Source organism: Tachyglossus aculeatus, chromosome 2, assembly GCF_015852505.1.
Source record: "Tachyglossus aculeatus isolate mTacAcu1 chromosome 2, mTacAcu1.pri, whole genome shotgun sequence".
NCBI lineage: Eukaryota > Metazoa > Chordata > Mammalia > Monotremata > Tachyglossidae > Tachyglossus > Tachyglossus aculeatus.
Genome location: NC_052067.1, coordinates 151108367 through 151180455, shown reverse-complemented (window position 1 = coordinate 151180455; position 72089 = coordinate 151108367). Strand labels below are relative to the sequence as shown.

Here is a 72089-nt window from a genome sequence, read left to right as displayed (position 1 = left end):
ACAGGCATCAGTAGGATCGCTATAAATAAATAGAATTATATCTATGCACACATCATTAATAACTAGAATAATAAATATGCACATGTATGCACAAGGGCTGTGTACTAAGCACTTGGGAAGTACAAGTTGGCAACATATATCAAAAAGAGATGGTCCCTGCCAACGGCGGGCTCACAGTCTAGAAGGGGGGAGACAGACATCAGAACAAGTAGACAGGCATCAGTAGGATCGCTATAAATAAATAGAATTATATCTATGCACACATCATTAATAACTAGAATAATAAATATGCACATGTATGCACAAGGGCTGTGTACTAAGCGCTTGGGAAGTACAAGTTGGCAACATATATCAAAAGAGACGGTCCCTGCCAACGGCAGGCTCACAGTCTAGAAGGGGGGAGACAGACATCAGAACAAGTAGGCATCAGTAGGATCGCTATAAATAAATAGAATTATATCTATGCACACATCATTAATAACTAGAATAATAAATACGTACATGTATGCACAAGGGCTGTGGGGAGGGGATGAGGAGGAGAGGATGGGGGGGACTCAGTCTGGGAAGGCCTCCTGGAGGAGGTGAGCTCTCAGTAGGGCTTTGAAGGAAGGAAGAGAGCTAGCTTGGCGGATGGGCAGAGGGAGGGCATTCCAGGCCCGGGGGAGGACGTGGGCCGGGGATCGACGGTGGGACAGGCGAGAATGAGGCAAAGTGAGGAGGTCCATAATTCCATTTATTTATATGGATGCCTGTTTACTTTGTTTTAATGTGTCTATATCTATCATTCTATTTCTATTGACGCCTGTTGACTTGTTTTGATGTCCGTCTCCCCCCTTCTAGATGGTGAGCCCCGTGTGGGCAGGGATTGTCTGTCTCTGTTGCTGAATTATTCATTCATTCATTCAATCGTATATATTGAGCACTTACTGTGTGCAGAGCACTGTCCTAAGTGCTTGGGAAGTACAAGTTGGCAACATATAGAGACGGTCCCTACCCAACAGTGGGCTCCCAGTCTAGAAGGGGGGTGACAGAGAACAAAACATATTAACCAAATAAAATAATTAGAATAAATATGTACAAATAAAACAGAGTAATAAATTCATTCATTCAGTAGTATTTATTGAGCGCTTACTGTGTGCAGAGCACTGCAGGTTGGCAACACATAGAGATGGTCCCTACCCAACAGTGGGCTCACAGTCTAGAAGGGGAATGGCAGATGTCAAAAAAATGGCTGGACTCCACCGGTATCCTGAAGCAATGTTGGACTTGTTCATTCATTCATTCATTCAATCGTATTTATGGAGCGCTTACTGTGTGCAGAGCACTGTACTAAGCGCTTGGGAAGTCCAAGTTGGCAACATATAGTACAGTGCCCAGCACACAGTAAGTGCTCAGTAAATACGATTGAATGAATGAATGGTCCATGGCTTGTGATGAGGGGCCCCTCGCCCCGACCAAGCTTCTGCTTCTTTTCGTTTTCTCTGACGCTTCCCCTCCCATGGCCGTGGCGGTGGGGTGGGAGCGCCGCCTTGCCCTCTTCGCCCCGGCCCGACCTCCTTCAGGTTGCCCGGAACCGTTTTTCAAGTTTCTTTTTAGTGGCAGAGGGTAGACTCCTCGTGGGCAAGGACTCCTCGTGTCTGTCGTAGTCATAATAATAATAATAATGATGCTGTTTAAGTGCTTTTATGCCAGGCACCGTACTAAGCGCTGGGGTGGATACAAGCAAATCGGGTTGGCTACAGTCCCTGTCCCACGTGGGGCTCACAGTCTCAATCCCCATTTTACAGAGGAGGTAACTGAGGCACAGAGGAGTGAAATGACTTGCCCAGGGTCACACGGCAGGCAAGTGGCAGAGCAGGAATTAGAACCCATGACCTTCTGTTTCCCAGGCCCGGGCTCTATCCACTGCACCATGCTGCTTCATTTGTATTTATTTTTCGTATAAATTGTATTTATTGAGAGCTTATTGTGCACAGACCACTGTACTAAGAGCTTGGAAAGTACAGTAGAGCAATAAAGAGAGACAATAATAATAATAATAATGATGGCATTTATTAAGTGCTTACTATGTGCAAAGCACTGTTCTAAGCACTGGGGAGGTTACAAGGTAATCAGGTTGTCCCACAGGGGGCTCACAGTCTTAACCCCCATTTTACAGATGAGGTAACTGAGGCACAGAGAAGCTAAGTGACTTGCCCAAAGTCACACAGCTGACAATTGGCCGAGCTGAGATTCGAACCCATGACCTGTGACTCCAGAGCCCGGGCTCTTTTCCACTGAGCCACGCTGCTTCTCTGCCCACAACAGGTTTACATTGTTATTTTGTATTCAAATTTATTGTCTGCTCTGTGACCTTGGCGAAGTCGCTTCCCTTCTCCGGGCCTCAGTTACCTCATCTAATAACAATAATGATGGTGTTTGTTAAGCACTTACTGTGTGCCAAGCGCTGTTCTAAGCGCTGGGGTAGTTACATGGTAAACAGGTTGTCCCAAGTGGGGCTCATAGTCTTAATCCTCGTTTTACAGATGAGGTAACTGAGACACAGAGAAGTTAAGTGGCTTGCCCAGAGTCACACAGCAGATCTGTAAAGTGGGGATTGGGTCTGTGAGCCCCATGGGGGACAGAGATTTTGTCCAAGTGCACCCCAGCGCTTAGTAGAGTGCCTGGCACATAGTAAGCGCTTAAATGCCATCATTATTATTTTTGTGATAATGACGGCATTGTTAAGCGCTTACTATGTTTGAGTGCTTACTGTGTGCAGAGCACTGTACTAAGCGCTTGGGAAAGTATAATACAGCAATAGAGACGATCCCTCCCAAGTGCTCTCTCTCAATCCCATTTATTGAGCTCTTACTGAGTGCAAAGCACTGTAAAAAGCGCTTGGGAGAGTACAGTATAACAACAGGCAGACACATTTCCCCACACAACGAATTCCCTGTACATAGTGAGCACTCAATAAGTGTGATTGACGGACTGACTTTTATTAAGCGCTTAGTGCTTTGCACACGGTAGGCGCTCAATAAGTACGATTGAATGAATGGCATTTGGGCACTTACTAGGTGCCAGGCACTGTACTGAGCACTGGACTTGTGTCCAAGCTAATCAGGTTGGAAATAGCCCCTGTCCCACGTGGGGCTCACAGTCTTAATCCCCATTTTACAGACGAGGCAACTGAGGCACAGCAGTGAAGTGATTTGCCCAAGGGCACACAGCAGATCAGTGGTGGAGCCGGGATTAGAACCCACGTCCTTCCGACTCCCGGGCCCGTGCTCTATCCACTGTGCCATGCTGCGTCTTGATTGTTAGACTTCGTTTCCCTGAGTAAAAAAAAAAGAAAGAAGTTCCACATGTTACTTTTGAAAACCTGACTTTTTTCATTGTATATTGGGGCAAAGTAAATAGGCCTTAAAATGGGTCTCAATCTCTGTAGCGTCCTTGTGAGATCAGCTAGATTTTAATTATTTACAGGTGGAAAGGGAGGTTTTTTTTTTGGTGTAAAGATTTGATAAACAGGGAAGTGTATTGCTCACAATCATAGATACATTATGGTAGTTTGAGGAGTAAAGTAGAATACCGAGTTTTACAATTCAGGCTGCAGACTACTAGGACTGTTTTATTTCAGGTCTGAGACTGTGCGCCCAACTTGTTTTGTAATGACCACACACACCTATATGACAAATGAAAGTTACTAGTCTGTAGTCTGTAACTCCCATAGTGTATTTGAATGGTCAGAACATCATAAAATCTATAGAATGTTGTCAGATTTTAGCATCATTTATCTTAGGATTCATGGCTGATGTTTATAAAGTGGTTTTAGTTTGTTGTGTAGTTGTACTATTTATGATGGCAGGGCAAAAAGTCGTACACTGGTAAAATATTAGTTGAGATGGAGGGTATGGGATCAGTAAAAATGGGACATTATCCACTTGGAATGTTAACACCTTTTCAGGTGGCTTAGCCAATCTTTAAGTTTTTAAATAGCATGCTTAGGTATTTTTCCTGCGGTTAACATTAACACTTTGTGCTTTTTCGTGTGATTAAAAAAACGAAAACCAACTACAGATATTGGATTTTGAGTGTATACTTTAGGAAGCGTTTGCAGGCATCAGTACCACAACTGTGTGTCAATAATGTATAATTTTTAAAACTTTCTTTAAAACAATTTTTAGAATTTTGCATGTACAAGCAGGTCTTTGGGCTTGAGGTACGGAAGTATAGCCAGTTTCATACTAATACTGGTATTTATACTAATACTGGTATTAATAATATTCATAATAATACTGGTATTTATGTGCTTATTATGTGCCAAGCAGTATGCTTAGCACTGGGATAGGTACATAATCCCTGTCTCACTTGGAGCTCGGAGTATGAGAACAAGTCATTGAGCCCCATTTTATAGCTAGGAGATGGAGGCACAGGGAAATAATGTAGTTTGCCCAAGGTCTCACAGCAAGCAAATGGCTGGTCTGGGATTAGACCCCAGACCTTCCGACTCCCAACCCCATTGCCTTTTCAAGCATCGGACCCCCCCCCTTAATTGTAAATAGCATGTCTCTTCCAAAAATAATAAATAATAATAATAAAGATGGTGTTTTGTTAAGCGTTCACTATGTGCCAAGCACTGTTCTAAGCACTGGGGTGGATACAAAAAGCTTCCCAAAAAGCTGCTTCCCCCAGGGTACTCTCATATTTAAAAGGGAACGCTCTTATCCCCCAGTAGTTTGGCTTCTTGTCTGGCTGAGTTCAGAAGGCATTGTTTTCACCATCCAATACCACTCTGAAGTTCATTCCCGGGACAGGAATGATGGGAAAGGGGAAATTGGAAGGTGGGAGGTGGTAGTTCTGGAACAGTGAGTAATAATAAATAATAATCATTATGGTACTGAAGTATCATTATGGTACTTAGAAGCAGCGTGGCTCAGTGGAAAAGAGCCCGGGCTTTGGAGTCAGAGGTCATGGGTTCAAATCCCGGCTCCGCCACTTGTCAGCTGTGTGACTTTGGCCAAGTCACTTAACTTCTCTGGGCCTCAGTTCCCTCATCTGTAAAATGGGGATGAAGACTGTGATCCCCCCGTGGGACAACCTGATCACCTTGTAACCTCCCCAGCGCTTAGAACAGTGCTTTGCACATAGTAAGCGCTTAATAAATGCCATTATTATTATTATTATTATTACAAGGTAATCAGGTTGTCCCATGTGGAGCTCACAGTCTTAATCCACATTTTGCAGATGAGGTAACTGAGGCACAGAGAACTTGAGTCGCTTGCCCAAGGTCACACAGCAGGCAAGTGGCAGAGCCGGGATTAGAACCCGCGTCCTCTGACTCCCAATTTTGTGCTCTTTCCACTAAGCCATGCTGCTTCCCAAAAAGCTGCTTCCCGCAGGGTACTCTCATATTAAAAAGGGAATGCTCTTATCCTCCAGTAGTTTGGCTTCTTGTCTGGCTGAGTTCAGAAGGCATTGTTTTCACCGACCAATACCACTCTGAAGTTCATTCCCGGGACAGGAATGATGGGAAAGGGGAAATTGGAAAGTGGGAGGTGGTAGTTCTGGAACAGTGAGTAATAATAAATAATAATCATTATGGTACTTAAGTGCTTACTATGTGAGTAGTTCTGCTCCCTAAGCTGCCTCTTCATTTACCTGGCGTGACAAAATTCCGGTTTTCCCGGCTCACCTAACACCTGCTCTGTTGGGGCAGGGAGGAGTTAGTGAGTTCTGCTGCTTACTGAGGGGAGGAGGGGGAAACCCAAAAAGGGGGCCCCTAAAATTAACTTCCGTTTGTAGTTGGGGACAATGAAGCGTAAGTTACGTGACAGACCCCGTGTATCACAGTGAATAATGGAGCCAGAACTAAAATCCAGCCGGTCGTCTCGCAGCTCAGTATTTTCTGATTTTTGTCAAGGTTCCAGTTGAGGGAGATAGGAGTAGAGGGAGGGCACACCTTGATGATAATAGATTTTCGGCTGTGTTTGAAATCACTGTTGATGTTCAGAGTAGAGTCCCTAGTCTTGTCTGTTAACTAAGTGCTTAGTACAGTGCTCTGCATATAGTAAATGCTCAATAAATACCATTGATGCTGATGTTAACTGTGGTACCTGCCCACTGCTGGTTACCTAGTCAGTACAATCAGCAATTAAATCATCAGTCGTATTTATTGAGCGCCAACTGTGTGCAGAGCACTGTACTAAGCGCTTGGGAAGTACAAGTTGGCAACATCTAGAGACAGTCCCTACCCAACAGTGGGCTCACAGTCTAAAAGGGGGAGACAGAGAACAAAACCAAACATACTAACCAAATAAAATAAATAGAATAGATATGTACAAGTAAAATAAATAAATAAATAGAGTAATAAATATGTACAAACATATATACATATATACAGGTATATACATATATACAGGTTGTGTAAAGACACTAAAGACACTAGCATCCCCAAATCCTAAAGTAGGAGCACCTTTCAGAAAAAACTTTCCCTTTTCATACTATATTGATCACTGGCCAGTTTTTTGTTGCACACAGTTCCAGAAGCATCAGAACTCGTCTTGTTGTTTGTGACCAGGTGCGTAGGAACTAGGCAGCAATATAAATATAACACTGTACTGAATAAAATGACAAAAAAAACCCACAATACAAAAGTTTTCTTGCTCCATCTGCTCTTTTCTGAACTGTATACAGTGAATTAATAAACAGAAATCCCCTTATCAATGTGTCAGTACTTAAGGAAGGTAGAGGCAAATGACTGATTTTACGATAGGGCGCCATTTTAAAATGCTCCTTAGAACAAAATGAAATACTCTCATCATGATCTATTAGCTATAAGGAGTTAATAAAAATAAAATAATAATGGTATTTGTTAGGCTTTTGCTATGTGCCAAGCACTGTTCTAAGCGCTGGGGGAGATACAAGGTAATCAGGTTGTCCCATGTGGGGCTGCCAGTCTGCATCCCCATTTTCCAGATAAGGGAACTGAGGCTCAGAGAAGTGAAGTGGCTTGCCCAAGGTCACACAGCAGACAAGTGGTGGAGCCGGGATTAGAATCCACATCCTGTCTCAAGTCCGGGCTCTTTCCACTAAGCCACACTACTGTAGATAGTCCCCAAGCCCCAATTCTGAGCTCATGGAAACACTGTCCTAGATTGTAAGCTCCTTCAGGGCAGGAATGGTGTCTTCCAAATCTCTTGTATTTTCCCAGGCGCTTAGTACAGTGATCTGCATTCAGTAGCACTCAAGAAATTCCATTGAAAGATTTATTGTACTAAGTTCTTGGGCAAATCACTTAAATTTTTAGTAAATACTAATGATACTTTTTATGGTAATTGTTAAGTTCCTACTATGGGTCAGGCACAGTTCCGAGCACTGGGATAGATGCAAGATAATTAGGTTGGACAAAGTCCCTGTTCCACACAGTCTTAATCCCCATTTTACAGCTGAGGGAACTGAGACACAGAAAAGTTGTGACTTGCCCAAGGTCACACAGCAGCCAAGTGGCAGAGCTGGGGTTAGAACCAGGTCTTTCTGAATCCCAGGCCCATGCTCTATCGATGAGGCCATGCTGCTTCCTTGTGGGGCTATGTTAAGTAGAAGCAAAGAGAAAAGGGATCTAAGAAAAGAGTAAGAAGGATAACAAGCATACAACATACATACAACATACAAGCATGCTATATTATTTTTTCATATGATTTTGGTGGTGTTTTGTTGCACAGATTGTACTAAGATTTGGGGAAAGGTACAATGTTACTACTTTTGGTCACTGACCTTGACCCACAGAAGAAGGCTCACTCTCAGGGTGGGAGGAATGGTGAGATTCAGAGGAAAAGCAATAAAGAAGTATAGCAGCAAAAATAAAAGAACAGTAAACTCCCTTGCTTTCTTCATCATCTGTGTAGTTGGATCTGTGACCTTTGGACATTTGATATTTGCCTCACCCTCCACCCCACAGCACTTAAGCACAGCACTTACACATCTTTAAATTCTATGTTATAAATAACATGTTTATTCATATTAACGTCCATTTTCCCCTCCAGCCTGTAAGGTTGTTATGTGCTGGGAAGTTGTCTACTATTCTGTTGTATTATGCAATACTCTCCCAAGTCAGTGCAGTGCTCTGCACATAGTGAGCACTCAATAAATACCATTGATTAATTTGGTTCTCTGATTTCCTTTTATAAGTGAAGGATTCTTGCTCAGCAGCCGTCTCCAACATTCCGGTTTGATAGGTGATTATCTTAGATTCATTCATTCAATCGTATTTATTGAGCGCTTACTGTGTGCAAAGCACTGTACTAAGCACTTGGGAAGTCCAAGTTGGCGACATACAGAGACGGTCCCTACCCAGCAGCGGGCTCACAGTCTAGAAGGGGGAGACAGACAACAAAACAAGACATATTAACAAAATAAAATAAATAGAATAAATATGTACAAGTAAAATAAATAGAGTAATAAATATGTACAAACATAGATACATATACAGGTGCGGTGGGGAGGGGAAGGAGGTAAGGCGGGGAAGAGGGGGAGAGGAAGGAGGGGAGGTTTCGCTGCGTGTGTTTGCCAACCTGGTAGGCCTGTTGGTTAGAAGAGAGGCAGACTTACCATGCTGAGGGTCCTTTCCAGAGGTTAAATGACAGCAAACAGAAGCCAAGAGCCTTAGCCTCCCACCTTTATCACCAGCTCACAGCCTTTGTTATGTGTACACACTCATCATTTACTCTCCCTGAATCTCCACTCATGGTCTCAGGTCTACTTTCTCAATGCTGGCTCTCTGTGGACTCTTTCGCACTTGTGTCTCCTCCCTGGTATTAAATAGTCTTGGGCTTTACTTCAGACCAGAGTCTTGTGGGGCCACAGCAGAGATGATTGACTCATCTCAACTGGCCCGTGTCTTGAGTCAAGGAATCTGTCAGGATACTACTCTTGTGACAGCCCATGGTAGCTTCAACAATTAAGGATCACCACCCCCGCAATCTCCATCATCCTGCCAAGGCAGACTTGGAAGACATTAGTTTGCCGTGGACTTGGCTCCCTGGTGGGTAATCTGTCCCTAACCTATTTCTTGGCTACTGGTGGACAGACAAAACGGAGGCCAGCGTGAACCAGCAGGGAGCCCTCTCAGAGTTAAGTTCTCATCGTTATTTTCAGGGGGTTTATATAACCTGGTCTTCCCTTTGTGAGATTGTAATGAAAAACAATTGCGTATCGCCAAGTGGTTGTCAGTTATGTCATGACCTAATTATTTTGGGCTTCATTCACAGATCATTCTATCAAGGCACCATCCCGAGGTCCTGTTAGGTGTTTACATCCTTTCTTCATGTTTTCTTCTCTAGGGGATAGCTTTGACTCAGTTCTCTTTTCCTGTTTCACTTGCCAATTTGGTCATTGGTTCTTTCCTATTGGGAGTCTGTTTATTTTTGCCTTCGGCTCAGGCTTTTACAATTCTGCGTCAAAATAACATTTATGTACAGCTTTGGCTAATTATTCCTAATAATAATCAGGACATTCATTTTAATGATCAGCATACATAAGCGTCCTCCATTCCTATTGCAAAGGGTGACTGTCAGCAGTAATTGTTTGTGCTGTGTACTCATCACCTGTGAGGTGAGGGTAGAGTCCCTACCCCAACAAATGAGATCTGTAAAACTCAAATTTGGATGTTTCACAGATGTCATCTGTTTTCTCAAGGAGCTTCTACTGTCACTTGAACGCTATACATAATTTAAATCAATGGCAATACCGTTTAGCCCACAGTGTGAGGTCCCGGATGAAAGTTGCTCCAAAAGTACTGAAGCAGTGCTTATTGCAGTATACCTCTGCCAGAGGATTGTTGACCGGGCTAAAAGAAAAGCAAACTTGAGGCATGGCTGAGAACCTCTAGGAAAAAAAAATAATGATCGTGATACTTGTTAAGTGCTTACTATGTGCCAAGCACTGTTCTAAGCACTGGGGTAGATACAAGTTAATCAGGTTGGATAGGACAAAGTCCCTGCTCCACATGGGGCTCACAGTCTTACTCCCTGTTTTACAGAAGAGGTAATTGGGGCCCAGAGAAGTTCTGACTTTGCCCAAGGTCACACAGCAGACCTATGACAGAGCCAGGTTTAGCGCCCAGGAGGTCCTTCTGACTCCCAGGGCCATACTTTATCCACTAAGCCATGCTGATTCTCAAAACTGTCTCCCCCCGCCCACCCAATACAGTGGCTCTTTCTGTGGAAAGTTCTGAGCAGGTGCTTCAGGAAGATTATGAGACTGAGGCAGAGTTGAAAGCAAAGCCAGTTCTGTATAAAGTGAATTTAGTGGCAAAACAAAAGACAGTCTGTGTGTATGGTAATTATCATGCATCAGCCTTGAGCACTTTGAGCATCATAACCAAGCACAAATAATAGCCATGTTATTTTCTCAAATTTTTTTCTGAAGCTGATGCATTTGTTAATAAACCTCAAAAGTTGTTTGCCTCTATTAATAATCTACTCTCTTATGTATAACAATTGTGGTAGTTAAGTACTTACTATGTACTGGAGACTGTGGTAAGTTTAGGGTAGATTGGACATAGTTCCTATTTCCCATCCCACACTGGGATCATATGTTGCCAACTTGTACTTCCCAAGCGCTTAGTACAGTGCTCTGCACACAGTAAGCGCTCAATAAATGCGATTGATTGATTGATTGATCATAATATAAGGGGGAAGGAGAACAGGCATTGAATTCCCATTCTAGAAGTAACATGGCCTACCGTGGAAAGAGCACAGGCCTGAGAGTCAGAGGACCTGGGTTTAATCCCAGCTCTTCCAGTTAATAATAATAATAATAATAATAATAATAATAATAATAATAATAATAATAATAATGTATTTGTTAAGCACTTCCTAAGTGCCAAGCACTGTTCTAAGCGCCGGGGAAGCTACAAGGTAGTCAGGTTGTCCCACGTGGGGCTCACAGTCTTAATCCCCATTTTACAGATGAGGTAGCTGTGTGCCCTTGGGCAAGTCACATAACTTCTCTGTGCCTTGGTTTCTTCAACTGTAAAATGGGAATTAATCCCTGTTCTCCCCTCTGCTTGGGCTGTGAGTCCCATTTGGGACAAAGGCTATGTGCATTCTGATTAACATGTATCTACCCCAGTATTTAGAACAGTGCCTGACACATACTAAGTGCTTAGCAGATACCATGATGATAATTTTACAGATGAAGAAACTGGGGAACAGAAAAGTTAGGTGATTTACGGTCACACAGCAGGCAGGAGGTGGAGCCAGGATTAGAACCACGCTCTCAGTCTTCTCTTTACTCTTTTCACTGGGTGGTGCTGTGTTAATCTTCACATTATAAAAACTTTTTGACCTTTTCGTATTAAAGTGTCCACGGATGGTCTAGTGCACTTCTGCTAGTGAAATAAGGAAAATAATGGTGAAAATCCCAATGGTAGAATCTGTAATAGGTAATAAAGATAACTGTGTGAGTGTTCATTTGTCCAGTCAGCCCAAGAGCTCATTTATTGCTGAATTTGAACAAGGTCTTAATGTCTTAGATTTATGTGTCCAAATGCTGGCCTTTTAAAATCTCTTCTAGCTCTGTGGCTCTTTGATTTCAAGATTTTGTTTAGAAGATTTTATATTTAAAAAACTAATAATAATAATATTCATTCATTCATTCATTCAATTGTATTTATTGAGCGCTTACTGTGTGTAGAGCACTGTACTAAGCGCTTGGGAAGTAGTAATAATAGTAATAATAGTAGTAATAATAGCAGTTATGGTACTTATGTGCTTACTGTGTGTCGAGCACAGTACTAAGTACTGGGGTAGATACAAGATGATTAGGTTGGATACAGATCTTGTCCCACATGGGGCTCACAGTTCAAGGGGGAGATGAAACAGGTGGTGAACCCCATTTTACAGATGAGGAAACTGAAGCACAGAGAAGTTAAATGGCTCGCCCAAGGTCACAGAGCAGACAAGCATGTGGTGGAGACAGAATTAGAACCCAGGTCCTTGGCTCCCAAGCCCTTGCTCTTTCCATTAAACTATGCTGCTTGCCCGGCTCTGAAAATTATTTGTAGATTAGGTTTTTTTATATTTCTTTTCTTGATGGGAGCTGATGATGTTACACTTAGAAAATTTTATATGTGTCAAATATAATGATTGTATCCAACTAGCATGGTAGGGAACAAGAGAAAGAATGAAAGTCAGGGGAGGGGAGTACAAGAAGGAAAAGGAAACAGAGCAAGCAATAGTAAATTCAAACAGGAACATATGATGAATGGTTCAAAATTGAAGCCCCTGCAGCTATTAAGCTCAGATAAGTATAAAGGAAAACTATCTCTAGCCCCAATTTATATCTAGAATATTGTTTATGTCAGTTTCATATTGCTGGGAGCCACATGAGAGATATTGGATTTTAGGTCCACAACTGATACAGAAAATTTATAATAAAATGCCTCAGATTTTTTTCTTTATTCGACATATCTGCTTATATGCCTTGATTGGATGAGTTCTTGCCCATGGCAGCCAGATCAAGGTGAAGCAAGCTGTTTAGGTATGGGTTCCGCAAAAGAATAATCCACTGATGTGTCACTTGAGATTCACTACTTTTGTAAGTGATAATCTATCAATCATATTTATTGAGCACTTACTGTGTGCAGAGCACTGAACTGAGTGCTTGGGAGAGTGCACTATAACAGAGTTGGTAGACTCGTTCCCTGCCCAGAAGGAACTTAGAGTCTAGAGGGGGAGACAGATATTAACATAAATACATCACGATAAGTTCATAAATGCTGCAGAGCTCAGGGTGGGGTGAAAAAAAGGTGCAAATCCAAGTGCAACTTGATAGCTTGGGAGTTTTCTCTGGAGTCAATTTGCTTAGAACATAAAAAGTAGTATGAGATAATTTTGTTAGCTTCTGTAGTTAATATGCCTGTGAAAAGAGCTTTGTCCATTTTATTCATTCAGTTGTATTTAGCACATACTGTGTGCAGAGCATTTGTACTTTGGGAAGTACAAATTGGCAACCTATCTTCTTAATCACAGAAAGCATCTTTATAGAGGAAGCCATTATTACCGTAGATACAATTCCATGCCTCCTTCTTACAAAAAATTAAGGCACAGTATTTCCAGGAAATTTGTTTATTGGAGTGGGAGATAACTTCTGTGTTAATCTCATAAAAATTCCAAAAAGCTTGTGCAATAAATCTTGGGAGAAACTGTAGGGAACCACCTGCTGGATTATAAAATACTTGAGGGCACGGATCATGTCTACTAATTCTCCCTGCCCAAGTGCTTAGTACAGTGCTCTGCACAAAAGAGGCACTCAGTAAGTACTGTTGAGTGATATTAGAAAAATGATAGTTCGCCTAGTGTTGTGGGAGCATATATCAACCAGACATCTTGCCTTCTAGGTGGTAAATGGACAGCTAGGTCATAAGTTCAGGGCTGTCTCTTGAGAAATTATTTCCTGATTCATTACAATGTTCTACCCCCATTCTCCCCACCTTTGAAGTCTTATTAAAACCACATCTCCTCCAAAAGGTCTGCCCAAAATGAAATCCTTGCACTTGGATCTGTACCCTTTAAACACTTGATATTTTATTCACTTTGCTCTACTTACCTTGTGTAGATATCTGTAATGTATTTTAATGTTTATTTCTTCCCTCTAAATTGCAAGCTGTTTCTGGGCAGGGAACGTGTCTACCAACTCAACTGTACTTTCCCAAAAGCTTAGTACAGTACTCTGCACACAGTAAGTGCTCAATAAATACCAATCAGTGGTACTTATTAAGCACATACTGTGTGCAGAGCACTGTCTTAAGTGCTTGGGAATGATATTTCTGCTAGTCACTTCATCAGCCTGAAGAGGCTAGGTCTGAAGAGTGGCATAATAAGAACTGTGGTAATATGGGTCTGAGTATTCATTAAATATCTTGTGTAAAATAGATGCCTGTGGGAGACAAGAGTGGGAAAGAACTTGGGCGTGATGATGCTCTGCTTTGTCTACCTTCCTCATACTAACAGAGAGGATAGACTTAGAAAGCTCCTTGTGAGCAGGGAGTGTGTCTGCCTACTCTGTTATATTGTATTCATTCATTCAGTCATACTCATTTAGTGCTTACTGTGTGCAGAATGCTGTACAAGGCGCTTGGGAAAGTTCAATACAAGAATAAACAGATACATTCTCTTCCCACAGTGAGTTTACAGTCTAGAAGGGGGGAGACAGACATCAGTGCAAATAAATATATTACAGGTATGTACATAAGTGCAGTGGGACTGGAAGAGGGGTAGCACACAGGGAGCAAGTCAGAGTGACAGAGAAGGGAGAGGGAGAAGAGGAAAGGGGGACTTAGCCTAGGAAGGCCTCTTGGAGGAGATAGGCCTTCAATAAGGATTTAAGGGGGGGCAGAGTAATTGTCGGATTTGAGGAGAGAGGGCATTCCTGGTTAGAGGCAAAATGTAGGCTAGGGGTTGGTGGCGAGACAGGCGAGACTGAGGCACAGTGAGAAGGTTAGCACTAAAGGAGTGAAATGTGTGGCCTAGAAGGAAGAAGGAGAATAGCGAGGTGAGGTAGGAGGGGGCAAGGTGGTGGTGAGCTTTAAAGCCAACCGTGAGGAGTTCTTGTTTGATGCAGAGGTGGATGGGCAGCCACTGAAGTTTTTTGAGGAGCGAGGTGACATGTCCTGAACTCTTTTTGTAGAAAAATGATCCAGGCAGCAGAATGAAGTATAGACTGGAGTGGTGAGAGGCAGGAGGCTGGGAGGTCGTCATGGAGGCTGATGCAGTAATCCAGGTGGGATAGGATGGGTGCTTGTATTACTGTGGTAGCAGTTTGGATGGAGATTAAAGGGCGGATTTTAGGGATGTTGTCAAGGAGGGACCGTCAGGATTTAGTGAAGGATTGAATATATGGGTTGAATGAGAGAGAGGAGTCAAGGATAACACCAAGATTACAGGCTTGTGAGACGGGAAAAGGATGGTGGTGCCATCTACAGTGATGGGAAAATCCCAAGTGCTTAGTACAGCACAGAGTAAGCTCTCAAGAAATACAATTGATTGATGAACTATCCAACGGGCTCTGCCAAATGCTGTTTTTGACTGCAGTGATATTCTCGAACCTTACCCTAGCTTCCCAGAGTCCCAACAGATGTTTCTCTGACTTTCTGGGTTAGAGAACTTCCCCTTTTGAGTGAGGCATTTATTACAGCACCATAGTCTGAATCTAGAATCGTAGCAGTAGTTTACACCATTATCATGCTCTTTGGGATAATTATTCCAACTCTGAAGTTAGCCCACTCTGAGCAGAGATTTTTGTAGTTGCAGAGGTCGTGGGAATAGCTCTTTCAGGGGGTGATGCAGCAATTTTAAGGGGCTGACTAGTCCAGTTTGGAATATAATTTTCCATGGTGGTTACATTAATTTGCCACTTTTCCTGAAGTCTGGCTTGATTATGGATTGACACTGTCCTCTCCTGTGTCTCTTCGTTGCTCTCTGGCTGCTCAGTCTCAATCTCTTTCATGGGCTCCTCCTCTGACTCCTACCCCCTAACTCCTAGCTGTGGGAGTCCCTCACAGTTTTCACCTTATCAAAACACTTGTCCCCTCCCTTCTTCCCTTCCTGACTGCCATCTTCAACTGTTCACTCTCCAGTGGCTTCTTCCCTTCTGCTTTCAAACATGCTCACATCTCCCCAACCTGGCAAAACCCTCTTTTGACCCCATGACTCAAGTCATCACCCCTTCTCCCTTCTGCTATTCCACTCCAGTTGGGCGAGTTGTCTGCAAGTTCCTCTCCTCTTCTTGAGCCCCTACAGTCCAGTTTCCGAACCCTTCTCCACAGAAACGGCACTTTCAGAGGTCACAAATGATCTCCTTCTTACCAGATCCAATGGCCTCTGCTCCATCCTAATCCTTCTTGACATCTCAAATGTCTTTGACACTGTCGACCTCCCCCCCACCCCCCCCCGCCCTTGGAAATATTATCCAACCTCGGTTTCATTGACATTGTCCTCTCCTGGTTCTCTTCCCATCTCTGGCCACTAATTCTCAGTGTCTTTTGCAGGGGTCTCCTGTGTCTTCCACCCCCTGAATTGGGGTGGGGGTCCCTCAAGGTTCAGTTCTGGGTCCCCATCTATTCTCCATCTGCACCCGCTTCCTTGGAAAAGTAATGATTCCCAAATCTGTGCATCTTCAACCATAATCTCTTTCCTTCTCTGCAGTCTTGCATTTACAGCTGCCCTAAAGGTGTCTCTACTTGGATGTCCTGCTGTCATCTCAAACTTAACATGTCTAAAACAGAACTCTTTATCTTCCCCCCCAAGCCGTATCCTTTCCCTGACTGTCCCATCTCTGTAGATGGCACAATCCTTCCTGTCTCACAAGCCCATAACCTTGGCTCCTCTCTGTCGTTCATCCCACATATTCAAACCATCACTAAATCCTGTCGGTTCAGTTTAGTAATAATAATGATGATGATGATGATGATGATGATGGTAGTAAGTTCTTATTGTGTGTCAAGCACTGTTCTAAGCCCTGGGGTAAGTACACGTTAAATCATGTTGGACACAGTCTCTGTCCCACATGGGGCTCACAGTCTTAATCCCCATTTTACAGATGAGGAAACTGAGGCGCAGAGAAGTTGTGTCCTCCCCAAGGTCACAGAGACAAGTGACAGAGCTGGAATTGGAACCCATGTCCTTCCGACTCCCAGGCCTGTGCTCTATCCACTAGGCTATCCTGCTTCACATCATAAAATCCTCCCTTTCCTCGCCATGAAAATGGCTACCATGTTTATCCAAGCATTTATCCTATACTGCCTCAATTACTATATCAGCCTTGTTACTGAACTCTCTGCCTCCTGTCTCGCCCCACTTCAGTCCATACTTCATTCTGCTACCCAGATTATTTTTCTACAAAAATGTTCAGTTTGTTTCCCCACCTCCAGTTGTTACCCATCCACCTTCGGGTCAAACAGATGAAACTCCTTACTGTCGACTTTAAAGCACTCAATCACCTTGCTCCCTCCTACCTCACCTCACTACTCTTCTACTACAACCCAGCCTGCACACTTAGCTCCTCGAATGCCACCCTACTCACTGTGCCTTGATCTCATCTACCTCACCACGTCCTGCCTCTGGCTTGGAATGCCCTCCCTGTTCTTATCCAGCAGACGGTTACTTTCACCACCTTCAAAGTGTTATTGAAGGCACACGTCCACCAAGAGGTCTTCCTTGACTCAGCCCTCATTTGCCCTTTTACAATTACCTCTGCATCACTCTGACTTACTCCCTTTACTCACCATCCTCCCCAGCGCCACAGCCCTTATGTATATAGCCATAATTTATGTATTTATATTAATGTCTCTCCCTCTAGACTGTAAGCTTGTTGTGGACAGGGAATGTGTCTGTTTTATTGCTGTGTTGTACTCTTCCAAGCGCTTAGTACACTGCTCTGCACACCGAACGTGTTCAACAAATACAATTGATTGGTTACTGCATCAGATTACTTGCTGACCTCTCTGCCTCTCCTTTCTTCCCTCCCCAATCCATACTTCACTCTGCTGCCCAGATCATTTTTCTAGAAAACTATTCTTCCATGTTTCCCCACTCAAGAACCTCCAGTGGTTGCCCATCCACCTCCACATCTAACAGAAACTCTTTACCTTAGGCTTTAAAGAACTCAATCACCTTGCCCACCCCACACCACCTCACCACTGCTGATTTGCCTACAACCCAGCCCTCACACTTTGCTTCTCTAATGCAATTTACTCATTGTACCTCAGTCCCATCTATCTCACCACCGACCTTTCGCCGACATTCTGTCTCTGGCCTGGGCTTCCCTCCCTCTTCATAACCAACAGATGATCACTCTCCCTACCTTCAAAGCCTTAATCAAAGCATATCTCCAAGAGGCCTTCCCTAACTAAGCCCTCATAACCTTTTCTCCCACCCCCTTCTGTTTGGATTTGTACCCTTTATTCACCCCTCCCACAGCCCCGTAGTTCTTATGTACGTAGCCCTAATTTATTTAGGTTATGTATCTCCTCCTTCTAGACTGAAAGCTCACTGTGGGTAGGGAATGTGCCTAGTAGTTCTATTATGTTGTACTCTCCTCAGTCAATGCAGTGCCTTGCACACAGTAAGTGTTCCATAAATACAATTGATTGGCTGATTGATTGGAGCAGTTTTGGAATGGGGCAAATGCCTGGAGTTAGCTCATATCAGAACAATCCTGGATTCTTCTTCTTAAGGCCTGTATAGTGAATGCAAGAAACAACTAGGATTTTGGATTTGAATTAACCAAAGGGCAGCCTGAAAATCCAGTTCAATCAACCAGTCAATCGATTTATTGAGCATTTATTGTGTGCAGAGCACTGTACTAAGTCCTTGGGAGATTGCAGTATAACAGCATGACAGGGCGGGTGGACCTGTTCCCTGCCCACCTCAAGCAAACAGTTTAGATTTCAGTTTGGCAGTTCTTAAGTTATACTATCTTACCTATGTAATAATGTCCCACAGAGCCCCTTTATCCATAGACGAGCTCATGGGATTCTTTCATTACCTGCACAAAATAGTTTCTACATTCACAGGTGAAAAACTGCTTCGGAAAATGTTTTATTAAAAGGTTAAGAGAAATTAAAAACATAAGATAAAGAAATCCTAAGCCTCATTCTTCCTCCCTGCAAATTCACGTGGAAGGGAGACTTAATACCCGAGATGATAATGGTAATGGGTAGAAACAACACCACACTGGATAATAAAGGATCCTTTTAATTCAGAGGCTGCAGACTCTGATTAGGAGGCACTAATGTTGGCTAATTGAATCAGACAGCAATGAGTTGGATGACAAGGTTTATTTTGCTTTTATCAAATGACTTAGTGGAAATGCTGAAAGTAAAATTGGTACAAAAAAGAATCAGGGTCACTTAATTCCATAGACAGCAGATACTTCTGAAGCTATTTTAGTCAGCGGGAAAAGGAGATGACTTTGCTGCAGAATTTTTTTCTTGGGGGTAGGGCAAATTGCTATCTGTAGTTCTCAAAATATGCATTCTTAAAATACATCATAAACTTCCTTTTCAATTGTGGTTGCACTGTACCTTCTACATGCTAATTTTCAGAATCAAACTCTAGGAGGACAAGTTAAGCACTGATAAAAAGCATGTTTTTAAGCTATCGGGGAACAAATTCAGCAAAACTGAAGTAAAAAAAGTGAAGTCACTTCCTTTGACTGTGATAAAAACCTTAAGAGCCACAGTTCTGGATGTGTAGTCTTGCTGTCCACTCACCACCTTTCTCATACTTTGCCAAGAGCCACTTGGAAACTGATTTCCTGAAGAAACATTAAGCTGCTGTCTCAGTTCTCACCTTCTTGCCAAGTAATCATGCACCACTTTCCGGCTTTCAGCCATCTGAGACCTAATGAATCTAAAGCTAAACTGTTTATCATTTGAAAGAGGCTATAGATTAGGAAATTTTCCTCTGACATTCTAGAGTACGATTGATGATGATAGAGTAGCAGTTTTGCTTCACAAGTGTCTGAGTCCCCGAAGAGATTGGCATAAACAGGTAAGAAAAAAAAATCCCTTATAACGTATTTAGCTGATAATAGTTTGAAAATAGGCATGAGTACAGAACCCTACGTATGAGTGATAATTAACGTTATTGAATTTCTCGGTGTACGTATTTCTGTGGCTCTCTCTATAGAACCTTAGTTCCGTTTTGGGCAGTTGTTAGTATTTTTAATTCCATTATAGGCTGTTGTGATTCTCCCCCGCCCCCTTCCTAATAGTAGAGGTACATAAAGGGCCAGGGGATTATCATCCAGACATCAGATGTTCCCAGTTCTTCACGTTTCCTTTGAATACTAAATTTCTGTTTGGAAGTAATGGAAGAGGAGATCAGAAGTCATTATATACATCTTCACACTTACCACGTAGGAATGAGGGTTAGTTGAGAACTCGACTTGTATTCATTTTTATTTATTTCTGAGTAATCTCCAGTTTCCTCACCCAGCGTCTACATAGGGATGTAGTAAACATTCATGAGGAAAGTTCTCAACTCTTTTAAAAAGGTATAGTGTATGATTCAGGTGGTAGTAACAATATTCCACAAATATTTAAAATTGAGTTTCATGAGTAAATCCTATGCTCATGTTAGGTTGAGCCAGTATTTGGATGTTGAATCAGCTCAGTTGCAAGTCTGCATAAACTATGCAGCATAATAATCATTTTTATCTATACAGTATAAACGGTAGTGATTTGACAACAGAAGCTGAAATGATTACTTCACGGAGTTAATTTCTTGTTAAGCCTTCAAAATCAGAAGTGTTCTTATTAGGACTCTCTGTTTCTGTCTTATTCTGTTAGGTGTAAGAATTGCTCTGTGTCTTACTGGAATCCCTATTGGATGCTGCCTTCTGATGTTTGTGGAATGAACTGCTTTTGGGAAGCGACTCTTAGGTAGGCCCTGCTATTCAATAGACCTTTATTTCATTGGCAGATCAAGGTAGCCAGCAGAACATAATAAAAATCTTGAATTTGCTAATAAGTGCCACAGACTTTTATTTCCACTTCTTTTCTTTTCCCGCTGCCACAGTGCATGTTTTCTGATTGGGCTTACTTGATTCTCTGCATTTAGAATATGCTGTAATTAAACTTCTTTTGAATGTGTCGTACCTACTTTTTTGAGCGGTATGAATTGGCATTTCTCTTTATGGCTACCATAAATTTAGTCGTTTTACAAATATAACTGCCCTTCATATTGAGAGATGGCACTGATGTCTGTGAGCTCTTATGTGTGTATGGTTAAGAGGAAAACAGACATGGAAATAAATCAAGCGGTTAGTACAGGGCTCTGCACACAGTAAGTGCTCAATAAATACGATGGAATGAATGAAATAATGGACTCGACAAGCCTGGCACAACGGGCTCCAGAGCAAACTAAAGGCTGACAGAGTAGTAGTGTTGTTATTGTCCAACCTTCTCTCTGTGTCTGTGACCTGGACTCCACCACTCGTCAGCTGTGTGACCTTGGGCAAGGCACTTCACTTTTTTGGGCCTCAGTTACCTCATCTTTAAAATGGGAATTGAGATTATGTGAGTCCCATGTGATACAGGAACTCTGTCCAACCTGATTAGCTTGTACCCACCCTGGGCGCTTAGTACTGTGCCTGGCATGTAGTAAGCACTTAATACCGTAATTATTTTTATTGTTATTAGTAGAGGAGCTTTGTTCAACTCACCATAGCTACTCTGGGTGAGATACGTGAGGAGAATGAGCAGCAGCTGCCATATGGAGAGCTGAAATTGGGGAAACCAAAAGCAAGGGTGGGACAGTAGAAGCATTTTAAGGACACAGTGAAGCAAAGCCTCAGTCAGTGCCTGTTTCCTGCTCGAAACTGGGAGTCAGTTGCTATGGAGCGACCTGCAGGGCGTACTGCCATCCTGGAAAGAGAGACAAGGAGGCCAAAGAGAAAACAGTGCCAGGCACTGCAAACACTAAGCATGATAAGGGACACACTCTTTGTGTGGCCGGAGATTCATTCATTCATTCTTCTAGACTGGGAGCCCACTGTTGGGTAGGGACCGTCTCTATATGTTGCCAACTTGTACTTCCCAAGCACTTAGTACAGTGCTCTGCACACAGTAAGTGCTCAACAAATATGATTGATTGATTCATTCATTGTCGTATTTATTGAGCCATTACTGTGTGCAGAGCACTGTATTAAATGCTTGGAAAGCACAATTCGGCAACAGAGACAATCCCTACCCAACAGTGGGCTCACCGTCTAGAAGCTGGGGAGACAGACAACAAAACAAACAAGAGAGAGGCATCAATAGCATCAACATAAATAAATAGAAATGTGGATCCCACATGAGAGACATTCATTCTCTGGTGAGCTTTGCCATTGAGGGGATCTTCCAATATGAAGGAACTCCTTGTTGGTAGGGATCCCGTTGCCAAGTTCATTGTATCGTACTTTCCCAAGCACTTATCGCAGTGCTGTGCACCACAGTGAGTGCTCAGTGATCAAAGATGTAAAGGTTGTTCTTTGCATTTGCTACTTGCAATGGTGAGTCTTTCCAAGTCTGCTTCTTGGCTTTCCTTCCTATGTTTGGAGGCTCAGCTTCAGGAGAGTGCACTTCATACCCAGTTGCTGCTGACATTTTAAGTGATCTGTTGCCATACCACGGGTTTCGGGGGGTTGGCTTATTGTGTTTTTACCCACATATCAAGTCGTATGTGTCATCCTCGTCACTTAGGTTTATACTTCTCTTCAGTTGTGCATTCAGTTTTTTATTTTGATTACTTTGTAAATACTTTTGCGTGTCCTTTTAAGGAGAATCACTGTGGCTTTAGTGGAAAGAGTATGGGCCCGGGAGCTAGAGGACCTGGGTTCTAGTTTTGGCTCCACCGCTTGCCTGATGTGTGACCTTGGGCAAGTCACTTCACTTCTGTGTGCCTCAGTTTCCTCAGCTACCAAATGGAGATTCAGTAGCTGTTCTCCCTCATACTTGGACCGCGAATCCCCTAGGGGCCAGGGACTCTGTCCTACATTGTATCTACCCCAGTGTTTAGAATGGTGCTAGACACATAAGAAGCACTTAACATATATCACTTAAAAAAGTATGGGCAGGAAATGTCACTTGCTTGTTTTATACTTCCAAAGCCCAGTACAGTGTTCAATCTTGCCTTAATTCGTGTCACCATTTTGCTGTCCTGTCGAGAAGCAGCGTGGCTCAGTGGAAAGAGCCCGTGCTTGGGAGTCAGAGGTCATGGGTTCTAATCCCGTCTCTGCCACTCATCAGCTGTGTGACTTTGGGGAAGTCACTTAACTTCTCTGGGCCTCAGTTACCTCATCTGTAAAATGGAGATTAAGACTGTGAGCCCCATGTGGGACAACCTGATTACCTTGTACCCCTCCCTAGCACTTAGAACAGTGCTTGGCACATAGTAAGCGCTTAACTAATGCCATCATTATTATATCATGTTCTGTCATCTCTTTTCCCAGTATGTCCTACTCAGAAAAGCTGTGTTTTGAGCTTTGCTTCAATATTAGTAAGTAGTCTGCGTGTTAGGGTTTCATCCCCAGCGCTTAGAACAGTGCTTTGCACATAGCGCTTAATAAATGCCATCATTATTATTATTATCTTCCCTTGCTATTTGATACAAAGTGTGGCTCATAGGTGATCCAGAAGATAGAGCTGAGTATAATAGATTCACTGTTAACTGCCATTTACTATACCACTTCTCACTGTAATGCCGACTGTTGTTGATCTGTAAGATCTGTAATAGTGATTTGTAAACATTCCCCTCACAATTTCTTAAGATGAAGGGGAAAGCCCGAGGTTCAGCTTCTGTGTGTGTTTGTGTGTGTGTGTGTTTGTGTGTCTAAAATTAAGTGGCAACTTCTTAGGAACCTGATTTTATCATATGAAAAAAATGCTTAGCTTTATATGTTTCCTAAGCCCCATTTTATTATCCCAAACTGACTTCGCTTTATGCTGGAGAACATTCTGGAAAAAAAAGAGTGAAAAAGAACACAAGTAATTGGTGCAGGAAGAAGAAAAGGAAGGCAGAGTGAGGAGTGAAGGAGAAGTAGCATAGCGTAGTGGGTAGAGCCTGGGTGTCAGAAGGTCATGAGTTCTAATTCTGGCTCCGCCACTTGTCTGCTATGTAATCTTGGGCAAATGAATTCACTTTTCTGTGCCTCAGTTACCTCATCAATAAACTGGGGATTGAGACTGAACCCCATGTGGAACAGGGACTATGTCCAACCCCATTTGCTTCTATCCACCCCAGTGCTTAGTATAGCCCCTGGCACATAGTAAGCGCTTAATAAATACCACAATTATTATTATTATTATTAATTCACTGGTTTGGTGACCCATAGTTAAAGACTGAAGATGATTTCCTTCTTGGCTTACCTTTCTCCCTGTCTAGAATGTAGTGGTTATAAGGTGACACCATAACTTCTGATGGCACAAAAATGAAATCCTAAAAAGCAGGTGCATCAAACTCGTTCCTGATGATGGCTACTTTTGCACTTTCACAAAAGCTGCAAATTACTGAAACTCTTTGTAATGGAATTAGCAATTTACTATATCATTATTACCAAATTTTCTCACATAATTGCCCTATTTTTATGCAATCCCAAAACAGGGAATAGGCTATTATGAGGGTAATTTCAATCTAGCAGTAAAGGGTATGGGAGAAAAAAGAAAAGGGGGAGGGAAGGAGGAAAGAGAGAAGGTTTAGGCACTGTAGACTGTGTTGTGTCTCTTGCAATCAGTGAATTGCAGGAATTCACTGTACAGCCCCCCCATCCCCATTCTCCTCCTCCTGGAGACCTCCTCCAGGAGGCCTTCCCAGACTGAGCCCCTTCCTTCCTCTCCCCCTCGTCCCACTCTCCATCCCCCCATCTTACCTCCTTCCCTTCCCCACAGCACCTGTATGTATGTATATATGTTTGTACATATTTATTACTCTATTTATTTATTTATTCTACTTGTACATATCTATTCTATTTATTTTATTTTGTTAGTATGTTTGGTTTTGTTCTCTGTCTCCCCCTTTTAGACTGTGAGCCCACTGTTGGGTAGGGACTGTCTCTGTATGTTGCCAATTTGTACTTCCCAAGGGCTTAGTACAGTGCCCTGCGCTCAATAAATGCGATTGATGATGATGATGATGATTCTTCTCTTCTTCCTTTGAGGTAGGCCCTTTTCTAAGCGACCCCCCGCCCCCCAGTCCTCCACTAGCTGTAGCTTTTTCTCATCCTGACCCATCTCTGTGTGCACATTTTAAAGAAGAACTATCTCTAAGACACAAGCCTGTATTCCTGTTAGCTCGTTGTGAGCCTTCTCTTCCTATTCGTGGGCAGGCCACAATGACTGCTTTCCAAACAATCCATTATACATCCATCCATTATACATACATACATACATTAAACAATACCCATTATACCTTGAGGGTAATTGTGTGTAGAAGGCAGTTGCCTGAGTAAATGTAACCTTCCGTCAAAATCAGTGGCTCCTGCCACCTGACTTGTCAGCACCTGCTGCCCACAGCTGGGTGTGGAGACTGGGCCTGGCGGTTCCCTCGACCCAGGAGCCACGAGGTTCGCTGCCCTGGGGAAGAGACACCCAGCATGTCACCACTATCAGGAAACTTCCATCTTGCCCTGCTCTAAGCCAGTCAGGGTGAGGATGCAGCAGCAGCCTGTGTTCTCAATTTAGAGAACACCGGGCGACTACAGCTATTGTGACTGTTGGCTCTGATCGGACATACATGAGCCGTGGGGAACCTGGGACCCTGATTCTTTAAACCGAAGTTCTCTGTTACTGTTTTTGTATTTAACTTTTTCTGTGTCCGTACACCATTTCGTTATTATGTGTCTACTGTTAGACTTGTTCCCTACATTATGAGCTTTTTGGGGGATAGGGGCCATATGTAATCCTCATCCGTGTATTTTTCCCCAGCGCTTAGAATAGTGCTTTGTACACTGTGGGTGCTCAATAGGTAGCACTAAGTGAATTGATAATTCTTGCAGCCTGTTTCTGTCCTCTGGGGTCCCCCAAGCTTCCTTTGCTACTTTTCTGAAGCACTACTTGCCTCCCTCTTTGTGGACAGTGCAGTTTTCATTTCAAAGGGGTTTTTTGAGTCTGGATTTTATTGCCTGGTAGAGGACTTTACAAGTGCTAAATGCTTAAGAGTGAGGGATGGTGAGCTGAAGGATCATCACCACTTTGCCCACTAATCAGTACAATATGTAAATACACTGTCTAACATCAGGTAACTCATTTGTTCAGAATATCGTCTTAAGAGTTAGAGTGTATTCTAGTGGCTAAGAGAAATAAGATTCAACTGTGGGATGGACTGTCTGGGAATTTTTATCTGGGTAAAATCATGTGTATGATTTCAGGAGTGTCACTTTTTTATGGTATTTGTTAAGTGCTTACTATGTGCCAGGTGCTGTTCTACGTGCTAGAGTAGATACAAGCTAATTAGGTTGGACACAGTCCCGGTCCCACGTGGGGCTCACGGTCTTAATCCCTCTTTTACAAATGAGGGAACTGAGACACAGACAAGTGAAGCGAGGTGCCCAGGGTCACACAGCAGACAAGAGGCAGAGGCAGGATTAGAATTTATGACCTCCTGACTACCAGCGCTTAGAACAGTGCTTTGCATATAGTAAGCACTTAACAAGTGCCATCATTATTATTATTACCAGGCTTTATCCACTTTGCCAAGCTACTTCTCCTGCACTCCTCACTCCACTTTCCTTCTCTTCTTCCGGTCGTATTTATTGAGTGCTTACTTTGTGCTGAGCACTGTATTAAGCGCTTGGGAGAATAGAGTATAACAGTGTAACAGACACGTTCCCTGAGAGCTGGGATTAGAACCCAGGTCCTTCCTACTCCCAGGTCCCTGCACTATCCACTAAGCCACACTGCTTCTCATTGTATAACATTTTTTCTGCAATTCATGCAAGATTAATTATAGTTGCCGGTTATAAGTCAGAGATGCTAAGCCTCACTGGAAAGTTGTTGAGCAAGCAAAAATGTTATTGAATTTTCAAGATCAAATTTAGTGCTTAAAAGTTGTTGTGTGTTAATGGCATTTATTGAGCGCTTACTATGTGGAGGTTACAAGGCGATCAAGTTGTCCCACGGTGGGCTCATTTTACAGATGAGGGAACTGAGGCACAGAGAAGTGAAGTGACTTGCCCCAAGTCACACAGCTGACAATTGGCGGAGCCTGGGTTTGAGCCCATGACCTCTGACTCCAAAGCCCGTGCTCTTTCCATTGACAGCATCAATCAATCTTTCCCATCTTACCTCCTTCCCTTCCCCACATCACCTGTATATATATATATATGTTTGTACATATTTATTACTCTATTTTACTTGTACATATCTATTCTATTTATTTTATTTTGTTAGTATGTTTGGTTTTGTTCTCTGTCTCCCCCTTTTAGACTGTGAGCCCACTGTTGGGTAGGGACTGTCTCTATATGTTGCCACTTTGTACTTCCCAAGCGCTTAGTACAGTGCTCTGCACACAGTAAGCGCTCAATAAATACGATTGATGATGATGATGATTGAGCCGCGCTGCTTCTCTAAATTGATAATCTAATGTTGCGAAATCTGCTTATTTAATGTGATTTCTTGTTCTCGCAGTATTATAGCATTTACACTAGTTTTGCTTTTTCAGTTTAGGCATTAGAACCTGAAGATTTTTGTTTTACTGACTGGATAGCTCTTGTAGAACTGATTTTCAGTATTGGAAAGGGACAGGTATTTTTTAGCTAAAATGGATATGGTGCTGAATAGCTCCCCCTGCTGGTCGACTTTGTTATGAGTCGAGTATAAAGGAATAAGCAGGGTAATTATTTTGACGCCGGAATTGACACATTTTTTCAGCAAAAACACACTATTTGTATAACTAATATTTGTTACGGAATAATTTCCTTTTTCCACAGTAATAAAAACCAGTATTGAACATTCCAGGAGTATTGGAAAATATAGGAAACTTGTGTTTTAAGAAATTTTCATGGTGAAAATATTTCAGACATTTACATCTGTCACAGACGGACACCACAGCAGCCCGGCATTCAATCAGTCAGTCAATCAGTCGTATTTATTGAGCGCTTACTGTGTGCAGAGCACTGTACTAAGCGCTTGGGAAGTACAAGTTGGCAACATATAGAGACAGTCCCTACCCAACAGTGGGCTCACAGTCTCAGACTCAGTCATGAGTCAATCAGTGATTTCTGTAGAAAGTATCCAATCACTAGTGCTTTTTTATGTAAAAGTAACAAAAATCTGACTCGTTTTCTGTTAGCGTTCGAAGTAGCAGCGTGGCTCAGTGGAAAGAGCACGGGCTTTGGAGTCAGACGTCATGGGTTCAAATCCCATCTCCGCCAATTGTCAGCTGTGTGACTTTGGGCAAGTCACTTCACTTCTCTGTGCCTCAGTTACCTCATCTGTAAAATGGGGATTAAGACTGTGAGCCCCCCGTGGGACAACCGGATCACCTTGTAGCCTCCTCAGCACTTAGAACAGTGCCTTGCACATAGTAAGCGCTTAATAAATGCCATTAAAAACAAAACAAAACAAAAAAAACCCACGCTTCTCAAACACAAATTATAGTTAATTTCTTTTCACCTTCAGGTTAAGCCAGTGAAGACATTTATATAGTATCTACCTTTACTTGGCTCCATAGGGTAGACTTTAATTGCCTCAGAGACTATTTCTTTTAAAAAAATCAGGATTGATTGTAGGCAGCTTGGGACTCTGTAGCTGTTTTTCCTTTGTGCCAAATATAGTTTGATAAATCTGATCTTTTTAGTTAAAAATAGGATGCTTATCTTTTTTAATGTTTAGCTTTGTCAGTTTTTCCTAGTGAAACTTTAATGCTTTTGTTATGACAAATGTAAGCAGAAGTACTTATTCTGTTTTCTAGATATAATTTACTGAAAGCACAGCCTGTCGAGAAAATGCACCTAGCCGTTGTTGCCTGTGGTGAACGACTGGAAGAAACTATAACTATGTTAAAATCAGCAGTTATTTTTAGCATCAAACCTTTACAGTTCCACATTTTTGCTGAAGACCAACTGCACCAAAGCTTCAAAGACATTGTAAGTACAGTGATTGAGTTGGAATTTAACCAGTCAAGAGTAGTCTGTAACTACAATAGCCAATATAATGCTCATGCCTTTTTAAATTTCAGTGGAACTACAAATTCAGTGTACAAATGTGTTTAACTGCTGCCATAATTATTTTGAGAACTTTAAAATATTTCACATAATTTTAAAGTTTTGTGAAATAAAATTGAACCTAGAACGGTTCAGTGTTTTTCTCGTCATTATCCATGTTTACTGAATGGAATACAGTACTAGATATGGAGGCCACACAGCAGGTAAGTGGCAGAGCTGGAATTAGAACCCAGGTCCTCTGATTCTTAGGTCCGTGCTCTTACCACTAGACCACACTGCTGCTTAATGTGTGTGTGTATATGTGATGCTCAAACAATTTCAACCCCCCAACCCCCAAAATCAGCTAGCTGCCTCTTAGCTCTAGTGACTGTCCAACTGAATATGTTCTTTTTTCGAACTGTGTCTCAGGTATGTTGTTCTGCTCATGTGAGTAGCAGAAGACATTCTCCCTCAAAGGCTTCTTGGAAATAATTATCATCAAATGCCGTGGAGTTGTTTCCGATTCATGGCGACTCTATTGGATATATTTTCTACAGAACGTCCTATCTTCTGCCAAAATCTATAACCTTGCTAACAGTTCTTTCATTGTTGTTATGGTTTCTATCCATCTAGCTGCTGGTCTGCCTCTTCCACATTTTCCCTGGACTTTTCCTAGGATTAACATCTTCTAAGAGAATTAGTCCTCCTTATGATGTGTCCAAAATATGCTAATCTAAGTCGAGTCATTTGGCCTTTCAAAGACGACCTGATATTAAGCACTTACAGTGTGTGGCAGGTACAAAATAAGCAATTCAGGTATGGTCCCTATCCCACAGGGTTTCACAATCTGGGATGAGAGGACCGACATACAGAAAACAGGGGTAAGCAACAAACAGTGGAAGCCATTAAAGAAACACTGTTCAATATTTGAATAATAAATAGGTAAACGGTACTTGGTGAGAAGTTGTGAGACCTCTCACTGCTCTGGGTCACAGTCCTTGATACTGAACTTGACAGAGGTTTTCTAAAAAAAAAAACCAGTTCAGCCCATGTCTCCCCACTCTGCAAGAACCTCCAGTGGTTACCCACCCACCTTCACATAAAACAGGAGCTCTTTACTGTCAGCTTTAAAGCACTGAATCAGTTCAGCCCTCTCCTACCTTACCTTGTTGATTTTCTGCTTCAGTGCACCCTGCACACTTGTTTCTCTGATGCCCACCCATTCACCTTATGTCCATCTCATCTGTCTAACTGCCAGCCTCCGGCCCATACCACCCCCTCTGTCTTGGAACTGGCCCTCCTTCATGTGAACCCACTGTTGGGTAGGGACTGTCTCTATATGTTGCCAACTTGTACTTCCCAAGCGCTTAGTACAGTGGTCTTCACACAGTAAGCGCTCAATAAATACGATTGATTGATTAAGAGATCATCATTCTCCCTCCTTCAGAGGCCTTACCCAACTAAGCCCTATTTACTCTCCCTTCTGCATCTCCTATGCACTTGGATCTATACCCTGTAATCACTGGATACTCACCCCACCCTCAGGCCCACAGCACTTATGTGCATATCTACTCTATTTTATTTTGTTAGTATGTTTGGTTTTGTTGTCTGTCTCCCCCTTCTAGACTGTGAGCTCGCTGTTGGGTAGGGACTGTCTCTATGTGTTGCCGACTTGTACTTCCCAAGCGCTTAGTACAGTGCTTTGCACACAGTAAGCGCTCAATAAATACGATTGATAGATTGACTGATTGATATCTGCAGTTTACCAATCAGTCATATTTATTGAGCGCTTACTGTGGACAGAGCTCTGTGCTAAGCGTTGGTAGACATGTTCCCTGCCCACAGTGAGTTTACAGACTAGAGGACTATTCATAGTAAAGTCTGTCTTCCCCTCTAACATGTAAGCTCCTATGGGCGAGGAATGTGCTTCCCGACTATGATGTATTGCTGTCTCTCAAGCACTTAGTACAGTGCTCTGCATGTAGTAAGTGCTCACTAAATACCATTGATTGATAGTGTATTAACAATTGGGAAAGCAGATTTCTGTGCACTCTGTGCTTCCTGCAAGGACCTGTGTTGGGGTCTTGTGTCTTTAGGGAATAGGATACCCTGCATGGCTTGCTGGGGATATAAGTCCCGGTTTTCAGGTGCTACCTCACTACAGGAAACAGGCTCTGCCTCCTGTGGAAGGAGTCCTTAGGGAGGGGTTCAACTTCAATTTATATGTCTAAGAACTGCCATTCTGTTAATATGATTGGCAGATAGTACTTAACCTCAGTGGTGAAGATGTTCAGATGAATCTTCTAATCTGATCAGAAAGCATCCTTGCTCGAAAACCGAAAATATTAAGTGGCCAAGGCTCTCTATGAAGTCCCTCCTCACACACATTCCTGGAGTTTTGTATAATTCTGCCAAGTCCCCTGCTAGACAGCCCTAACTCTTTAGATTTACTTGCATTTTTGACTGTGACATTTTACTTCCCCCACTTTTCTCTAAGCATGCCAGAAAACAAAGTTTACTATACTGTGGATTGTTTGAGTTAGTAAGCAAGGGCTAATGCTAAATCAAGCATAAAAAACCGGGGCTCAGTTTTGGTGCTCTTTTTGCCCTTTTTTTTTTAAAGGCAGGAGGAGGAAAGATGTGCAATTTTTAAAAAGCCACACTTCACCTTAAAAAACATTATAATGACTGAGTGAGAATTGTATGCTGGGTACGGCACCCAGGTTCATAGTCTGGTTTCCTCCAAGGTACAGTTAATTGCCTTGGGTAAGATGCATACTTTACATTCATCTCTCTCTGGCTGTTTTCCATCCTTAAACTCTGTCAGCAACCCTTTGGCTGCCCCTTGCCACTTCTCCTCGTTAGGATGGTTAATGTCGAGTTTACTGATTGATAAAATACTGAATTCCCCCTCTAATTCTAAAATTTTCTAGCAATTTCTCAGTAGTGTGTGCATTTTAGAAGGAACTTGGCTTACTGGAAATCTCAAGGGACTGGGAGTCAGAGGACCTGGGTTCTAATTGTGGCTCTGTTAATTGCTTCCTGTGCGACTTTGGGCAAGTCACTTAAATTCTCTGTACCTCAGTTTTCTCAACTGTAAAATAGAGATTTTACGCGTTTCCCCTTGTACTTGGACTGTGACCTCCATGTAGGACAGGGACTGTGTTCAACCTGAGTAGCTCGTATCTACCCCAGGACTTAGAAGAGTGTGTGACACGCAGTTAAATGCTTAATAAATACTATAGTAGTAATGATTATAATAATGCAGTTGTGGGTTTTTTTCAAGTGTCTTAATTGGATGCTTTCCTTCATTTATTGCTTTTTACTTTTTTCATTCTTATGAGGATTAACAGTAACTAATTGCAACTCTTTCCCGCTTGATGCTATTTTGAAGTTTGGTGGATTTTAGGTTCCTTGATGGAGTTTCAGCACAACTTTATTTGATGTAAATTGAATCTTTATAACTTTCAAATTTTTTAAGAAGTGGGTTTGCTTTTGAGTTGAGGGGGAGAAGTTTTCAAATAAGATCTAAACTGACTATTATCTTTTTTTTCCCCTTAGCTTGACAGCTGGACATTTTTACAAAAATTTAATTTTACTTTATATCCAATAACCTTTCCACCCGAAAATGCAGCAGAATGGAAAAAACTCTTCAAGCCATGTGCTTCACAAAGATTGTTCTTACCAGTAAGTTTTTCTGTACTTCATTGTAGTAGTGAATCAATCAGTGGTACTTACTGAGTTCTTCTGTGGGCAGAGCAATGAATTAAGTACCTGAGAGAATATAACACCATAGAGTTGGGAGACACATTCCTTGTTGCAAGAGCTTACAGTCTACAGGGGTGGGAGACATTAAAATAAATTACACCTGGGTACGTAAGTACTGTGGGGCTGAGGGTGGGTTGAATATCATCATCATCAGTGGTATTTATTGAGTGCTTATTATATGCAGAGCACTGTACTAAGCTCTTGGGAGAGTGCAATGCAACCGAGTTAGCAGATACATTCCCTGCTACAACCAGCTTGTGGACATTAATATAAATAAGTAATTTATAACATGTAATTTAAAGATAGCTGTGTCAGTACTTTGAGGTTGAGGGTGGGGTGAAAATGAAATGCTCAAAGGACACAGAAGGGAGAGGGAGCTGGGGAAAAGAGGGCTTAATTGGGGAAGGCCTCTCAGGGGAGATGTGACCTAAATAATGCTTTGAAGGTAGGGAGAATAGTGGTCTGTTGTATATGAGAGCGAAAGAGAGTTTTAGGCTAATGAGAGGATGTGGGAAAGGAGTCCATGGTGAGATAGATGAGATCTGGGCACAGTGAGTAAGCTGGCACTAGAGGAGTGAAATGTGCGGGCTGGGCTATAGTGGGAAATTAGTCAGGTGAGCTAGGGGTCGGTGAGTTGATTGAGGGCTTTAAAGGTGATGGTAAGGAGTTTCTTTTTGATGTGGTGGCAGATGGGCTACCATTGGAGGTTCTTGAGGAGTAGGGAAACACGGACTGAACAGTTTTGTAGAAACATGGTCCAAGCAGCAGAGTGAAGTAATGGACTGGAGTGGAGAGACACAGAAGACAGGAAGATCAGCGAGGAGGCAGATCCGTTAGTCAAGGTGTGTTAGGATAAGAGGTTTGATTAACATGGTAGCAGTTTGGATAGAGGGGAAAGGGAAGATTTTAGGAAAGTTGTGAAGAAAGAACTGGCAATATTTGGTGACAGGTTGAATATGTTAGCTGAATGAGAGATGAGTTGAGGACAACGCCAAGGATACGGGCTTGAGTTAGGGCAGTGGTGTTGTCTACGATGATGGGAAAGATGTGGGGGCAAATTTTGGGTGGGCAAATAGCTTCTGTTTAGAACACATTAAGTTTGAGATGTTGGCAGGAGATCTAGGTAGAGATGTCCTGAAAGCAGAAGGAAATGTGATATTGCAGAGAAGGAGAGGTCAGGCCTGAAAAGGGAGATCCAAATCACTCTCATGAAGCCATGGGAGCACATGATTTCTTCAAGGGAGTGAGAATAAATGGAGAATGAAACTTAGAACTGAGCTTTGAGGCACCCCCACTGTCAGAAGGTGAGGCAGAGGATGAGCCTGCAAAAAAGAGACAAAGAAGGAGTAAGCAGAGAGGTAGGAGAACCAAGAGGGCACAGTGTCAGTGATGCATAGATTGGATAAAGTTTCAGGGAGAAGGAGTGGTCTACAGTGTCATAGGCAGCTGAGAAGTCTAGAAGGATTGGGCTAGGGTAGAGTCTGTCACTTTTGGTGAGAAGAAGGTTATTGATTACCTTAGAGAGAGCTGTTTCTGTGAGGTAAAGAGGGCGAAAGCCAGATTGGAGGGCATCAAGGAGAAAATTGGAGGAGAGAAAGTTGAGACAGCAGGTGTCAACAACTTTCAAGAAGTTTGGAGAGAAATGATAGGTGTTTCTGTACTGTAAGATCATTATGGGAATGGAACGTATTTGCTAATTCTGTTGTATTGTACTCTTTCTAGTGCTTATTACAGTGCTCTGCACATAGTAAGCACTCAGTAAATACCATCTATTGATTGAGGGACATGGAGATTGAGGGACATGGGGTGATAACTGGAGGGAACTGTGGTGTCAAGGGAGGTTTTTTTAAGGGTAGGGGATATGTAAGTATGTTTGGAAGCACTGGGGAAGAAGCTGTTAGGAAGTGAATGTTTGAAGATGGCAGTCAGGAGGGAAGAAGGAAGGGGAATGTGGTTTATCTTTAAACCCCCTACCCTAGTGGTGCTCGTTAAGCACTTAATATGTACCAGGCACTGTATTAGGCACTGGGGTAGATACAAGCCAATCAGGTTGGAACAGTCCATGTCTCACATGAGGTTCACAATCTAAATTCCCATTTTACAGATGAGGTAACTGAGGCCCAGTGAAGTGATTTTGATGATATTGACACCTATGTACTTGTTTTATTCTGTTGTCTGTCTCCCCCTTCTAGACTGTGAGCCCGTTATTGAGTAGGGACTGTCTCCATATGTTGCCAAATTGTACTTTTCAAGCATTTAGTTCAGTGCTGTGCACACAGTAAGCACTCAATAAATATGATTGAGTGAATGAATGAATGAATTTGCCCAAGATCACACACCAGCCAAGTGACAGAGCAGGGAGTAGAACCCAGGTCCTTCTGACCACCAGGCCCATGCTTTATCCACTAGCCACGCTGCTTCTCTAAAGTGTTTTTAAAAGGTATGAAGGGATGGGGTCAGAAGTACAGGCGAGGGGGTAGATTTAGAGAGGAGGAGATTGATCTCATCTTGAGTTACTGCAGGGAATATAGGGAGAGTTGAAAAGGGTGGGCAGGATTGGAGAGGAGCAGGGGTGATTTAGGGAGATCATGCCTGATGGTTTCAGTTTTTGTGGTCAGGTCATTAGGGGAAAGAGGTGATAGGGGCCGAGGGACAGGAGGTTTGAGGAGAGAGTTGAATTTCTGGAACAGCTGGAGGGGGCAGTAGGTATGGGAGTGAATTAGGAAGTATTGTTGTCAGGCAGAAGAGAGGGCTGATTTGAAGAAGATAAGAGTAAATCAGGGTGGTCAAGGTAAGAGAAATGTCTGGATTTCTGCCAATTCAGCTCGGGCACAGGAGCTGAAGAAAGAAGCCTTCTGTGGAGGTGATCCAGGGGGCAGGTTTGTGGTAGGAAATCGGTGGAGGAGCAAGGCAGCAAGGGAGTTGAGGCCAGTGGAGAGGGCAGTGTTGAGGATGTCAGTTTGTGCTTCAAGAGTTGGTAATTTGGGTATGGAGACCAAATTGGGCAGGATGGCTGTAGAATATTGGAGGGGCTCAAAAGAACTGAGGCCTCCGGTGGAGGGACAGGACAGATTTGTGGCGTGTGGGTATATGGGAAGGAGAGCAGGCAAGGAGGTTGTGATCTGATAGAGATATTTCAGAATTGATGAGGGTAGAGGTAGAAAGGGTGACAATCAAGTGCTTTAAAAGGTGCACAGATCCGAGTTTCTAGGTGACTTGCTGGTCTCTCGTGTATTAAACATTAAGCTAAGTGTATGATCAGCTTTTTGTGATAAATGTAATCATCATCATCATCATCAATCATCAATCGTATTTATTGAGCGCTTACTATGTGCAGGGCACTGTACTAAGCGCTTGGGAAGTACAAATTGGCAACATATAGAGACAGTCCCTACCCAACAGTGGGCTCACAGTCTAAAAGGGGGAGACAGAGAACAAAACCAAACATACTAACAAAATAAAATAAATAGGATAGATATGTACAAGCAAAATAAATAAATAGAGTAATAAATATGTACAAACATATATACATATATACAGGTGCTGTGGGGAAGGGAAGGAGGTAAGATGGGGGGATGGAGAGGGGGACGAGGGGGAAAGGAAGGAAGGGGCTCAGTCTGGGACGGCCTCCTGGAGGCCTTCCTGACTTGCAAATGGAAAAAAATGGAAAAAAGAAATAAAGAAGGCCAGTACATCCTTTGGCAGACTGAGTGTGGAGGCAGTGACATCAGTCTCCAGAATGCCCAAGCACTTAGTACAGTGCTCTGCACATAGTAAGTGCTCAATAAATACGATTGATTGATTGATTGATTTCCGCTGAGCCATTCTGCTTTACGTTTGTACGTATTTATTACTCTATTTATTTATTTCTTTTATTTGTACATATTTCTTCCATTTATTTTATTTTCTTAATAAGTTCCGTTTTGCTCTCTGTTTCCCCCTTCCAGACTGTGAGCCCGCTGTTGGGTAGGGACCGTCTCCATATGTTGCCAACCTGTACTTCCCAAGCGCTTAGTCCAGTGCTCTGCACACAGTAAGCGCTCAATAAATACGATTGAATGAATGAATGAATGTTGCCAACTTGTACTTCCCAAGCGCTTAGCCCAGTGCTCTGCACACAGTAAGCGTGCTCTGCACACAGTAATGAGGGAAAGAGAAAAGTAGGTGAGCTTCTGTAACTGAAAGGGTGGTGTAAAAAGCCCCCACAGTGCTTTGTGGTCAGTTTAATTTTTAAGTTCCCTCCATTAATCCATTAGGCCCATCAAATTTATCATATCCATCATTTGCAATCTAGATAGATAAGAAAGTTCTGAGAATTGCATTTATTAAGGAATTTCTTCTCATCTTCAAAAAACTTTTTAAGCATTTGGCTTTTAGAGCTGCGGTTTGAGAAACGGGGCCACAGGGAGAAACAGGAAATGGAGTTGTCCTGTGAGGGAACTGTGTGTGTAACAGCCCCACCAAAGAACTCCAGAGAGTGACCTGCCGTAGCCTTGGTAAAGGCACTTGCAATCAATCAATCAATTGTATTTATTGAGCACTTACTGTGTGTAGAGCACTGTACTAAGCTCTTGGGAAGTACAAGTTGGCAACATATAGAGACAGTCCCTACCCAACAGTGGGCTCACAGTCACTTGCAGCTTGAAGCAAGTCTCTGGATCGGTGGCCGATGCTGGGGTGGGGCTCTGCATCTCTCTCTGCTTCTGTCCCTCTGCCGCCAGCTAGCTAGCTCATTCACGCACGTGCTCGACATCCCTGGTTCATTCATTCATTCAGTCGTATTTATTGAGCGCTTACTTTGTGCAGAGCACTGTACTAAGCGCTTGGGAAGTACAAGTTGGCAACATATAAGAGACGGTCCCTACCCAACAACGGGCTTACAGTCTAGAAGGGGGAGACAGACAACAAAACAAAACATATGGACAGGTGTCAAAATCGTCAGAACAAATAGAATTATAGCTATATGCACATCATTAACAAAATAAATAGAATAGTAAATCTGTACAAATATATATAAGTGCTGTGGGGAGGGGAAGGAGGTAGTACGATTGAGGGAATGAAAGGGCAGGGGAGATGGGGAGGAGGAGAGGAAAAAGGGGGCTCAGTTTGGGAAGGCCTCCTGGAGGAGGTGTTCTGTCTATTGCTAGAGATAATTTGTTGGGAAATTGGTACCTAATTGAAATTGAATTTCTAAAAGACAAAGTTGTAGTCATGTATGCCTCCCTATATAGGGATTGTTTCATACGTAGATTCTCCTACACTTAACCTCTCATCCCTTATTCCCTGCATAGTGTCTAGAGCCCCAGCCTGGGAGTCAGAAGGTGATGGGTTCTAATCCTGGGCTCTACCACTTGTCTGCTGTGTGGCCTTGGGCGAGTCACTTCACTGCTCTGTGTCTGTTACCTCATCTGTAAAATGGGGATGAAAACTGTGAGCCCCATGCAGGACAGGGACTGTGTCCAACCCGATTTGCTTGTATCCACCCCGGTGCTTAGTACAGTGCCTGGCACATAGTAAGTGCTTAACAAATACCCCAATTATTATTATTATTACCTTCTCATTCCCTTCATCCAAGAGAAGCAGCATGGCTTAGTGGAAAGAGCACGGGCTTTGGAGTCAGAGGTCATGGGTTCAAATCCTGGCTCTGCCAATTACCAGCTGTGTGGCTTTGGGCAAGTCACTTAACTTATCTGTGCCTGAGTTCCCTCAACTGTAAAATGGGGATTAAGACTGTGACCCCCTGTGGGACAACCTGTTCACCATGTAAGCTCCCCAGCGCTTAGAACAGTGCTTTGCACATAGTAAGCGCTTAATACATGCTATCATTATTATTATTATTATTCTCAGCGACAAAATCTTTTGTCCCCACTTTCCTCCTTTTATCCTTTATTCTTCTGCCTGCTTTGCTTCATGGCTTGCTGGGAATATGAATGACAGGGAAGAGAGCATGTGAGAGCAGACATAATAATAATAATAATACTAATGATGGCATTTGTTAAGTGCTTACTATGTGCAAAGCACTGTTCTAAGCGCTGGGGAGGTTACAAGGCAATCAGGTTGTCCCACAGGGGGCTCACAGTCTTAATCCCCATTTTACAGATGAGGTAACTGAGGCACAGAGAAGTGAAGTGACTTGCCCAAAGTCACACAGCTGACAGTTGGCAGAGCCAGGATTTGAACTCATGACCTCTGACTCCAAAGCCCGTACTCTTTCCACTGAGCCACGCTGCTTCTCTATGTGCTAGGCACACCACTAGCTCTGTAATCAATTCTTTGCTCAGATTCTTAGTCCTCAAACTTCAGACCCAGGCTTCTCAGTCATTCCTGCGGTGGTCGTCATAATTCATCGTCATCTTAAGTATAATGTGTAGAGCACTGGGAGAAGGAGGTTCACGATCCAAGATGAGAAGAGCTGATGATGATGATGGTATTTGTTAAGCGCTTACAATGTGCCAGGTTCTGTACTAAGCACTGAGGTGGATACAAGCAAATCTAGTTGGACACAGTCCCTGTGTCATGTGGGGCTCACAGTCTCAATCTCCATTTTACAGATGGGTAACTGAGGCACAGAGAAGTGAAGTGATTTGTCCAAGGCTACACAGCAGACAAGTGGTGGAGCCGGGATTAGAACCCATGACCTTCTGTCTCCCAGGCCTGGGCTTTATCCACTACACCGTACTCCTCCTCACACTAAAAGAAATAATGGGGTAAAAACAGCAAAAGCAATAATTGGATGTCGACAACATCGAAGCTGTAGTCGTATGTTATTAGTAGAGGGTTACATAGGCTGCTCACCACTCCAGCGGGACTTTCTTTGCTCCTTCTTCCTTTCCTCCTCTTGGTTGCACTGGTATCACATCCTTCCAGTGGGTTAGCCAACGGAGGTAATTTTAAATTTCATTGAAAATTTCCCTCCCCATACTTCATGTGTCTGTCTCAGTACTGTTAAGTCAGGATTCCAGAAGTGACTACATTCATTCATTCATTCATTTGTATTTATTGAGCGCTTACTGTGTGCAGAGCACTGTACTAAGCACCTGGGATCTACAAATCGGCAACACATAGAGACGGTTCCTACCCAACAACGAGCTCACGGTCTAGAAGGGGGAGACAGACAACAAAACAAGTAGACAGGCGTCAATACCATCAGAATAAATAGAATTATAGCTATGTACACGTCATTGATAAAATAGAGTAGTAAATATGTACAAATAAAATAGAGTAATAAATATGTACAAATATATACAAGTGCTGTGGGGAGGGGAAGGGAGTAGGGCGGGGGGGGTGATGGGGAGGGGAGGAGGAGAGGAAAAAGATGGGGCTCAGTCTGGGAAGGCCTCCTGAAGGAGGTGAGCTCTCAGTAGGGCTTTGAAGGATATTTGGTGGATGTGTGGAGGGAGGGCATTCCAGGCCAAGGGTAGGATGTGGGCCAGGGGTCGGTGGCGGAACAAGCGAGAATGAGGCACAGGGAGAAGGTTAGCAGCGCCAGAAGAGTGCAGTGTGTGGGCTGGGAGTGGAAGGAGAGACGGGAGGTGAGGTAGGAGGGGGTGAGGTGATGGACAGCCTTGAAGCAGAGAGTCAGGAGTTTTTGCTTGATTTGAAGGTTGATGGGCAACCACTGGAAATTTTTCAGGAGGGGAGTGACATGCCCAGAGCATTTCTGTACAATGATAATCTGGGCAGCAGAGTGAAGTATAGACTGAAGCGGGGAAAGACAAGATGGGAGATCACAAAGGAGGCTGATGCAGTAATCCCGTTGGGATAGGATGAGAGATTGACCTGAAGGGCTTTAGACAGCTCTAAAAAAGAAGGTCTCTAGAGCTCATTGCCTGGAAGTCACAGAAATGAAAGTGATTATGAAATGTTTGGAACTTACAGTAGAAGCAACATGGATTAATGGATAGAGAAGGCCCTGGGAGTCAGAAGGTTCTGACCCCAGTTGCCCCATTTGGTGTGTGACTTGGACAGGTCATTTTTCTGTACTTCAATTGCCCCATCTGTAAAAGCTATTAAGACTGAGCCCCATGTGGGACATGTACCATGTCCAACCTAATTAGCTTGCATCTACCCCAGCACTTAGTAGGGTGCCAGGCACATAGTAAGCACTTAACAAATATCATAAAAAAGCTATGAACTGCTAAATAAGTGTTTTACTGATTTTTTACTGAGTTATAACATTGGACAATTAGAGAAATGAACAGAATTTAAAGAAATTCCTCCATCAGTAAGGATCACCTATTCTTACCTCATCTAAATGAACAGTACACCATTTAGTTCACTTGAGCGAGTTGTGTACACTCGTCTCAATTCCTCTCCAGTTATCTACTTGACCCCCTCCAAACTGCTTCTGCCCGCTTCACTCCACAGGAACCGCCCACTTACAGGTCACAAATGACCTCCTCCTTGCCAGATCCAACGGCATTTACTCCATTCTAATCTTCCTTGACCTTTCAGCTGTCTTCGACCCTGTCAACTATCCCCTCCTCCTGGAAACGTTATCCAACCTCGACTTCGCAGACATTATCCTCTCCTGGTTCTCCTACATCTCTGGCTGCTCATTCTCCATCTCTTTTGTGGGCTCCTCCTGTGCCTCGTATCCCCTAACTGTGGGTGTCCCTCAAGGTTCAATTGTGGGTCCCCTTCTTTCTCCACCTACACCCACTCCTTTAGAGAACTCATTTGCTCAATGACTTCAAATGCTACGTCTATGAGGATAATTCCCAAATCTGCATCTCAAGCCCTGATCTCCCTCCCACTCTGCCGTCTTGCATTTCCTCCTGCCTTCAAGACATTGCTCTTTGGCTGTCCTTATTGTGCCCTCAAGCTTAACATGTCCAAAACAGAACTCATCTTCCCACCCAAACCCTGCCCTCCCCCTGACTCTCCCATCACTGAAGACAGCACCACCATCCTTCCTGTCTCATAACCTAACTTTGGAGTTATTCGTGACTCCTCTCATTCAATCCACACATTCAGATTAGCACTAAATCCTATATTGTTTCAATCTTCACAACGTTGGTAAAATCCGCCCTTTCCTCTCCATCCAAACTGCTACCATGTTAATCCAAGCACTTATCCTGTCCCATCGTTATTACTGTACCAGCCTCCTTGCTGACCTTCCTGCCTCCTGTCTCTCTCCACTCCAGTTCATACTTCACTGTGTTGCCCGGATCATTTATCTACAGAAATGTTCAGGACATATGTCCCCACTCCTCAAGAACCTACAGCAATTGCCCTTCAAAGCCGTACTGAAGGCACATCTCCTCCAAGAGGCCTTCTCTGACTATGCCCTCATTTCCTTTTCTCTCACTCCCTTCTTCGTTGCCCTGTCTTGCTCCCTTCATTCTTTGCAATTTCTCCCCCCACCCCAGCCTCATAGCACTTATGTATATATATATCCATAATTTACTTAGATTAATGTCTGTCTCCCCCTCTAGACGTTAAGGTCGTTTTCGGCACGGAATGTGCCTATGAACTGTTAAAATGTGCTCTCTCTAATGAATAGTACAGTGCCCTGCACAAAATAAGTTCCCAATAAATACGATTGGTGATTTTGTTAGTTTTTTGTTAAAATTAACTCTTAATAAACTCAGGTTTGAAGATCCTGTATGCGTGACTGAAAGGTCTTTAAGCTTTTTTCCAAAAGTAAATGGAAAATGTAATGTTTGAAATATCTTTTTCCACAGCTAATTCTGAAAGAAGTTGACTCACTACTCTATGTCGACACGGATATCCTTTTCTTACGACCTGTTGATGATATTTGGTCTTTCCTGAAAGAATTCAATTCCACACAAATTGCTGCAATGGCACCAGAACATGAAGAGCCTCGTATAGGATGGTATAATCGATTTGCCAGGCACCCATACTATGGAAAAACTGGAATAAATTCTGGCGTAATGTTAATGAATATGACTCGTATGAGAAGAAAATATTTCAAGGTGGGTGAAGCATAATTGGATTAACTTGATTTCACATCTTAGAGTTTTTCCCCTAGGAATTTTAGGTTTGCTTTCATTCAAATTGTGGGAAAAACTTTAGAATCAGTCTATCAGTGGCTTATTGAGTGCTTACTGTGTGCAAGAGCACTGTATTAAGCACTTGAGAGACTACAGTACTTTTTCTGTCACTGAAGAAAAGACTTTCTGGCAATGTAGAGATACTAATAATAAAACTTGCTTACCACCACGGTTATGAAAAATTAATTCCTAGTTTTCCTCAGAAAAGGCTTTGGGTACAAAATCTTTGTCAAAGGGCCAAAAGACATCTTAACAGCACCTCTTGTGATGAGGTATGCAGTTATCCTTTTCTGAAAATATCTCCACAACCTCCTTTGATAATCTTTTCTAGCATCCCAAGTTATTCCCATGCCTAACCTAAATCCTCTTTCTGTGATTTACACCCATTTCCTCCCTTTTCAGTAGCCCTGTATACCAGTATACCTGCTCAAATATGCCAGTCACTTGGATACTTGAGAATTGATTCATTCATTCAATCATTTATTGAGTGCTTACTGTGTGCAGAGCACTGTACTAAGCGCTTGGGAAGTATAAGTCGGCAACATATAGAGATGGTCCCTACCCAGCAATGGGCTCACAGTCTAGAAGGGGGAGACAGACAACAAAACAAAACATGTAGACAGGTGACAAAACATTAAGACCCTTCTCCTCTCTCTCTTCTGAAGTCAGCTAACTCTATATTTTAGCCTATAGTCCTAGGCTAATTCCCCCATCCTTCAATTATTTTGGTGTATTTTCTTCTAGATTTTCCCCTGTATTTCTATATAATTTCTGTTCTGGTGACCAAAATCCATTCCTGTATTATGGCCCAATCAGTGCCCAGTGTCATCATCTTGCATCCATACTCTTGAATTATTTTATGGTAGAAACTTAAACTTATTAGCATTTCTGAAGCTATCACATACATTTACTGTCTTATCTTTTTCGTGAGCATTCTTCTAGTATTCTAGTGAAAAAATATCATGTTCCTATAATAGAATATTCTTTAAGAATATTCATAAAATAAAATTTTGGAAATATTAGTTGTTTCTTCAGATAACGTCTGAAAATGTGCACATCCGTAATAGACCAGAAGATGGTGCTGTAAGATTATTGCCCAAATACAGTTTGACATCTATATAAGAATATATTTGCAATTGATATGTTTCATTCTTCTTCAGAATATGATTAGTTAAATTATTGATTTTACCACTTATCCATCCATTTTAAAAAGAGGCCTTTGTTATTATGTAATAGATACTGCACTAAAGAACATCTTAGATCTAAAACAGCCAAGTTTGGGGGATTTTTTTAATGCGTTGCAAGGAGGTTATAATAAATATGAATGAGATAAAATTCTTGTTCAGGATTTTATTTAGCATCGATAATATACTAAACCGTAGTCACTTAGAATTGATACAGTTTCTGCTGAGTAGGGATTATGGTGGGAATGTCAATCAGTGGCATTTCTTGAGCACTTGCTGGGCACAGAGCACCATTCTAAGCTCTTGGGAGAGTACATTACAACAAAATTGGTAGACATGTTCCCTGCCCACATAGAGCTTACAAAGATACAGGTCCAAATGGATAGGCATCACAGGAAGAAGAAGAAGGAGGCAGGGCTTAATTGGGGAAGGTCTTTTAGAGAAAATGTGATTTTACTGAGGCTTTAAAAAGGTCAGAGTGGTGGTCTGTCATACCCAGAGGAGCGAGGGAGTTCCAGGTCAGAGGGAAGGTAAAGGAAAGGGGTTGGCGGTGAGATAGGTAAGAGCAAGAAATACCATTGATTGATGGCATTGTGTGTATCTTTCCCTTTTCCCATCTTCCCGTCTTTCTCTCTTTGTTGTTATATTGTACTCTCCCAAGTGCTTAGTACAGTGCTTTGCACGCAGTAAGTGCTCAATAAATATGAATGAATCAAGGCTCAGTGAGCAAAGGGGTGGATTTTAGTGATATGAAGGTAGAACTGACAGGATTTGGTGGCATTGAATATTTGGGTTGAAGGAGGGAGATGAGTCGGGCTTGTGAGATAGGGAGGATGATGATGTTTACAGGGACTGGAAAGCCAGGGGGAGGACAGAGTTTTGATGGGGAGATGAGAAGTTGTTTTAGACATGTTAAGTTTGAGGTATTGGCAGGCTATCCAAGTAGAGATGTCGAGGTAGCAGGAGGAAATGCTGGAGGAATTAAGGTTGTGAACTGAGGGGTTAAGTAGGAAGGAGAGAGCTGATTGAGTGTCTCGCTTAGTACCCAGGCTTTGAGTAGATCCCCACTCCAAGGCAAAATTGAAAATGGCTCTCAGAATTTCAGATAGCAAATAAGACAACACAGCAAAGAGCAGTGTTTACATGAGCGCAGAGTAATAAGGGTAGTGAGTCACTAACTGATCTTCTCAACCAACCAACATACGTGGATAAAACCATACCACACGTAGGGTCAACCTTGAACCCTGGAAAAATCGTAGATAAGCTCTAGAAATCACTTAGCCTGGGCTATTTACAGTAGCTTCTTTATAGTGCATGATGAAGTTCTATTTTTGCTTTTACATATGACAATTTAAGGTTGTCCCAAGCCATGATAAATTTCCATTCATAGCCCTTTTGATTTTAGCTTATTTCCAAGATGTTTTCCCTCAGCGCATTACTTGAAATTATTTTCTACGCTGAATCTAATTTGCAGACTTTTCCATTATCTATTTGTCTTTTGCAACCTCCCAGTGTAACATCACTTATGAATTTGCATAGCATATGGTATTCAGTTAAGTAACACCAGGTCTAATTTAAATTTCTTTAGTTTCTTCTGGAGTTTTTCCTCTTCCATCCTGCCATAAAATAATTTTGTTAAGATGATGATTTGTGTTCCTTCACCTAGTTGGGCATGCTATAGTTTACATAGTGTACAAATGAGTTACTATAGGGTGTATTGACCTGGATTACTAATATATGGTTTAAATTGGTAGATTTTAAGAGGAATTCCAAAAAGCACCAAAAAGTCAGGGGCCTAGGTGCTCCTATTTAGCTACTTAGTTCTTTAGAAGTTATTGTCTTCATTGCCAGTGATCATTAATAATTTATATTTTAAGTAATGCACTGTCTCTTACTTTTAAATCTCCCACTCCTGGCTAGAGGATGGAGGGCCGGGGGTGGTGGTGGCGGGGTGGAAGGCCGATGGTTTGGATCCACCCGCAATGGAGCAGCATGGCTGAGTGGAAAGAGCATGGGCTTTGGAGTCAGTGGTCATGAGTTCAAATCCTGGCTCTGCCAGTTGTCAGCTGTGTGACTTTGGGCAAGTCACTTAACTTCTCTGTGCTTCAGTTACCTCATCTGTAAAATGGGGATTGACTGTGAGCCCCCCGTGGGACAACCTGATCACCTTGTAACCTCCCCAGCACTTAGAACAGTGCTTTGCACATAGTAAGCACTTAATAAATGCCATTATTATCATTATTATTAATGGACCCAGCAGTCCTCTTATTACAGAACACCTATGGATGAATTGGTAGATGAATAGCGTTTATTCATGCACCTGCATAGCGGGTGTGGCTCTTTTTTGGAGGGAGAAAGCAGATCAGAATCTGAACGATGAAAAACCATGCTGGTGACACCAGTCAAAAATATATATAAAATCATTATTAGGATCTAGGAAAGATAGATGTACTTTATATAAGGTTTATTTTCCAATTAGCTCAAAATGCTTATACTTTTTAAGAGTAATAATGACATTGATTAAGCACTTAATAATAATCCTAAGGGCTGCGGTCGAGAAAAGACAGTCAGAACAGAAACAGCCTCTGTCTCCCACGGGCTGGAGGGAGAGCAGGTTTCTTATCCCTATTTTTACAGGTGAGGAGACTGAGGGACAGCGAGGTTGTGTGACTTGTCCCGCTGCAGACCAGTGACAGCTGGGATTAGAACCTGGATCTCTTGGCTCTCAGACCCATGCTCTTCCCAGCTGGAAAAGACCCATCGGGTAGCGAACCTGTGGATTGATTAATTGACCTCAGCCTGCAGGAATGCTTTCCTTTGAAGATTCCAAGATCTATTCAGTACCTGAAAGGTTATTCAGAGTTGTTGTACACTGTTCTGCCATAATGGATAGAAGGAATGTAATAAAAGAAACACAAGCTCGTTTTGATTTGGTACATCACATTATCAAAGAAACTGCTTGTACACATGCGTGGGTATCTCTGTGACTGAGAACAATAGAATGAATTTTCTGGAAGGTGAGGTTTTGCAAGAATGCAATCCCTGTTTTGGAGGACAGCTGGGCGATCCTGGTTTAGTTTGGTCCTTAGTTGGTCTCTATCCAATTTGATGAAATTGGACAGTTACTGTAATTTTATCATCATCATCAGTGGTATTTGTTGAGTACTGACTGTGCACAGTGCACTGTACTATTTGGGAGAGTACAATACAGCAGAGTTGGTAGACACCTTCCCTGCCCATAACAAGCTTACAGTCTAGAGGGGAAGAGAAACATTAATATAAATAAATAAATTACAGATATGTACATAAGGGCTATGGGGCAGAGGGAGAGGTCAGTAAAGGGTGCAATTCCTAGTGCAAGGGTTGCAGAAGTGGGTAGGGGAGGAAGAAATGATGGTTTATCTGGGGAAGACGTCTTGGCGGAGACGTGCTTTTAGTAAGACTTTGAAGGTTGGAAGAATGAATGTTTGTTGGCTATGAAGAGGTAGGGTGTTCCAGGCTAGAGTCAGGAAGTGGGCAAGAGGTTGGCAGCGAGGGAGGTGAGATGGAGGTACAGTGAGTAGGTTGGCATTAGAGGAGTGGAGTGTGAGGGCTGGGTCTTAGTAGGAGAGCAGCGAGGTAAGGTAGGAGGTGGCAAGGTGATTGAGCATTTTACAGCACATGGTAAGGAATTTCTTCTGATGTGAAGGTGGATGGGCAATCACTGGAGGTTTTTGAGGAGTGGGGAAACGTGGACTGAACAGTTCTGTAGAAAAAATGATCTGGGCAGCAGAGTGAAGTATGGATTGAAGTGGAAAGAAACAGGAAGCAGGGAGGTCAAAGACAAGTAATCAAGGCGGGGTAGGATAAATGCTTGAATTAACGTGGTTGCAGTTTGAATGGAGAGGAAAGGACAGACTTTAGCAATATGACGGGTGAACTGACAGGAGGTGGTGATGGATTGAATATGTGGGTTGAATGAAAGGTGAGGATAACGACTCATCTTGTGTACAGGTTGGCTTTTACTGATCTGTAAATGCGAATTAGTGTTCCAGGAAGAGATCGAGATGAATTATGCCCTATATAGGATTTGACAGGACTGGGCCAACTTTCCATTGTAAGTGTATGGACAGAAATGGGGAGAGGACAGGCTTCAAAGAGCTAACAGGTCAGAAAGCCACCATTTTCAGCCCCAGTTGGAACTTCTCAGATTTTAGCAGGCAGCTCAGACTGCAGCTTATAGAGCTTTGGAGGCTGTTTGAATTTGCAGCTTTAGGAATCTATTTTTGGAGTTTTCAATGGAATTTCTATTAAAATGTTCTTTTAATGTTGTTTCCCTTTTCAGAATGATATGACAACAGCACGGCTACAGTGGGGAGATATACTTATGCCATTGCTCAAAAAATACAAACTAAACATCACGTGGGGTGATCAGGATCTCCTAAATATCATGTTCTTTCATAACCCAGGTAATTGAGTGGATTAAATTCATTTTTGCCATTTAATAATCTTTGAAACTCCAAATGCAGTTCTCAGGCACTCGTGTTTAGCAGTCTACAATTCAAGTTAGAATTTTTCTTGTTACTAGTCATTCTTTAGTTAATTAGATTTTTAAAAAGGAACTCTGGTAAATTGCTTATGTAGCAGTGATTTAAATGCTCAATTCTGTTTAACGATTGTGAATTTTAAGCAAAAATGTTTACAGTAAGTGTTCCAAAGAAAAAAACTTTGGAAGATGTCTCTGTTAAAAGGCCTTTTTTTGGTTTGTTTTAGCATTTTCATTTAAAGTTTGGTTGAAGTCCTTTATTTTTCCTCTTCTCCATTCAGAAAGCCTTTTTGTTTTTCCGTGCCAATGGAATTATCGGCCTGACCATTGTATATATGGAAGCAATTGTCAGGAAGCCGAAGAAGAAGGAATCTTTATTCTTCACGGAAATAGGGGTGTTTACCACGATGATAAACAGCCAGCTTTCAGAGCCGTTTATGAAGCACTGCGGAATGTAAGTTTTTGTACTTCTGTTATGTTCAGTTATATAACATCTATCCAATCTTCCTTTTTCTCCTTGTCACCTTTCGTTCACCTTCCCAGCTACTGTAATTTGAAGGTTTTAGGAAGCAGCGTAGCCTGGGAGATAGAAGGATTTGGGTTCTCATCCTAGCTCCTCACTTGCTTGCTGTGTGACCTTGGGCAAGTCACTTCTCTTCTCTGTGCCTCAGTTCCCTCACCTGTAAAATGGAGGTTAAGACTGTGAGCCCCATGTAGGACATGGACTGGGTCCAACCTGTTTATCTTGCATAATAATAATAGTAATTGTGGTATTTAAGCACTTACTGTACTGTACACTGTACTAAGTGCTGGCCAACTTGTATTTCCCAAGCACTTAGTACAGTGCTCTGCACACAGTAAGCGCTCAATAAATATGATTGAATGAATGAATGAATACAAGCAAATTGGGTTGAACACAGTCCCCGTCCCGCATGGGGCTCACAGTCTTAATCCCCATTTTACAGATGAGTTAACTGAGGCACAGAAAAGTGCAGTGACTTGCCCAAGACCACACAAGAGAAAAGTAGCAGAGCTGGGATTAGAGCCCCATGACCTTTTGACTCCATGCCCATGCTGTATCCAGTTCGCCAGTGCTTAGAAAAGTGCCTGGCACATCGTAAGCACTTAACAAATACCATAAAAAAAAGAGAATATAGAAGGTATTTACTCCCTCAAGGCCTAAAGAAGGCTTCTCAAGTAGTCAGGTGAGGGTATCTTAGTCCAAATACCTAATCACTGAATGCAATTTCAGAACATTGCTTGTAGGCTTTCTGTGGTATACAGTGGGGGGCATTTTTACTACTTGCTGAGACCTGAATGTATGTGTCCTTGGTAGCCCAGTCTCATCTGCAGTAGCAACTCACACTAAACAACCAGGTTATCCTGCTTTATTTATAGTTCCATAGGCCTCCCAAAGTACCTCAGTTGGAAGTACAGTTATTTTCCCCATAACAAAGGATTTGCATTTTTGAAGAGCCCCATGATAAGGAAAACTCATAGCACTTACCTCACTCCTTTCAAAACTAAATTACATTGAACTCTACCCAGACAAATACCAGTTGTTGGAAGAAAGATTACTAATTCTGCCATAACATTCTCTGCCAAACCTGAGAAGCAGTGTGGCCTAATGGAAAGAGCACAGTCCTGGGAGTCAGAGACCTGGCTTCTAGTACCGGCTCCGCCATTGTTGTGTGACCTTGGGCAAGTCAGTTCACTACTCTGTGCCTCAGTTCTCTCATCTGGAAAATGATAGTAATAATAATAATAATGGTATTTGTTGAGCACTTACTGTAAACACGGGCTTGGGAGTCAGAGGATGTGGGCTCTAGTCCCAGCTCTGCCACTCGGCTGCTGTGTGACCTTAGGCGAGCCCCTTCACTTCTCTGTGCCCCAGTTCCCTCATCTGTGGAATGGAGATTTGGACTGGGGGCCCCACGTGGGATAACCTGATTACCTTTATCTCCCCCAGCGCTTGGAACAGTGCTTAGCACATAATAGGCATTTAACAAATGCCATCATTATTAGTATTATGTGCCAAGCATTGTTCTAAGCACTGGGGGCACGCGCGCATGCACACGCACACACACACACACACACACACACACACACACACACAATCTTTCCTTTTGCACATGACAGATGGACAGTTCTCCAGATTTGTCTTCCCACCCTTCCCACTCCACGTCCAGCCTATCCCCACTAGATGAGGCCCGGAGGGCTTAGTTTGGCCAACCTCAGCAGTGACATTTGCTTGGAGAGGGGGTTGGGAACCTCATGTGCTTGGATGTTGATGAAATGCCCGCCTGGGTTTGCCCTTTCTTGCCAGTATAAAGCCTGTCATGGGTTTAAACCCATTTATGAAGGGAAGCATAGCTAAGGAGAGAGCATCTCTGTTGACTCTTTGCCTCTGACCCTGGTTCCCTGCTCCCTCAAAAACTGAAGATTTCTCCAAAGTCTGGTCGTCATCTCAGGGTGGTACCCTAGGAAGTTAACCTTCTTTCTCTCCCCGGGTATTTTTCCTGGCACCAGTGGCTTCAGAGATGGGTACGTCCCGGGCCGGGTCTGTCTGCTTCTTGACATTTCCAGTAAAGGAATTGCTTTGTTTTGTTGTCTGTCTCCCGCTTCTAGACTGTGAGCCCACTGTTGGGTAGGGACTTTCTCTATATGGTGCCAACTTGTACTTCCCAAGCGCTTAGTACAGTGCTCTGCACACAGTAAGCACTCAATAAATACGATTGAATGAATTGAATGAATACTGCTCTCCCTCCTACTTAGACTATGAGCCCCGTGTGTAGCCTGCTTATATTGTATCTGTCCCAGTGCTTAGTACAGTAGTTAAGTGCTTAACAAATTCCCCAATTATTATAATTATTAGTAGTGGAATCAGTCATGCCTGCAAGAGTGACTCTGCTGTTTTCTTGGGCCCTCTAATAACCTGGAGATGAACTTTCTCAGTTATGCCAGGGTTGGTCACCCTGGCCCCATGAGATCTTCTTCCATCCCAAGCTGGTTGCTATTTTTACATGTCTGTTGCTTGCAAATGGGGCTATACCTTCTTGACTTTGCCAAATTATCCTTTGGAATTTTCCATTTAAGCAGTTCAATGCTTGAGATAACTGGACCATAATAATATTTTAGTTAAGTGTTACAGCACAGTTATTTGTATTTCTTCAGGTTCTCACTCAGGCTAGCAAAGCTTGAATGGTAAGCTTGTTGTGGGCAGGGAATGAGTCTACCAACTCTGTTATATTTTACTCTCCCAAGTGCCCAGTACAGTGCTGTACATACAGTAAGCACTCAATAAGTACGATTGATCATTCAGTCATATTTATTGAGTGCTTACCGTGTGCAGAGCACCGTACTAAGCTCTTGGAAAAGTACAATACAACAATAAACCGACACATTCCCTGCCCATAATGAGCTTACAATCTAGAGAGGGTTGAGTATTGATTGGCATTTCACGCCAAAGATAATTCTCCATGTAATACATTTAGAAAATTCAGGGGAGCTAGAAATATTTTAGCTATTTTAGGAAAAGTCCAGAGAAAACGTGGAAGAGGCAGACCAGCAGCTAGACAGAGACCATAACAACGAGAACCGAAGAACCATAGAAATGTTGCGGATTATGGCAGAGGACAGGATGTTCTGAAGAAAGTATATCCTTGGAGTCGCTCGACAGCACTTAATAATAGAAATATTTTGAAGAGTATTGTATGCAATGCGGTTTCATAATATAGTATCAAAACTTTTCCTTCACGTAGGATGAAAATAATTATCTTGCATTATGGTTGCATTATCAGTTGTATACGTTTGGTGTGTTATTTTGTGGGTATTTTAATTGTATGCGATACTTTCTGAGAAGTACAATGTATTTTCATGCTGAAAATAAGACCACTAATAAACTATAGATCATTTCATCATAATACCAAAGCATTGTAAAATTTAGCATTGATGCTCATTTTAATGCATCAGGCTATCCTGTATATAACCTTCAAAATTCAATAGTATATTTTAATGCTGCTATAGTATGGGTTGTCATAAGGATATAAAAATGAAGAAAGGTACATTTGGGGGTCTGAGACTCGATAGCATGGAGAGAAAATGTGTTCTCATAAAAATGTGATTTCTTTGTTTCCTTTGAGTATTGTCAAAAAATCATTATTAAAAATTTTTGGTAGTTTAATATATGATATACTTTGGCTTATGAATATGTTAAAATAAATATATAAGCAAATGTTGACCTGATTGCTTTAAGCTGAGCAAAATTATGCTACTCGGAAGTGTTTTTCATATAATTTGTTTGATCTTTCTTTAAAGTAATATGAAAAACTGAATTAATGATTTCAGTTTTTACTTCAGGTCTGCATTAACTGTAGTATATGCCTAGCCATTTTTCAGTGTAATGAAATTTTTCTGTCTAAAGGCATTATTATGTATTCTTTGTCCTATTGTGTAACTATAATTCACAAATGAACTTATTCTTTAAAGAATTCATTTAAAGGAGACTAATTATGCATGTATTAAAGTCAGAAAGCCATCTAACCCTGTGAACAATGGAGGAATTCCATTTCTAAAACTCATTTTATGTGGATGACTAGATGCGGTTGATTAGTAACTAGTTTAGAAAATTTTTAAATCTACGGTGGAAGCAAACATGTAGGGTAAAGAAGATTGTCAATGCTCCATCAAAATGTGAACTGAAACATTTTACTGTATATAAAATCACCCCACTGCTTTTATATTTTTATTTTTATTTTGCAAACCCCAAACAGGCAAAGGCTATTGTGTGAAGAGTTAAGTCTAGCATAAAGGGGAAACATGAAAAAACAGAAGGGTTCAACTTCAATTTTTATCAATCAGTCAATCAATCGTATTTATTGAGCGCTTACTGTGTGCAGGGCACTGTACTAAGTGCTTGGGAAGTATAAGTTGGCAACATATAGAGACGGTCCCTACCCAACTGTGGGCTCACAGTCTAGAAGGGGGAGACAGAGAACAAAACAAAGCATATTAACAAAATAAAATAAATAGAATAGATATGTACAAGTAAAATAAATAAATAGAGTAATAAATACGTACAAACATATATACATATATACAGGTGTTGTGGGGAAGGGAAGGAGGTAAGGCTGGGGGGATGGGGAGGGGGAGGCGGGGGAGAGGCGGTGGGGCGGATAAGTGCTTGGATAAGTGAAGTAGCAGTTGGGAGGAGAGAACAATATGGACTTGGATCAATCAGTTGTATTTATTAAGTGCTTACTATATGCACAGCACTGTTCTAAGCACTTGGGAGAATGTATTACAGAGTTGGTAGGCACGTTACCTGTGCACAACGATATTGCGAAGATAGAACTGACAGGTATTGGTGACAGATTGAATATGTGGGCTATTTGAGAGAACCAGCAAACACTCAGTAAATACCACTGACTTACTGCCACCCAATTTGCTAATTAGTTTGATTTTTGGCACCAGTGGTGGGTACACATTGTTACCTTAATGCTCTGTTCTTTCGTGACAAATGAAGCTATCTTGGATTTAGAATATTGCATTCAATGGACTAATTCTTTATTTCTTAAATGTAACTCTCCTGTTTTTCAATTCCTTTTTTAGTGCTCATTTGGAGATGACAAAATTCATTCCTTGTTGTATCCACTAGAACTGGAACTTCGAAAGACTGTACATACATATTGTGGAAGAATGTACAAACTATTTATAAAACAGCTGACAAAAAGCATAAAAGATAGTTATGGTAGACCACCAAGGGAGAGGTGAATTTGGGTGAATCACTCAAATCTACTGGATTAATGTAGCTAAGTCAGCATGTGTGGTTGAAGGATTTTCTTGCACAAAATGTTAATCTTCTTGAACTCATTTATTACATCGCCAGACAAAAATTTAACCCTTATGGGCTAAATGAGAAGCATTTTTGTTATGAAGATTAAAATGGAGCATTGCATCCAGTCAAGGAGATATTTTCGATTTCGGAAGTTTGTAATCACTTGAAACTTTCGTTTCAGTATGTTAAGTATTGGTGCAAATGGTCACTTGCTTTTGTGTCATTCTAGTTTGTGTAAGTCTATCGACTGATTATCAAGTGAATGAAAAGCTCGGGGTATATATTTAGAATGTGCCTCTTACAGAATTTAAAACTCTGAAACTGTGAATGTAGCAATAATTCTGAGTCAGCACTAACCTCACTTTGAGTGTGAGATCAAAAATGTTTACAGGGGCAGAAATTCTATTTTGAAAGAAATGTGATATAACCATTGACAATCTACGTGTGCCTTTCTATGTTTCATCTCTGACCTGTTAAAAATTATTGTGACAATCATGTTTAAAACCTTTTTAGATGAGAAAACTGCACGTTAAAACAAAGTTCTACAAGGAAATTTAATTACTGTAAACCTTTTGGCTTTAGTTAATTCTATATTGTTAAATACTGATTGCTTTTTCATGTATTTCTATGTTAAACTGTCTTGCCCAAACTCAAAAGTAGCTAGATTTTAATGTGCTAACTATGTGGGGCAATTTTTTAACACTTTAAATGGCAATTTGCAACTGGATATTCTGGAAGTTGAAAATTTATGCTGATTTAAGAGCTCTGCGACAATTCTGTAGCTGAATAGTTCAAAGCTGTGATGTTTGTTCAGAGATGGACCAAAATGCATATATGACACTTTCCTGTGAAAAGCAATTTATTAGTTATTTATAATGGGGTGGAAAGTGGCCCATTTTCACTTTTGTCCTACCTCACAATGGCTTTGAAAAATAGTTTTACCTCTATATTTCAAAGAAGAGAATTTTGAATTTAATTTCATGAAATTTTTATATACCCCATCAGTGTGTACATTTGATAAATTCCTTTCATGCAGAATGTTTTGTAGTGTAGTAGGTGGAAATTTAGTTTGGGATTGCCACTTGTTTAGGCAGACATGAAAACTCTTGCTTTACCAGGCTAAAAGCAAAGTGGTCTGTATTTTCCCTGGTTTATCCATCTTGTCGTTCTTAGTTGAAAATGGTAGAAAGGGACTCCTGTTTAAACATTCCAGCTGCTCATTAATTGGCTTCTTTGAAGCAGTGTGACCTTTCCTCCCTCAGATGCACTCCTCCTGTCAGCTACTGTACATATTTATCTCCCCTGTTTCCACAAATTATAGTCCTTGTTAGGATGAGCATGACATTAGAATGCAGTGTTGCTAGGACCTTTTCCATTACTCAATTAGTGGATCGTGAAAAGAGTCTAAAATTAATTTAGTAACAGTTAAGAATTATGGCTGAATCTATTTAGACATGTAAATTCAGGCACAGGAATCTACTTTAGTAGTTTTTCAGTACCCGTCAGTAAATAGAACTTAAGAGCTGAGCTCCCCAAACCCATTTTGTGGTCACTGTAACATATGTTTTATGAGTGAAAATCTCATTTATCATCAATATCAGAGTGCCCTATATAGTGGAAGCTCAAGTACTGTTGATAAAATATTGGGAATTAGCGTATTGTTTTTTGCACACTATATATCACCGTAGGAAATTTACATTTGTTAAACTTAGTTCAGTTTTGGGTTTTTTTAAAAGCCAACACCATTTTCTCTCAAAACATGTCCCACATCTAAAATTTCTCTGAGAGCATTGGAGCCAAACTGTAGTTTAGCACCTTTTAAAAGGTAGAACATTGCCTTAACCACTAGTTTTCACTTTGTTGGGTAAAATTTGAATTTAACTATGCCATTTAATAAAATGATTAAATATCTTGAGTTGTGTGTATATATATATATGTACACATACATATGTATATATATATATACACACACATATGCATATATTCATACATATATATGAAAATCTGGCATTTTTTCTGATTACAGACAACCTCAAAATTAGTGTCAAAACTCTGGTAACTTGATATCTACTTCAGTACTTAACACACACATAAAGAGTGCTTTAATAAGTGCCATGATTAAAATGATTAAATTCCTTGTCTTTGATGGTAAAACAGTATCTCAGTAAAAAAAAATGTATTGTCAACAAATATCACGGTAAAAGTTCCTGATGAAGAAATCTCATTTAAAAAGTCCTGAAGTCTTTAGGAGAATGACTCTCAAACTCTTTGTGCATTTCCTACTTCATAAAGAGTGCTGTACAGAAGTTGTTCAAGTTGCCCTTCTTTCCCCTGGGCATGTTTTCAGCCAGGGTCGTCAAGGGAAACAAGTTGAGGCTTTTTTGGAAGGGAGTGAGGGGAAAATATTAAGGTGAGAGCAGAAAAATGAGATGATAGAAAAGTGAGAAAAGAATAAGAAATGGATGAGAAAGTAGCAAAAGAAAGAGAAAGGGAAGAAGGAATAGAAGAAAAAGGAATCTGGAAAGGAGAAAAAGGGAAAAGAGGAGAGATGAACAAGTGGAAAGGAGAATGGACAGGCTAAGAATGGGAAAGGTGAAAGAAGAAGGAAGTCTTTTCCTTCCAAAATAGCCACTTAGGCTTCTTCTTGTACCTCAGCATCCTGTACCCCTTATCCTAACATCCTCCCCCAACCCCTTTGGGACCAAAGGAAACTGTATTCACCTCTGCATTCTTGGCCAGTAAGTGCCCTAGGGTTGGGTAACATGGGCAATGTAAATGTAGGGAGCATTTACTAGCACTTCATCTTTCCAATTGTACAGTGTTAAGGAAGCTCTGGTGTTCTGTTTCTACAGCCCAACAATTTATAAGCAGAATTTGTGGGATAGAGTGGAGCGGGCCATGAAGGTTGGCTTCAGCAAAGATCTCAACTAGAGATCTTTTAGACTGTGAGCCCACTGTTGGGTAGGGACTGTCTCTATATGTTGCCAATTTGTACTTCCCAAGCGCTTAGTACAGTGCTCTGCACATAGTAAGCGCTCAATAAATACGATTGATGATGATGAACTAGAGCGTTTGGGAGAAAATGGTGCCGTCTCTTCCCTTTCTCATTAAGAAAAGCAGTGGCAGCTATCCCAGCCATTCCTGTAGCACTGATCCGGCCATTCAGCCTCCATTTCAAAATAGCTTTTGAAAGGAGGAGGAAGCCAGTGGGGCAGGAGACATGAGCCTCAATAACAGACAGCACCTCCCTTTCCAGCTGGCAAGGAAACCAGAGTGCTGCTGGGGAAAACAAATAGAGAATAGAAATGTGGAAAGAGTGGGAGTGGTTCCAAATTTGCAGTGTAACTGGAATACGTTTTTATTAGTACTTCTGTTTTTAAATGCTCAAAAATGTAGCGTCTTCTGTAATGTTTGAGATAGTTAAAAGCATTGAAATTCATCTTTTTTTTAACTTGATTTCAGGTAGCAACTTCATTGATACTTTTCCAATGGGCTTTTCATTTTTCCAAGATACTGTAAACTATGCTTGCAGATGATGCCTATGTCTTGCCTCTTCGAGTCGGGTCCTTTCTGCAAAGAGACTAAACCATGAAGGGCGCGGTTTACTGTTGCTGCTGTTCAAATTATTTTCATCTATATTGACTGATTTAGGAGTTGATTGTACTAAAGTCCTAGAAATTTTCAGGGTGGTACAAGAAAATCGAGTTTGGAAGGAGAGTTTCATGGGAATAATCCAAGTAAGTCTTTGGGGGAAGAGGAATGAATGCATTTTTCCATTGAAAGGAAGCTTTACTCCTTGTAAACCAACTTTAATCTTTACAGATCTCATTTCTGAGCATTAGCTTATGTGAATAACTGGATGCAATGAAGTTTTTTTTTAAAAAAATCACTAAGTGGTTAGCATTAGCTTAAGTAGTAAGCAGAGTGTAAAAAAAGTGTGTATTATTTGCCATTACTGATTGAGTCTGACTAATGACCGTGTAGTTGATAGAAGGTGCTTGAAGAAGTAGAAAATGTCCCACATGCCGCTGTGGGACAGAAAATATTATAAATGCCTCATTTAAGATCTTTCAAGGAAAATGTAGAAGAAATTTCAGATAATAGACAAACTTTGAAGTTTCAATCCATGTTATTTACTGAGCATTTTCCGTGTACAGAGCACTGAACTCAGCGCTTGGGAAAGTTGGTAGGTAGGTGGTAGGAGTTTACAGTCTATAATTTCAAAGTATGTCATAATATGCTGTTATCTGTGGAGGAAGAATGCTTTCTGTAGTCTCTTTTCATCACAGAGTTCCTAAATTTAACAGTAATATAGACGGTTTTCCCCCAGGCATCTGAATTGTGGTGTTTTGATATTTTATGAAGATTATAAAATGAAGGCTCCAGGACTGAACTGTTAAGAAAACATCAGTTGCCTTAAGTCTGCTCTCAGTCCTAACCAATTGTACCTTGCTGTTGTTAAGCAGTTACTGAATAAAGGTTTAATTTTCTCAGAGATGAGTGACTAAAGGTCTATTTTTTTCATATGAAAGTTTTAATTCTGGGTTGTAGGTCTGTCCTTTTAATGATATGATGAAAGTAAATATGTTGGATTCCTTTTCATGAATGCAAACCTTAACTTTTTACCCCAATTTGGATTTTCCCTGAGAAACTTTCTAAAGCAATGAAATTTTGGAATTCAGAATATTCATTGTAATACTGATCCATTTTATACGGCATTAAGTAGGCTATGTGCTGGGAAGTGTACCAAGCAGTGGGGTAGATACAAGCTAATCATGTTGGACACAGTCTGTGTCCCATTTGGAGCTCACAGTCTTAACCCCCATTTTACAGATGAGGGAACTGAGGCACAGAGAAGTTAAGTGACTTGTCCAAGGTCACACAGCAGACAGGTGGCAGAGTCAGGATTAGAATCTAGGTCCTTCTGACTCCCAGGCCTGTGCTCTATCTTAATAGCCTATGCTGCTTCTCAATTTTATTTTAAATTACTTTAGCAATTTGGTCACCTTATGGGTTCCACTCAAAACTATCCTACTGTACATTTTGTACTGTATATTTTGTGCATGGTAGTAGTATTTGGGTGCCCATACTAGTAATAATTAGTATTTATTAAGTACTTATGGTGTGCCAAGCACTGTACTAAGTGCTGGGAAAGAAAACACAGATTCATTCATTCATATATATTGAGCGCTTACTGTGTGCAGAGCACTGTACTAAGTGCTTGGGAAGTACAAGTCAGCAACATGTAGAGACAGTCCCTACCCAACAATGGGTGCACAGTCTAGAAGGATCATTCCCCTTTGCAACCATGTCTGGAATTGGGAAACAAAACGCTTTCAATCTGGCCTGCAGACTCTTCCTTCTCACGGCAGGGCATTCCTGGATTATATCAGTAGGATTTCTGGGTGCACGTGGGAAACAAAGGGAATGCAAAGCAGCATGTGTGTGTTTAAAAAAACCCCCAACAAAACCCAAATGATCTTTTCTAAACCACTCTAATTCTGAAACCTCCTGTTAAGAGAATCAATCCCCCTCCCTTTCAATTTCCAGATACGTTTATTTCCATACAAAACAAATCATCCGTGGTTCTCTAAAGAGCTTCGCAGCTTCCCTCTCCCACCACTCATTCGTCTATTTAATCGTACTTCTGGAGCACTGACCATGTGCAAAGCACTGTATTAAGCGCTTAGGAGTTTCCACCAGCACCTAGGCACGTTGGTGACTTGAATTTAGTTGGTTGCACGCCACCCAATTCATAGAAATGATGGGCTCCCCGATAGCCCTGCATCCCCCGGGGGCTCTTGTGACCCAAAAAACGACCCGAAGGATGAGAAGCAAACCTTTCCCCAGTAGGTTTCGGAAACGGGCGTAGATCCTTTCACATCTGCTCGACAAAAACTGCTGGATTTAGCAGAGAGGATCGGGCAGAGGGTTTCACCTGGAGGTAGGTGGGCAGCCCTTGGAGGGGAGGGAGTGTTTATTCAAAATTTAAAATTCTTGAAAATGGAAGGTGGTCCCTCGGGCCCCCCAACACTTTCGCTGCTGGGACAGTTGGCCCTTGGGTGAGTGCACGAGGAGAAGGAGGAAGAGAGAGGTAGAGGAGAGAGGAGTTGGTCTCTTGCCCAGCAACATGGTCCCAACTGGCTACAACATGGTTAGACGATAATAACAACAACAATAATAATGGTATTTTTTTAAGGGCTTGCTATATGCCAGGCACTGTATTCAGCGCTGGGATGGATACAAGCAATTCATCGATCTGCAGGGTTGGGGGGGATTTACCTCCTCTTGAACAACCAATTGATACTATTTAGTGAATGTTTTCTGAGCAGGGCACCGTACAAATGCTCAGGAGGACACTTGAGAGAAGCAGCGTGGCTCAGTGGAAAGAGCATGGGCTTTGGAGTCAGAGTTCATGGGTTCAAATCCCGACTCCGCCAACTGTCAGCTGTGTGACCTTGGGCAAGTCACTTCTCTGTGCCTCAGTTACCTCATCTGTAAAATGGGGATGAAGACTGTGAGCCCCCCGTGGGACAACTTGATCACCTTGTAACCTCCCCAGCGCTTAGAACAGTGCTTTGCACATAGTAAGCGCTTAATAAATGCCATTATTATTATACAGTCCTTGTCCTGTGTGGGGCTCACAGTCTTAATTCCCACTTTTCAGATGAGGTAACAGGCGCAGAGAAGTGAAGTGATAAAAATTCAGGAAAGAATGAGGGAATTACAGTTCTCTTTGAAAGTAGTCACTTGGTCCATTTTAGTGCAATATTTCAGTTAAAACCTTTCTGGATTCTCCATTCTTAACCCAGGCCCTGCAATGCAAATCACTTCTGGAAGGAAAAAGTCATGCTAATATACAGATCTGCTTTGTCACTGACTTTTGCATCTTTGATTCACAAACGATCATACACAAACAATTCGGTGTCTGCCTACCAAAAAGTGAGATTTTGTAGAAGGGAAAATATGTTCTGGGAATGTAATATTTATCTCCCAAATTACCTACAGAAGATGCTTTCCAATTTTTAAAATTTGTGACCTCAATAGTTTATCAATAGGCGGTTACTAGACCGTTTTAAATGCCCTTTTATTGAGAAAGTTATGGGAAGTATGTTTTGTATAATCCAATCAATGTATTGCCATTAGTAAAAATGAATTATGAGAATAATGATGACTGAGGGATTTTCCTTCAAGGTAGCTCACTGCTAGATAGCTTTTTCATTAATTGCCTCCCAGCCCCTATCCGGGCTTAGAGTTGAAGGAAAAAAAAAAAGTGAAATTTGGTAGGTGGGAAACTCATCTATATCAAGACTAAATTCAGTCAGTGGCAATTATTGAGCAAAAGCAGTGCTCTCCACCACAACTGATCGAAACATCGGGCAATTGCAGCCTCGCCTCCCCCTACACCGTGGCTGACCAAATTGTCCATCCCCTGCAGGCTCCGTGTTTGCCGTGCTGATATAAAAGCTGCTGTTGTGCCATGAGAAGCAGCGTGACTCAGTGGAAAGAGCCCGACCTTGGGAGTCAGAGGTCATGGGTTCGAATACCGACTCTGCTAATTGTCAGCTGGGTGACTTTGGGCAAGTCACATAACTTCTCTGGGCCTCAGTTCCCTTATCTGTAAAATGAGGATGAAGACTGTGAGCCTCCTGTGGGACAACCTGTTCACCTTGTAACCTTCCCAGTGCTTAGAACAGTGCTTTGCACATAGTAATTGCTTAATAGATCATCATCATCATCAATCGTATTTATTGAGCGCTTACTGTGTGCAAAGCACTGTACTAAGCACTTGGGAAGTACAAGTTGGCAACATATAGAGACAGTCCCTACCCAGCAGTGGGCTCACAGTCTAAAAGGGGGAGACAGAGAACAAAACCAAACATACTAACAAAATAAAAATAATAGATGCCATCATTATTATTATGAAGCAGGGTGGCTCAGTGGAAGGTGCCCGGGCTTTGGAATCAGAGGTCATGGGTTCAAATCCCAGCTCTGCCAATTGTCAGCTGTGTGACTTTGGGCAAGTCTCTTAACTTCTCTGGGCCTCAGTTCCCTCATCTGTAAAATGGAGGTTAAGACTGTGAGCCCCTCTTGGGCCAAACTGATCACCTTGTAACCTCCCCAGTGCTTAGAACAGTGCTTGGCACATAGTAAGCTCTTAAAAAATGCTATCATTAATATTATTATTATTTCACCACTTTAACTGTAGCCTTGCCCCCTTCAGTGCTCTTGGTCCTGTCCACCACACACGAATGAACTGACTTCTCTCCCCGCTTCCCAGGGCCCCTGTCCCCAACATTTTCTGGACACCAACCACACTGTCTCTCTGGAATGGGCACTGACTCCCCTCTGCACCATGGAGGAGACTCTATTCTGTCCTGCTGAGAGCATCACCCGTAGCATGAGGCTTTATGTAAACCCAGGAAAGCTAGTGGTTGTGGTAGCCATTCCTAAGGCTATGGGTGTACTGTGGACTCTGAATCGGGAGAAGCCTGAAATTCTGCTGCTCCAGCCCCAGCTCCCTACTGCCTTTGGTTTTTATTGTTTGTCTTTGTCTCATGGTATTTTTGTGTTTTATTGCTCCTGATTTGTCTCCAGTTCTCTTCCCCTCGACAGACAAGGTCAGTGTCCAATTTTCTCCCGTATGCTCTTTCTCAGATTGCCCTCTGCTACTGCTCTTCCAATTCTCACCCTACCTAATGCAGGCATTTCTGTCCTGAAGACCCTTGTGTTGTTAAAAAAAGCATGCATCAACCATGGTTTCCAAGGCAAATAAAGGTTTGGTGGAAGATGGCTTGAAAAAATCAAAATGGGATCCAGCTCTGTCACACCAGCAAAATTTAAGAAAATTTTGAAAAAGAAGGCTTGTTTCAAGCTGTTTGTGTCATTGCTCATTTTCTGGGCACTTCTCTTACACATCTCTGTCTCATTGGAGACCAATTTACACAGTTTAAAATTCAGTTTTTAGTAGACGTGTAGCAATATTGCAGGTTCCTTGTGCAATTCTACTGAGCTGATAAGGTTTCCTGAGAGATCTTTTGAGTGTCCTTGAAACAGGCAATCCTGCAGTGCCACGTGCTGTGACCAATTTCTGTTGAATTGTGGCACTATGTTTCTCAATTCCATTGCCTTCTATCCATAGATAGGAATGTCTGTACTGCAAAGAACTGCTGTTGGGATAGGCTAATGTCCCTCCCTTGTCCTTCTTTCTTTATGTTACTTTCCCTGTGGCTTGTTAGGAATAAAAAAATGTCATTAACACTCTTCAGAATTTCTTCTTTGCTCATTCTCCAAAGGGCATTTCCTCTTGAGTTTTGTATTAATGAAATCACTTAGCCATTTGAAATGAGCAATTTATTAGTATGCTCTTATGTGTTTTTCATTACCCGCATGCTTCGGGAGGCCAATTTGCTTCCCATTCTTTCTTTGGATCATTTAACAACATATCCACATCTATATAATTATGCACTGAGTACAGCTGATTGTCTATGAAATTTGATGGTCTGTCAGTCATATGGGTATACTTAGTAGTCATAGTACTTCCCTTTAAATCAATTTATGTGAATTATTTTCGGATTTAAAGAAAAATAAAATTAAGTCTTAGGTCCATTTATCTCAGACCATCTTGGCTCTTTTGGTCAGAGTGGCCTCCTGAATTAGAGATTCCTATTTCTATTTTTGGTGTGTCCCTGACTAGCGATCTTTGTGTTTCAAAGCATTTGTAAAATGAAGTTTGATCTGGCCTGGCTGGGTTATAATCTGAATTCTAGAAATGCATAGATTCTAAGAGCTTCATATTTTAAAAACTTAGCAAAGATTCCCAATATGTACTTTTCTCCTTCCGATGTTTGTTAGGCACTTTGGAAGGTGCACAAACTCTTTTAGACCATTGGGGTGGAATTTCCAAATCAATGTACTACAGACTAGTGCTGAATAAACCTTCAATTTTATTAGTCCTCATGGATTCTCTTGGCCATTTTCCTGTAGCAGTGGTATGACCTGGATAAAATGATAACAGTGATAATTATGGTGTTTATTAGGTACCTACTAGGTGATAAGCACCGGGGTAAATACATTGTCATCAAAGCAGGCATAGTCCCTGTCCACATGGGCCTCCCAATCTGTTTCATCTCCATTTTATAGATTGGGAAACTGAGGCACAGAGCAGTTAAGTGATTTTCCCAGGACCAGCGGAAGAGTTAGGTCTAATAATAATAATAATTTTTGTGGTATTTGTGAAGTGCTTACTATGTGTCAAGCAAGAAAATCAGGTCCTACATAGAGCTTAGTGTGGCTTTGTGGATAGAGCACAGCCCTGTGATTCAGAAGGACCTGGGTTCTAATCCCAGCTCCACAACTTGTCCATTGTGTGACCTCGGGCAACTCACTTAACTTCTATGTGCCTCAGTCATCTTATCTGTAAAATGGGGATTATGACTGTGAGCACCATGTGGGTCATGGACTGTGTCTAACCTGATTACCTAGTGCTTAGTGCAGTGTCTGACACATACATAGTAAGTGCTTAAATACTGTAAAAAAATTCTCATTCTTGTAGGGGAGACATGAGTGTCAAAAATGTACCAAACAAAAATCCCCAGTAACAAAAGGGATGATATAAAGGCCATAAATAATCTATAATAATAATAATATGGCCAACAGAAACCCCAAACAATTATAGAGGTAAAGCAGTTCCTGTGGGCAGTTGGAGTGACTGGAACATTCTGAGGGCTGTAACTGGAAGGAAGTGCCAATCAAGTGCAGAAAATGACCCCTTAAGTCTCCCAAACTCTTTCAGTGGAGGGGGGGAGGAGGAGGTGGGAACTTCTTACATAATTATAATAATAATTGTGGTGTTTGTTTAAGTGATTACTGTGTGCCAAGCACTGTAGTAAGTGCTAGGGTCTTCAGAACAGACATAGTCTCCTTTGGGGCTCACAGTCTAAGAGGTAGAGAGAATAGGTATTTAATCCCCATTTTATAGATGAGGAAACTGAGCCACAGAGAAATGAAAAAACTTGTCGAAGATCACGCAGCCAACAAGTGGTAGAGCTGGAATTAGAACTCAGGTTCTGTCCACTAGGCCATGTGATATGTGAAGTGTAGAACCAGCTGACAGTTTCCCTCTTTTGACACCCAGCCAGAAGCCTGTGAGAGAGTGTGGAAGAGCCTTTCAAACTGGTGAACGCCTGTGGCCAGCTCTCTGGTCAAATGCTCTTACATGTGCACGTGGAGACATGCTTTTGCACCTAGGAGTATGTTTCATTCAATCGTATTTATTGAGCACTTACTGTGTGCACAGTACTGTACTAAGCACTTGGAAAACTACAATACAGCAATAGAGACAATCCCTGCCCACAGTGAGCTCACAGTCACACTAGGGCCACCCCAGGAGTTCTTGGAGTCCTGGAGCTCTGAGTTACCTACTGAGGGCTGAAGGAACACCTCATTTCCCCCAGCTGGGGAGGGTGGAGCCCATCAGGGATTAGCCTTTTTTATTCCACTTTGCATTAGCACAAGAACATGAAGACAGGATGGCATTCTGCCCATTGCAAAGATTGTGCAGGATACCATATGCCATAATAAAAATAGTACTTTCTTCCCCACGCAGTGGAGCCAGCAGGGAATTGAGCGGCGGAGATAGTGAGGCCAATTCTCTTCTCGAGAGCCTCCAAGGGTTCGACAACCGGGAAAGCAACACCCCACCCCTCTCTGCCCCAACCCTAGCATCTCATTTTTCACTGTTGGAAGTAAACGAGTCTGGAAATTCACTGTTGAGGTGGCGGCTGGTTGCTGTGCCATGCACTCTGCTCCCTCCCTTCCTGTCTTCCCTCACGTACCGATGTATAGTCAACGATAGTCTCTGATATTTCACCCTGACACATTTAGAATATTCTCTTGTTCCCACTATGTCTACGTAGACATTCCTTCCTGATCTGGACACAACCTGTTCTCCAGCTTCCATGGAACAAGAATTAGAGTCCATGGAAAAATTTGCCATACTATTCGGTCCAGGGCACCACGCCCAAGTGAGTACTCACTAACTGCTGCTACTACTATTATTCTACTGAGGCTTATTGGTGGTTTCACCAGATGAAGGACAGGGTCCATGCCTAATTCAGTCAATTAATCAATCAATCATATTTATTGAACACTTACAGCACTTTATGTACATAGTCGTAATTTATTTATTTATATTATGCTGATCTCCCCCTCTAGACTCTAAGCTTGTTTTGTGTAGGGAATGTGTCTTAATTTCTCTGGGCGTCAGTTCCCTCATCTGTAAAATGGGGATTAAGACTGTGAGCCCCCCATGGGACAACCTGAGCACCTTGTCACCCCCCCAGCTCTTAGAACAGTTCTTTGCACATAGTAAGTGCTTAATAAATGCCATCATCATTATTACTGACTCTGTTATCTTGTACACTCCTAAGCATTTAATGCAGTGCTGTGGACACAGTAAAGAGTGAGTAAATACAATTGATTGATTGAACACTTGTATGCTCTTTACTAGTGCTTAGTCCAGAGTCTGGCACACAGAAAGGAATTAATAATAACCACAATAACAACTGTGGCATTTGTTAAGTGCTTACTCTGTGCCAGGAGCTGTAGTGGGATGGATATAAGCAAATGGGGTTGGACACAGTCCCTGTCTCACGTCAATAATAATGATGGTATTTGTTGAGTGCTTACTTTGTGTCAGGCATTGTCGTAAGTGCCGGGCTAGATACAAGCAAATTTAGTTGGACACAGTCCCTGTCCCACATAGGGCTCACAGTCTTCATCTCCATTTTCCAGATGAGGTTACTGAGGCCTAGAGAAGTAAAGTGACTCACCCAAGGTCACACAGCAGACAAGTGGTGGAGTGGGGATTAGAACCCATATCCTTCTGACTCCCACGCCTGTGCTCTAAACCACTAAGCCATGCTACACTACCTGATGAAGACTGTAGTTCTGGACAACCCAAGTGTACTCAAAGCTACAGAAAAACACTCCCTATAACATTCTCAAACGAGATAAATCATTTCGTTTAAATGTAATCATAGAAAAGCAGATACTTGGTTATCAGTGCTGACGTATCTGGGAATACATTGAGAATCCTTCAAGAAAGTACTTCCTTAGTTTAGTTCTGCCTATTAGGGGAACTATTGAAATAGAAGGGGGTGTTTATGTGGCATGTACCATTTATCAGGTTGATAATAAGTAACTGTGAGATACTCTGGCATGTGAGAAGACTTTCTGGGGTCCCATTGAAAAAGAAACAGTCTGGCTCTAGGATTCCAGAACAGGATCTCAGGGAGTTTTAATGCCACCAATCAGAACTTAATTGGCTTTTGCCATATACGACGTTGACAAGTCATTTAACCTCTCCATGGCACCATTTCTTACTTGCAGTTAGGAGAGGTGTATTCAATTTACAGGCTGGCTTTTTCAGTAAAACAAATGCAATGATCTTGAAGACTAAGATCTTAAAGGATAATATGTAGAAAGTGACTGATAGAAGAGAAGCACTCTCAGGAAGGAGTTTTATGGAATGAGAAGCATCCCCTTTGGTAGTTATTTGTTTCACCAGAGGCATTTAGTAACTTGGGGAAGGATTCTTACTCCACAGTATAAAGTGAATAGCTGTAATTTCATTTTAAGAAGCTGATTCTAGTGTTTGCAGGATATCTCTCCAGGCATTTCATTATCTTCTGTACCAAAGACAGCACATTTGTCAGCTCAGCGGTAGGGGAAGAACAGTGGTGGCTCCTTCAGTCTCAGCTTTTAAAAAAATTGGGAGTTTTTAGGTGTTTTCTGCTAGTGACGTGTGCTTTGAAGTTGAAGGTAAGGAGTTTCTGTTTGTTATAGAGGTGGATGGGCAACCACTGGAGGTTCTTAGGGTGTGGGGAACATGGACCGAACGTTTTTGTAGTAAAATGATTTGGACAACAGGGTGAAATACGGACTGGAGTAGCAAGAGACAGGAGGCAGGGAGGTCAGCAAGGCAGCTGATGCGGTAATCATTCATTCATTCATTAATTAAATCGTATTTATTAAGCACCTACTGTACTAAGTGCTTGGGAAAGTACAGTACAACAATAAGCAGTCACATTCCCTGCCCACAGTAAGCTTACAGTGGATGGGGGCTGAGGGGAGACAGACATCAATGCAAAAAAATAAAATTACAGATATGTAAATAAGTGCTTTAAGGCTGGGAGGGGGAAGAGCAAAGGGAGCAAGTCAGGGTGATGCAGAAGGGAGTGGTAGATGAGGTAAAGTGCGACTGTGAGCCCATTGTTGGGTAGGGACTGTCTCTATATGTTGCCTATTTGTACTTCCCAAGCACTTAATACAGTGCTCTGCACACAGTAAGCGCTCAATAAATACGATTGAATGAATGAATGAATAAATATGATTGAATGAATGAATGGGACAGTCTGGGAAGGTCTCTTGGAGGAATTAATAATAATGATGGTATTTGTTAAGCATTTACTATGTGCAAAGCACTGTTCTAAGTGCTGGAGGGCTATAAAGTGATCAAGTTGTCCCACGTGGGGCTCACAATCTTAATCCCCATTTTACAGATGAGGTAATTGAGGCACAGAGAAGTTAAGTGACTTGCCCAAAGTCACACAGCTGACAATTGGCGGAGCTGGGATTGGAACCCATGACCTATGACGCCAAAGCTCGTGCTCTTTCCACTGAGCCACACTGCTTCTCTATGTACCTTCAGTAAAGCTTTGAAGGTGGGGAAAGTAATTGTCTTGCAGACTTGAGGAGGGAGGGCATTCCAGGACAGAGGCAGGATGTGGGAGAGGGGTCATCAGCGAGACAGATGCCATTGAGGCACAGTGAGAAGATTAGCACTAGAGGAACAAAGTGTGGGATGTGTTGTAAAAGGAAAGTAGTGAGGTTTGGTAGGAGGGGGTAAGGTGATGGAGTGCTTTAAAGCCAGTGGTGAGGAGTTTTTGTTTGATAGGGAGATGGATAATAATTATGGTATTTGTGAAGCGCTTACTATGTGCCAAGCACTGTTCTAAGCACCGGGGTATATACAAGGTATCCAGGTTGTCCCACGTAGGACTCCCGGTCTTAATCCCCATTTTACAGAAGCGGGAACTGAGGCACAGAGAAGTTAAGTGACTTGCCTAAGGTCACACAGCAGACAAGTGGCAGAGCTGGAATTAGAACCCATGACCTTCTGACTCCCAGATCTGTGCTCTATCCACTAAGCCACGCTGCTTCTTTGGATGGCCAACCACTGGAGTTTTCTGAGGAGTGGGGTGACATGTCCTGAACATTTTTGTAAAATGTTCTGCAGAGTGAAGTATGGACTGGAGTGGGGAGAGGCAGGGGGCTGGGAGGTCAGCAAGGAGGCAGATGCAGTAATTCAGGTGGGATAGGATGAGTGATTGTATTAACATGGTAGCAGTTTGGGTGGAGAGGAAAGAGTGGATTTTACCGATGTTGTGAAGGTGGGGCTGACAGGATTTGGTGACGGATTGAATATGTGTGTTGAACGACAGCAAGGAGCCAAGGATAACCCCAAGGTTATGGGCTTGTGAGACAGGAAGGATGGTGGTGCCGTCTACAGTGATGAGAAAGTTAGTGAGAGGATAGGGTTTGAGTGGAAGATAAGATACGTACTTGGATTAACATGGTAGTAGTTTGGATGGAGAGGAAAGGGCAGATTTTAGGTATGTTGTGAAGATGGGACTGACAGGATTTGGTGACAGATTGAATATGTGGGTTGAAAGACAGAGATGAGTTGAGGATAACACCCATGCTATGGATTTATGAGACAGAAAGGACGGTGGTACTGTCTATCATGATGGGAAAGTCAAGGGCAGGACAGGTTTTGGGTGGGAAAATAAGGAGTTCTGTTTTTGACATGTTAAATTTGAGGAGACGGCAGGACATACAAGTAGAGATGTCTTGAAGGCAGGAGGAAATGCGAGACTATATAGAGGGAGAGAGATCAGAACTGGAGATGTAGATTTGGGTATCATCCACATAGAGGTAGTAGTTGAAGCCATGGGAGCAAATTAGTTTTCCAAGATAGTGGGTGTAAATGGAGAATAGAAGGGGACCCAGAACTGAACCTTGAGTACAGTGCCTGGCACAGTAGTAAGTGCTTAGCAAATATCATTAAAAAAATGCGGTTCAGAGCTCTGGCACTTCAGAACTTGTCATTTCAGTTGGAAAAGGTAAAGAATTATAAGCATCGTAATTATGGGAAACATGTACATTCCTACACTACACCATTAAGTGGCCTCTAGATCCAACTTGGCTGATGGCCTCCTGGGTGATCAGCAAACCACTCTAGGCCTCAGTCTCCTCATCTTTAAAATGAGTTGATGGAACTTGGGTTTGATGAGAAGCAGAGTGGTCTGGTGGAAAGAGCATGGGCCTGGGACTTAGAGAACGTGGGTCCTAATCCTCACTCCACCATTTCCCTGCTCTGTCTTCTTGTGGGGAGTCACTTAATTTCTCTGTTCCTCAGTGTCCTCATCTGTAATATGTCAATTAAATACCTGTTCTCCCTCCCCTAGACTGTCAGCCCCATGTCAATCAATCAGTCATATTTATTGAGTGCTTACTGTGTGCAGAGCACTGTACTAAGCGCTTGGGAGAGTGCAGTATAGCAACAGAACAGACACATTCCCTGCCCACAGTGAGCTTTCAGACTAGAGTGGGAAACAGACATTAATATATTCATTCATTCTTTCATTCAATTGTATTTATTGAGCACTTACTATGTTCAAAGCACTGTACTAAGCTCTTGGGAAGTACAAGTCGGCAACAAATAGAGACGGTCCCTACAATTACGGAGACTAAGTGCCGGAGCTGGGAGGGGGGATGAATAAAAGGAGCAAGTTAGGGTGGCACAAAAGGGAGTGGAAGAAAAGGAATAGAGGGCTTAGTCAGGGAAGGCCTCTTGGAGGACATGTGCATTCAATAAGGCTCTAGACTGTGAGCCCACTTTTGGGTAGGGACCGTCTCTGTACGTTGCCAACTTGTACTTCCCAAGCGCTTAATACAGTGCTCTGCACACAGTAAGCGCTCAATAAATACGATTGATTGAATGAAGTAAGGGCGGGAGTAATTGTCTGTTGATTTGAGGAGGGAGGGCATTCCAGGTCAGAGGGGGCAAGGGCAAGGTGGTGAGATAGATGAGTTCGAGTTACAGTGGGGAGGTTAGCATTAGAGGAGCAAAATGTGTGGGCTGGATTGTGGTAGGAGAGTAGTGAGGTGAGGTAGGAGGGGGCAAGGTGATTGAGCACGTTGAAGCCAGTAGTGAGGAGTTTCTCTTTGATGTGGAGGTGGAGAGTGCCCTCTGCCCCATGTGGGGCAGGGACTGTGTTCAGTAGGCTTACAATGTATCTATCCATAGTAGATATTTCTTGGCACCTAGTAACTGCCTAACAAATAACGTGATTATTATGAATTAATCAGGGAAGGCTTCCTGGTGGAGCCAATGATTCTAGAATCCAGGGGTCCTTGGCTACTGTCATTCCAATAAAATCATTCATTTCTGAAAGACACCAGTGTAAGCTTTTTTATGGGAAGTTTGACCTGTTGATTATTCCAAACTGCATAATTAAAACTGCAGATATGAGTTAGTGAAAACTGGAAAGTTTTAAGAGTATATCGAGCCTCTAAATTATCTTAATTTATCTTGCATTATGGCTTCTGATTGATCAATCAATCAGTCAGTGGTATTTATTAAGTGCTTACTGTGTGCAGAGCACTGTATTAAGTGCTTGGGACCATGCAGTGCAACAGAGTTGTTAGACACATTGCACAACGAGCTTACAGTCCAGAGGAATTTGTCAGCCAGTGGAACCAGTGGTCAGTCAGTCAATTGTATTTATTGAGTGCTTATTGTGTGTAGAGCACTGTCCTAAGCACTTGGGAGAGTCCAAAATAATAATATAACAGACACATTCCCTGTCCACAATGAGCTTACAGTCTAGAGAGGGGAGACAGACATTAGTATAAATGAACAAATTACAGATATGTACATCCTAGTTCTTAGAACAATGCTTGGCACATAGTGCTTGGCATTTACCATCGTCATCATCATTAGTGTTGTAGACCTGGAAGGA

At 42.1% G+C, this 72089-nt stretch overlaps 1 protein-coding gene across 1 annotated transcript; it reads left to right on the top strand.

The window, feature by feature from the left end:
• Positions 1 to 20342: 20342 nt before the first annotated feature.
• On the top strand, positions 20343 to 58497 carry GXYLT1 (glucoside xylosyltransferase 1). The gene is made up of 7 exons (XM_038769091.1): positions 20343 to 20431; positions 28440 to 28614; positions 32233 to 32358; positions 42126 to 42377; positions 47964 to 48087; positions 48446 to 48618; positions 53775 to 58497. The coding sequence occupies exons 1-7, from the start codon at positions 20379 to 20381 to the stop codon at positions 53934 to 53936; spliced, it is 1065 nt and encodes a 354-aa protein (XP_038625019.1). The 5' UTR covers positions 20343 to 20378; the 3' UTR covers positions 53937 to 58497.
• Positions 58498 to 72089: the final 13592 nt, after the last annotated feature.

What these genes read in the sequence shown, in the direction of transcription:
- GXYLT1 (XM_038769091.1), top strand. Translation starts at nt 20,379, where the DNA reads ATGCTGCCTTCTGATGTTTGTGGAATGAACTGCTTTTGGGAAGCGACT. An exon ending in ACCAAAGCTTCAAAGACATT is followed by an intron (nt 28,615 to 32,232) that starts GTAAGTACAGTG and finishes TTTTCCCCTTAG; the next exon opens with CTTGACAGCTGGACATTTTT. An exon ending in CACAAAGATTGTTCTTACCA is followed by an intron (nt 32,359 to 42,125) that starts GTAAGTTTTTCT and finishes CTTTTTCCACAG; the next exon opens with CTAATTCTGAAAGAAGTTGA.